Genomic DNA, 72,089 nt, shown 5'->3' with positions numbered 1-72,089 from the left:
GGCAGTACAAGACTGCAACCCCAGTGTCCTCCTTCGGCCTGCTATTGCATCGATGTTGGTGCCTTGGTGGTGTTATGGTGTGTGATCTTTCTGGTGATGGCTTAGTGGTGATGGTGATGATGCTGTTGTGGTGGTTTTGGCGATGACCTTTTGGTCGTTGACACGCCAACACCGATCAGACGGTGATGTTCCTACACACATAGATCTTCTTTTTAACTCCAGGCTTTTTAATCTTCGAATTAAATTTTGGGCTAAACATGAAAATTGTAAAGATTTTTTTTTGGTTTCTATAACTCATGTTGTTTGTTATATTTCGAGTAGAATATTTTCATATTTTTTTTATGTTGGACAAAATTGCAATAATGCTTAAGTTTTAGTTGGTTAAGGTCATAGTGTCCAGGTTATGCCAATAGTAGTTGTGTGAGAAATATTACATTGTTGTTGAAATGTAATTAAGTGCTTAGACACTGATGTCTACGTTCCCCCTCCTTTCCTGTAGACAGTGTTGGGCCTCCAAGAGCAGAGGTTTGTAGAACAGCAGCAAGTTTTCCCTTAAGTGGATCACCCAAGGTTTATCGAACTCAGGGAGGAAGAGGTCAAAGATATCCCTCTCATGCAACCCTGCAACCACAAAGCAAGAAGTCTCTTGTGTCCCCAACACACCTAATAGGTGCACTAGTTCGGCGAAGAGATAGTGAAATACAGGTGGTATGAATATATATGAGCAGTAGCAACGGTGCCAGAAAATAGCTTGCTGGCGTGTAGTTGATGGTGGTAGTATTGCAGCAGTAGTAACGCAGTAAAACAGTAAACAAGCAGTAGTAACGCAGCAGTATTTAGGAACAAGGCCTAGGGATTACACTTTCACTAGTGGACACTCTCAACATTGATCACATAACAGAATAGATAAATGCATACTCTACACTTTTATTGGATGATGAACACATTGCGTAGGATTACACGAACCCTCAATGCCGGAGTTAACAAGCTCCACAATAATGCTCATATTTAAGTAACCTTATAGTGTAAGATAGATCAACCGACTAAACCAAGTACTAACATAGCATGCACACTGTCACCTTCATGCATATGTAGGAGGAATAGATCACATCAATATTATCATAGCAATAGTTAACTTCGCAATCTACAAGAGATCATGATCATAGCATAAACCAAGTACTAACACGGTGCACACACTGTCACCTTTACACACGTGCAGGAGGAATAGAACTACTTTAATAACTTTGCTAGAGTAGCACATAGATAAATTGTGATACAAACTCATATGAATCTCAATCATGTAAAGCAGCTCATGAGATTATTGTATTGAGGTACATGGGAGAGAGATGAACCACATAGCTACAGCGGAGCCCTCAGCCTCAGGGGTGGATTACTCCCTCCTCATCATGGAAGCAGCGATTGCGGTGAAGATGGCGGTGAAGACGGCGGTGGAGATGGCTCCGGGGGCAATTCCCCGTCCGGCAGGGTGCCGGAACAGAGAGTTCTGTCCCCCGAATTGGAGTTTCGCGACGGTGGCGGCGCCCCTGGAGTCTTTCTGGAGTTTCGTCAATTGGTACTGCGTTTTTAGGTCGAAAGGGCTTTTATAGGCGAAGAGGCGGCGCAGGGGGGCACCTGGGGGCGCCACACCCTAGGCCGGCGCGGCCTAGGCCTGGCCCGCGCCGCCATGTGGTGTGGTGGCCCCCTGGCCCCTCTCCGACTCTTCTTGGGTGTTATGACGCTTCCGGGAAAAATAGGAGGTTTGGCGTTGATTTCGTCCAATTCCGAGAATATTGCCCGAACAGCCTTTCTGGAACCAAAAACAGCAGAAAACAGGAACTGACACTGTGGCATCTTGTTAATAGGTTAGTTCCGGAAAATGCATGAAAATGATATAAAGTGTGAACAAAACATGTTGGTATTGTCATAAAACAAGCATGGAACATCGGAAATTATAGATACGTTGGAGACGTATCAGCATCCCCAAGCTTAGTTCCTACTCGTCCTCGAGTAGGTAAACGATAAAAGATAATTTCTGAGGTGACATGCTACAAACATAATCTTAATCATACCATTGTAAAGCATATGAGATGAATGCAGCGATTCGAAACAATGTAAATGCAATGAGTAAACAAGTGAATCATATAGCAAAGACTTTTCATGAATAGTACTTTCGAGACAAGCATCAATAAGTCTTGCATAAGAGTTACTCATAAAGCAATAAATTCATAGTAGAGACATTGAAGCAACACAATGGAAGATTAAGTTTCAGCGGTTGCTTTCAACTTGTAACATGTATATCTCATGGATAGTTGTCAATGCAAAGCAATATAACAAATGCAATAAGCAAGTATATAAGAATCAATGCACAGTTCACACAAATGTTTGCTTCTTGAGGTGGAGAAAGATAGGTGAACTGACTCAACAATAAAAGTAAAAGAATGGTCCTTCAAAGAGGAAAGCATCGATTGCTATATTTGTGCTAGAGCTTTTATTTTGAAAACATGAAACAATTTTGTCAACGGTAGTAATAAAGCATATGTATCATGTAAATTATATCTTACAAGTTGCAAGCCTCATGCATAGTATACTAATAGTGCCCGCATCTTGTCCTAATTAGCTTGGACTACCGGATCATCACAATGCACATGTTTTAACCAAGTGTCACAAAGGGGTACCTCTATGCCGCCTGTACAAAGGTCTAAGGAGAAAGCTCGCATTGGATTTCTCGCTATTGATTATTCTCAACTTAGACATCCATACCGGGACAACATAGACAACAGATAATGGACTCCTCTTTTATGCATAAGCATGTAACAACAATTAATAATTTTCTCATATGAGATTGAGGATATATGTCCAAAACTGAAACTTCCACCATGGATCATGGCTTTAGTTAGCGGCCCAATGTTCTTCTCTAACAATATGCATGCTTAACCATAGGGTGGTAGATCTCTCTTACTTCAGACAAGACGGACATGCATAGCAACTCACATGAAATTCAACAATGAATAGTTGATGGCGTCCCCAGTGAACATGGTTATCGCACAACAAGCAACTTAATAAGAGATAAAGTGCATAATTACATATTCAATACCACAATAGTTTTTAAGCTATTTGTCCCATGAGCTATATATTGCAAAGGTGAATGATGAAATTTTAAAGGTAGCACTCAAGCAATTTACTTTGGAATGGCGGAAAATACCATGTAGTAGGTAGGTATGGTGGACACAAATGGTATAGTGTTGTTTGGCTCAAGGATTTGGATGCATGAGAAGTATTCCCTCTCGATACAAGGTTTAGGCTAGCAAGGTTGTTTGAAGCAAACACAAGCACGAACTAGTACAGCAAAACTCACATAAAAGACATATTACAAGCATTATAAAACTATACATCGTCTTTCTTGTTGTTCAAACATCTTACTAGAAATTATCTAGACCTTAGAGAAACAAAATATGCAAACCAAATTTTAGCATGCTCTATGTATTTCTTCATTAATGGGTGCAAAGCATATGATGCAAGAGCTTAAACATGAGCACAACAATTGCCAAGTATCACATTACCCAAGACATTTATAGCAATTACTACATGTATCATTTTCCAATTCCAACCATATAACAATTTAACGAAGAACTTCGCCATGAATATTATGAGCTAAGAACACATGTGTTCATACGAACCAGCGGAGCGTGTCTCTCTCCCACACAAGCATTTATTCAAACAAAAACAAAAACAAGAAACATACAGACGCTCCAAGTAAAGTGCATAAGATGTGACGGAATAAAAATATAGTTTCAGGGAGGAACCTTGATAATTTGTCGATGAAGAAGGGGATGCCTTGGGCATCCCCAAGCTTAGATGCTTGAGTCTTCTTGAAATATGCAGGGATGAACCACCGGGGCATCCCCAAGCTTAGAGCTTTCACTCTTCTTGATCATAGTATATCATCCTCCTTTCTTGACCCTTGAAAACTTCCTCCACACCAAACTCGAAACAACTCATTAGAGGGTTAGTGCACAATAAAAATTAACATATTCAGAGGTGACACAATCATTCTTAACACTTCTGGACATTGCATAATGCTACTGGACATTAGTGGATCAAAGAAATTCATCCAACATAGCAAAAGAGGCAATGCGAAATAAAAGGCAGAATCTGTCAAAACAGAATAGTTCGTATTGACGAATTTTAAAATGGCACCAGACTTGCTCAAATGAAAATTCTCAAATTGAATGAAAGTTGCGTACATATCTGAGGATCATGCACGTAAATTGGCTTAATTTTCTGAGCTACCTACAGGGAGGTGGACCCAGATTCGTGACAGCAAAGAAATCTGGAACTGCGCAGTAATCCAAATCTAGTACTTACTTTTCTATCAACGGCTTTACTTGGCACAACAAAACACAAAACTAAGATAAGGAGAGGTTGCTACAGTAGTAAACAACTTCCAAGACACAAATATAAAACAAAGTACTGTAGCAAAATAACACATGGGTTATCTCCCAAGAAGTTCTTTCTTTATAGCCATTAAGATGGGCTCAGTAGTTTTAATAATCCATTCGCGGGAAATAGTATTTGAAGCAAAAGAGAGCTTCAAGAGGCAAATTCAAAACAAATTTAAGTCTAACATGCTTCCTATGAAGAGGAATCTTGTACACAAATGAATTCATGAAGAACAAAGTGACAAGCATAAGAGGATAAAACACGAGTAACTTCAAGATTCTCAACATAAAGAGGGGAAACTTAATATTATTAAGATGCATATAACCATATTTCCCTCTCTCATAATAACTTTCAGTAGCATCATTGATGAAATCCACAATATACCCATCACTTAAAACATTCTTATCATGGTTCATATGCATAGAAGTATCATTAATTTTGGCATAAGAAGAGTTATTCTCATTATTAGTAATTGGAGCAAGATTATTATCAAGAATTTGAACATGGTAAACAAGTTGCATATTAAAAGAATTGTTTTTGGTAATCCAATCATGACTATGACAAGTTTCATAAGGATAATTATAACCTATATCATAGCATTCTTTGTAATAATCATCAGAGATCGGAGGCACAGTGTCATCATAGGAAATAGAATAGTTATCTTTCACAGTCGGTTTATCTGTGCCCACACCATCATTGTTATTAGAAGGAGATGTATCAAGAACATAATGACCAGTAGCTAAAGGATTTTCAAACACCTCTTCCCCAAGCTTAAAGCTTTCTATATCATTATGGGAGGAAGCATGGATAGCACTGACACTATGGCAATCATTATCATCATCATTTTCAGAATTAATTTCCCAGAGATTTGCAATATCAAAAGTAGTGTGCTCATTCAAATCATGATTGCTAATGTATGTAAAGGGCATAGGAAGATCATCGTATTCAGATTCATTATCACAATAATCATCAGGAGCAACATACTTACGGTTACCTATCGTTATCTCGTATACGCGGGGATATGCTGTTACCTCTTTCTTTTTATTCCCCTTATTCTTCTTCTTCTTCTTCATTCCCTTCTTCTTCCTCTCCTTCTCCTTTTCCTCGTTCCCTTCTTCAGGAGGGAGAGGCTTGAAGGGTGGCTTGTCCGCATAACCTGATTTACTTTCAGAAACAATAGAAGAAACTTGGGAGGATCCCTCCTTTTCATTAATTAGTTGAAAACACACAGCGGTCCTATCATATTTTGGCAAGGTGTCATCTTCTAAAATATTTTGTATGTAAGTATTTGTATGGCTATTATCAATGCAATAAGAAAAACACCCATGTAGGACATCATCAATATCAAGATCACTCATATGTAACAAAGAGATTTTTCTCGACAGTTCTTCACACCCCAAAAATAAAGTAAGTTCATCATGCTGATTAGGAGTAATTTCATCATCACAATACAAATTTGCAGCACTCATTGGGTTCAAATTATCATTGGAGGAGCATTGAAAATTAAAATGACCCACTTCATGGCAAACTTCACAAATAAAAGGATAGAGGGCACAAACTTTTTTACCAAGATCATCTAGAGCCCTAAACCACTTTCTAGTTTTTTCATTAATATGATGGATGCAATATTCATCTTTGACTTGATTAATTCCGCAAGGCCTATGCATTCCACAAAAATTAACATGCTTATAAGAAATAGCATTTTTAGGAGTTTGAGCATGCTGATTGCAATAATTAACAACAATTTCATTCTTCATGCAAGCCTCTTTAAAAGGTTCATGATACTTATCAAAATTATTTTTAGGCAATTCAAAATGAGAAGCAAAGGCTTTATAAAGATTTGCAGCAACTTGAGAGTCAAGACCATAAGTAGCACTCATATTTCGAAATTTATCGGTATCCATAAAAGCTTCAATGCATTCATAATCATAATTTATACCTGACTCTTTACCTTTGTCGTTCTCCCATCCTTCAGCGTTGTCCTCAATCCGATCAAGAAGATCCCACCTAGCTTCAACCTCTTTACTTGTGAAAGATCCTTCCGAACACGCGTCCAGATAGTCCTTGTGTTGTCCTGAAAGCCTTGCATAAAAATTGTTAACAATAACATTACGGGGGAGCTCATGAATGGGACATTTGAGCATTAGTGACTTCAATCTCCCCCACGCTCGAGAAATACTCTCTCCATCACGAGGATAAAAGTTATAAATATAATTCCTATCAATATGCACTTCATGAGGAGGATAAAATTTAGAATAAAAGAGAGATGCAATTTCCTCCCAACCAAGAGAATGTCTATTCTCCAACAATTTATACCAATGTGCCGCTTTACCAGGACAGCGAAACGGAGAATAGCTTCTTCTTCACTTCATCCATAGAGATACTGCACACTTGAATAACCCGCATAATTCGTGCAAAAACAGTAAATGATCTCTAGGATGGACAGTTCCATCCCCTTTATAGTGGTTGTCCATAACACGTTCAATAATTTTCATAGGTATTTTATACTGAATACTTTCAGCAGGTGGATTCAAAATATCAGAAGCATCATTAGAGTTATCGCATATGGGAGATAAAGCATTATCAGAACAAATTTTCTCCCCTAAAGATGGGAAGCTAAAAAGATCACAAAAACTCGCTTCCCCAAGCTTAGACTTCTCCATAGCATTAGCAGTAATTGCATTCATACTAATAACATCACTACTAGCATGCAAATAAGGTTCCATAGGTTTTTTAATTTTTGCATCAAACAATTCTAAATCAGGAAAAAGACTAAAAAGCTCACCAATTTTTTTGTTGTTTTTCATTATGCCTAACTAGTGTAAACAAGAAACAAAAAGTTGCAATTGCAGGATCTAAAGGAAATAGCTTCGAGTACTTACAATGGCGGAAAATAGCTTGGTAGCCGAGGTCCGGAGTGTGAGTACCTTCTACCTTTCCTCCCCGGCAACGGCGCCAGAAAAGTAGCTTGATGTCTACGTTCCCCCTCCTTTCCTGTAGACAGTGTTGGGCCTCCAAGAGCAGAGGTTTGTAGAACAGCAGCAAGTTTTCCCTTAAGTGGATCACCCAAGGTTTATCGAACTCAGGGAGGAAGAGGTCAAAGATATCCCTCTCATGCAACCCTGCAACCACAAAGCAAGAAGTCTCTTGTGTCCCCAACACACCTAATAGGTGCACTAGTTCGGCGAAGAGATAGTGAAATACAGGTGGTATGAATATATATGAGCAGTAGCAACGGTGCTAGAAAATAGCTTGCTGGCGTGTAGTTGATGGTGGTAGTATTGCAGCAGTAGTAACGCAGTAAAACAGTAAACAAGCAGTAGTAACGCAGCAGTATTTAGGAACAAGGCCTAGGGATTACACTTTCACTAGTGGACACTCTCAACATTGATCACATAACAGAATAGATAAATGCATACTCTACACTTTTGTTGGATGATGAACACATTGCGTAGGATTACACGAACCCTCAATGCCGGAGTTAACAAGCTCCACAATAATGCTCATATTTAAGTAACCTTATAGTGTAAGATAGATCAACCGACTAAACCAAGTACTAACATAGCATGCACACTGTCACCTTCATGCATATGTAGGAGGAATAGATCACATCAATATTATCATAGCAATAGTTAACTTCGCAATCTACAAGAGATCATGATCATAGCATAAACCAAGTACTAACACGGTGCACACACTGTCACCTTTACACACGTGCAGGAGGAATAGAACTACTTTAATAACTTTGCTAGAGTAGCACATAGATAAATTGTGATACAAACTCATATGAATCTCAATCATGTAAAGCAGCTCATGAGATTATTGTATTGAGGTACATGGGAGAGAGATGAACCACATAGCTACAGCGGAGCCCTCAGCCTCAGGGGTGGATTACTCCCTCCTCATCATGGAAGCAGCGATTGCGGTGAAGATGGCGGTGAAGACGGCGGTGGAGATGGCTCCGGGGGCACTTCCCCGTCCGGCTGGGGGCCGGACCTGAGAGTTCTGTCCCCGAATTGGAGTTTCGCGACGGTGGCGGCGCCCACTGGAGTCTTTCTGGAGTTTCGTCAATTGGTACTGCGTTTTTAGGTCGAAAGGGCTTTTATAGGCGAAGAGGCGGCGCAGGGGGCACTGGGGCGCCACACCCTAGGCCGGCGCGGCCTAGGCCTGGCCCGCCGCCATGTGGTGTGGTGGCCCCCGGCCCCTCTCCGACTCTTCTTCGGTGTTCTGGACGCTTCCGGGAAAAATAGGAGGTTTGGCGTTGATTTCGTCCAATTCCGAGAATATTGCCCGAACAGCCTTTACGGAACCAAAAACAGCAAAAACAGAACGGCACTTGTGGCATCTTGTTAATAGGTTAGTTCCGGAAAATGCATGAAAATGATATAAAGTGTGAACAAAACATGTTGGTATTGTCATAAAACAAGCATGGAACATCGGAAATTATAGATACGTTGGAGACGTATCAGCATCCCCAAGCTTAGTTCCTACTCGTCCTCGAGTAGGTAAACGATAAAAGATAATTTCTGAGGTGACATGCTACCAACATAATCTTAATCATACCATTGTAAAGCATATGAGATGAATGCAGCGATTCGAAACAATGTAAATGCAATGAGTAAACAAGTGAATCATATAGCAAAGACTTTTCATGAATAGTACTTTCGAGACAAGCATCAATAAGTCTTGCATAAGAGTTACTCATAAAGCAATAAATTCATAGTAGAGACATTGAAGCAACACAATGGAAGATTAAGTTTCAGCGGTTGCTTTCAACTTGTAACATGTATATCTCATGGATAGTTGTCAATGCAAAGCAATATAACAAATGCAATAAGCAAGTATATAAGAATCAATGCACAGTTCACACAAATGTTTGCTTCTTGAGGTGGAGAAAGATAGGTGAACTGACTCAACAATAAAAGTAAAAGAATGGTCCTTCAAAGAGGAAAGCATCGATTGCTATATTTGTGCTAGAGCTTTTATTTTGAAAACATGAAACAATTTTGTCAACGGTAGTAATAAAGCATATGTATCATGTAAATTATATCTTACAAGTTGCAAGCCTCATGCATAGTATACTAATAGTGCCCGCATCTTGTCCTAATTAGCTTGGACTACCGGATCATCACAATGCACATGTTTTAACCAAGTGTCACAAAGGGGTACCTCTATGCCTTTGTACAAAGGTCTAAGGAGAAAGCTCGCATTGGATTTCTCGCTATTGATTATTCTCAACTTAGACATCCATACCGGACAACATAGACAACAGATAATGGACTCCTCTTTTATGCATAAGCATGTAACAACAATTAATAATTTTCTCATATGAGATTGAGGATATATGTCCAAAACTGAAACTTCCACCATGGATCATGGCTTTAGTTAGCGGCCCAATGTTCTTCTCTAACAATATGCATGCTTAACCATAGGGTGGTAGATCTCTCTTACTTCAGACAAGACGGACATGCATAGCAACTCACATGAAATTCAACAATGAATAGTTGATGGCGTCCCCAGTGAACATGGTTATCGCACAACAAGCAACTTAATAAGAGATAAAGTGCATAATTACATATTCAATACCACAATAGTTTTTAAGCTATTTGTCCCATGAGCTATATATTGCAAAGGTGAATGATGAAATTTTAAAGGTAGCACTCAAGCAATTTACTTTGGAATGGCGGAAAATACCATGTAGTAGGTAGGTATGGTGGACACAAATGGTATAGTGTTGTTTGGCTCAAGGATTTGGATGCATGAGAAGTATTCCCTCTCGATACAAGGTTTAGGCTAGCAAGGTTGTTTGAAGCAAACACAAGCACGAACTAGTACAGCAAAACTCACATAAAAGACATATTACAAGCATTATAAAACTATACATCGTCTTTCTTGTTGTTCAAACATCTTACTAGAAATTATCTAGACCTTAGAGAAACAAAATATGCAAACCAAATTTTAGCATGCTCTATGTATTTCTTCATTAATGGGTGCAAAGCATATGATGCAAGAGCTTAAACATGAGCACAACAATTGCCAAGTATCACATTACCCAAGACATTTATAGCAATTACTACATGTATCATTTTCCAATTCCAACCATATAACAATTTAACGAAGAACTTCGCCATGAATATTATGAGCTAAGAACACATGTGTTCATACGAACCAGCGGAGCGTGTCTCTCTCCCACACAAGCATTTATTCAAACAAAAACAAAAACAAGAAACATACAGACGCTCCAAGTAAAGTGCATAAGATGTGACGGAATAAAAATATAGTTTCAGGGGAGGAACCTGATAATTTGTCGATGAAGAAGGGGATGCCTTGGGCATCCCCAAGCTTAGATGCTTGAGTCTTCTTGAAATATGCAGGGATGAACCACCGGGGCATCCCCAAGCTTAGAGCTTTCACTCTTCTTGATCATAGTATATCATCCTCCTTTCTTGACCCTTGAAAACTTCCTCCACACCAAACTCGAAACAACTCATTAGAGGGTTAGTGCACAATAAAAATTAACATATTCAGAGGTGACACAATCATTCTTAACACTTCTGGACATTGCATAATGCTACTGGACATTAGTGGATCAAAGAAATTCATCCAACATAGCAAAAGAGGCAATGCGAAATAAAAGGCAGAATCTGTCAAAACAGAACAGTTCGTATTGACGAATTTTAAAATGGCACCAGACTTGCTCAAATGAAAATTCTCAAATTGAATGAAAGTTGCGTACATATCTGAGGATCATGCACGTAAATTGGCTTAATTTTCTGAGCTACCTACAGGGAGGTGGACCCAGATTCGTGACAGCAAAGAAATCTGGAACTGCGCAGTAATCCAAATCTAGTACTTACTTTTCTATCAACGGCTTTACTTGGCACAACAAAACACAAAACTAAGATAAGGAGAGGTTGCTACAGTAGTAAACAACTTCCAAGACACAAATATAAAACAAAATACTGTAGCAAAATAACACATGGGTTATCTCCCAAGAAGTTCTTTCTTTATAGCCATTAAGATGGGCTCAGTAGTTTTAATAATCCATTCGCGGGAAATAGTATTTGAAGCAAAAGAGAGCTTCAAGAGGCAAATTCAAAACAAATTTAAGTCTAACATGCTTCCTATGAAGAGGAATCTTGTACACAAATGAATTCATGAAGAACAAAGTGACAAGCATAAGAGGATAAAACACGAGTAACTTCAAGATTCTCAACATAAAGAGGGAAACTTAATATTATTAAGATGCATATAACCATATTTCCCTCTCTCATAATAACTTTCAGTAGCATCATTGATGAAATCCACAATATACCCATCACTTAAAACATTCTTATCATGGTTCATATGCATAGAAGTATCATTAATTTTGGCATAAGAAGAGTTATTCTCATTATTAGTAATTGGAGCAAGATTATTATCAAGAATTTGAACATGGTAAACAAGTTGCATATTAAAAGAATTGTTTTTGGTAATCCAATCATGACTATGACAAGTTTCATAAGGATAATTATAACCTATATCATAGCATTCTTTGTAATAATCATCAGAGATCGGAGGCACAGTGTCATCATAGGAAATAGAATAGTTATCTTTCACGGTCGGTTTATCCGTGCCCACACCATCATTGTTATTAGAAGGAGATGTATCAAGAACATAATGACCAGTAGCTAAAGGATTTTCAAACACCTCTTCCCCAAGCTTAAAGCTTTCTATATCATTATGGGAGGAAGCATGGATAGCAATGACACTATGGCAATCATTATCATCATCATTTTCAGAATTAATTTCCCAGAGATTTGCAATATCAAAAGTAGTGTGCTCATTCAAATCATGATTGCTAATGTATGTAAAGGGCATAGGAAGATCATCGTATTCAGATTCATTATCACAATAATCATCGGGAGCAACATACTTACGGTTACCTATCGTTATCTCGTATACGCGGGGATATCTTTGTTACCTCTTTCTTTTTATTCCCCTTATTCTTCTTCTTCTTCTTCATTCCCTTCTTCTTCCTCTCCTTCTCCTTTTCCTCGTTCCCTTCTTCAGGAGGGAGAGGCTTGAAGGGTGGCTTGTCCGCATAACCTGATTTACTTTCAGAAACAATAGAAGAAACTTGGGAGGATCCCTCCTTTTCATTAATTAGTTGAAAACACACAGCGGTCCTATCATATTTTGGCAAGGTGTCATCTTCTAAAATATTTTGTATGTAAGTATTTGTATGGCTATTATCAATGCAATAAGAAAAACACCCATGTAGGACATCATCAATATCAAGATCACTCATATGTAACAAAGAGATTTTTCTCGACAGTTCTTCACACCCCAAAAATAAAGTAAGTTCATCATGCTGATTAGGAGTAATTTCATCATCACAATACAAATTTGCAGCACTCATTGGGTTCAAATTATCATTGGAGGAGCATTGAAAATTAAAATGACCCACTTCATGGCAAACTTCACAAATAAAAGGATAGAGGGCACAAACTTTTTTACCAAGATCATCTAGAGCCCTAAACCACTTTCTAGTTTTTTCATTAATATGATGGATGCAATATTCATCTTTGACTTGATTAATTCCGCAAGGCCTATGCATTCCACAAAAATTAACATGCTTATAAGAAATAGCATTTTTAGGAGTTTGAGCATGCTGATTGCAATAATTAACAACAATTTCATTCTTCATGCAAGCCTCTTTAAAAGGTTCATGATACTTATCAAAATTATTTTTAGGCAATTCAAAATGAGAAGCAAAGGCTTTATAAAGATTTGCAGCAACTTGAGAGTCAAGACCATAAGTAGCACTCATATTTCGAAATTTATCGGTATCCATAAAAGCTTCAATGCATTCATAATCATAATTTATACGACTCTTTACCTTTGTCGTTCTCCCATCCTTCAGCGTTGTCCTCAATCCGATCAAGAAGATCCCACCTAGCTTCAACCTCTTTACTTGTGAAAGATCCTTCCGAACACGCGTCCAGATAGTCCTTGTGTTGTCCTGAAAGCCTTGCATAAAAATTGTTAACAATAACATTACGGGGGAGCTCATGAATGGGACATTTGAGCATTAATGACTTCAATCTCCCCCACGCTCGAGAAATACTCTCTCCATCACGAGGATAAAAGTTATAAATATAATTCCTATCAATATGCACTTCATGAGGAGGATAAAATTTAGAATAAAAGAGAGATGCAATTTCCTCCCAACCAAGAGAATGTCTATTCTCCAACAATTTATACCAATGTGCCGCTTTACCAGACAGCGAAACGGAGAATAGCTTCTTCTTCACTTCATCCATAGAGATACCTGCACACTTGAATAACCCGCATAATTCGTGCAAAAACAGTAAATGATCTCTAGGATGGACAGTTCCATCCCCTTTATAGTGGTTGTCCATAACACGTTCAATAATTTTCATAGGTATTTTATACTGAATACTTTCAGCAGGTGGATTCAAAATATCAGAAGCATCATTAGAGTTATCGCATATGGGAGATAAAGCATTATCAGAACAAATTTTCTCCCCTAAAGATGGGAAGCTAAAAAGATCACAAAAACTCGCTTCCCCAAGCTTAGACTTCTCCATAGCATTAGCAGTAATTGCATTCATACTAATAACATCACTACTAGCATGCAAATAAGGTTCCATAGGTTTTTTAATTTTTGCATCAAACAATTCTAAATCAGGAAAAAGACTAAAAAGCTCACCAATTTTTTTGTTGTTTTCCATTATGCCTAACTAGTGTAAACAAGAAACAAAAAGTTGCAATTGCAGGATCTAAAGGAAATAGCTTCGAGTACTTACAATGGCGGAAAATAGCTTGGTAGCCGAGGTCCGGAGTGTGAGTACCTTCTACCTTTCCTCCCCGGCAACGGCGCCAGAAAAGTAGCTTGATGTCTACGTTCCCCCTCCTTTCCTGTAGACAGTGTTGGGCCTCCAAGAGCAGAGGTTTGTAGAACAGCAGCAAGTTTTCCCTTAAGTGGATCACCCAAGGTTTATCGAACTCAGGGAGGAAGAGGTCAAAGATATCCCTCTCATGCAACCCTGCAACCACAAAGCAAGAAGTCTCTTGTGTCCCCAACACACCTAATAGGTGCACTAGTTCGGCGAAGAGATAGTGAAATACAGGTGGTATGAATATATATGAGCAGTAGCAACGGTGCCAGAAAATAGCTTGCTGGCGTGTAGTTGATGGTGGTAGTATTGCAGCAGTAGTAACACAGTGAAACAGTAAACAAGCAGTAGTAACGCAGCAGTATTTAGGAACAAGGCCTAGGGATTACACTTTCACTAGTGGACACTCTCAACATTGATCACATAACAGAATAGATAAATGCATACTCTACACTTTTGTTGGATGATGAACACATTGCGTAGGATTACACGAACCCTCAATGCCGGAGTTAACAAGCTCCACAATAATGCTCATATTTAAGTAACCTTATAGTGTAAGATAGATCAACCGACTAAACCAAGTACTAACATAGCATGCACACTGTCACCTTCATGCATATGTAGGAGGAATAGATCACATCAATATTATCATAGCAATAGTTAACTTCGCAATCTACAAGAGATCATGATCATAGCATAAACCAAGTACTAACACGGTGCACACACTGTCACCTTTACACACGTGCAGGAGGAATAGAACTACTTTAATAACTTTGCTAGAGTAGCACATAGATAAATTGTGATACAAACTCATATGAATCTCAATCATGTAAAGCAGCTCATGAGATTATTGTATTGAGGTACATGGGAGAGAGATGAACCACATAGCTACAGCGGAGCCCTCAGCCTCAGGGGTGGATTACTCCCTCCTCATCATGGAAGCAGCGATTGCGGTGAAGATGGCGGTGAAGACGGCGGTGGAGATGGCTCCGGGGGCAATTCCCCGTCCGGCAGGGTGCCGGAACAGAGAGTTCTGTCCCCCGAATTGGAGTTTCGCGACGGTGGCGGCGCCCCTGGAGTCTTTCTGGAGTTTCGTCAATTGGTACTGCGTTTTTAGGTCGAAAGGGCTTTTATAGGCGAAGAGGCGGCGCAGGGGGGCACCTGGGGGCGCCACACCCTAGGCCGGCGCGGCCTAGGCCTGGCCCGCGCCGCCATGTGGTGTGGTGGTCCCCTGGCCCCTCTCCGACTCTTCTTCGGTGTTCTGGACGCTTCCGGGAAAAATAGGAGGTTTGGCGTTGATTTCATCCAATTCCGAGAATATTGCCCGAACAGCCTTTCTGGAACCAAAAACAGCAGAAAACAGGAACTGGCACTGTGGCATCTTGTTAATAGGTTAGTTCCGGAAAATGCATGAAAATGATATAAAGTGTGAACAAAACATGTTGGTATTGTCATAAAATAAGCATGGAACATCGGAAATTATAGATACGTTGGAGACGTATCAGACACCCCCTTCTCTGGAGCTTCAAGTAGGAGGAGCTTCCTGTTAGCGCTCATGTAGCGTGTGGAGCTGCTGGGGCGTGTTGCCTAAATAGTGCCTTAGACACCACATTCTGGAGCTTCAGGTAGGAGGAGCTTCTTGTTAGCGCTCATGTGGCGTGTGGTGCTGCTGGGGGCGTGTTGCCCTCTATTTGTTTTCCCTTTAGACCTAGGCCTTGTTTACTCCTTCCTAATCAATTAAAAGATAGAGCTCCTGCGCCTTTAAAAAAAAGTAGCTTCTCCGTGTATACCTATTGAAATTTTGAGCACCATGATGGCTCACAGCTAGTCTAACTACTGAACTTTTACATTATTTAACATGGAAGTGCATCTTTCAAACTCCTGGCATATACTTCTAGCCTCTTCAACCCTTGTGTTGGTGATTGTGCTTCACCCAATTGTTTCACCATTGCACTACCAATAATCACTCCATCTGCACCCCACTCTACAATCTGCATCATTTTAGGATTAAAAGTCAGTAATTGAATTATGTTGTTGAGATTTTACAATCATGATTATAAGTGTGGGGTGAACCCTCATGGTACATGCATGGATTTTACCTGGCTAACATGTTCCGGGGTCGATATTCCAAAGCCGACTGCCACTGCTTTGTCACTGACCTGCATACAAAAAAACGAGATGTGACTGATGATAAATTGATCATGACATTTGTTCCCGGTAAAAAAAATAAGAAGTGGATGATTTTAAAGTTGGGTATATACAAACCTTCCTAATCTCCTTAAGAAGATCCTTGACATGCGGGTTTACGGTAGCACGGGCTCCCGTAACTCCAACAACACTTACCTGCATAATGTGATTCATTACGGGACAAGAAATCACAACATGTGATCTTGATCAGATAACCAAAAAAAAAAAAAACGCATGGATTCTGCACTTACAAGGTAAACAAACCCCTGGGAAGCTTTCGTGATCTCTCTCATCCTCTCTGCTGTTGTAGCTGGTGTTGTAAGGAGGATCTATATATATGACCATTAATGGAAAAAAAATTTAATGGTTGTACTTCAAATTCTAAGTTTTCTTAGAATCACATATATTGACATCGAAGGGGCGTGCATATACCAACTCTAGACTGTTCTTGATGGCTTCTATCCTGAAAGCATGTATGTTGTCGTACGGAAGATCAGGTATGATAAGACCTGCAACACATGTAACTGTCTGAATCAATAACAACACTATATTATCAAAGTGGTTAGAAGAATTACTATATTACAGATGAACCATATTTTAAAATGGCAGGCTATTTCATTTAGCTGCGATATTTTTAGAAGCTAAGAAATGCTATAGGCGAGCTAATCCATTTAGCCTTTTTTTTCAATTACATCTTGCAAAATTAAAAGAAAAATATATGACTCAAACATGATTCGAGCTACAACTTATTCAACTATTTAACGCAGACAAATATTTGACTATTCAACTTGCAAGTTTTATTAAATTAGGTTGAATTGAATTTAAAAACATGAATTAAAAGTAGATGAGAAGAGAAATTCAGAGAAAAAATTAGCGGCTAAATTAGAGATTAATTAGGGGCTAAATAGAGCTATAGTGGGATATTATTTGTTTTTCTCGTTTAGCCTATAAATATCATAGCTTAGCGAGAGGGCTCCTCAAAAGCTATAGCGGGGTTATAGCCGCGTTATAGCCGGCTATTTAAAACTTCGAGATAAACATAATCACAGCTTGACAGCTTTCCATGTGGAACTGGACTACTGATTAATACGTATTACATTTAAAAGTCACGCGAGAGCTAACATAGAACGTCTCTCTGTCAAGTGGCAACATCAAATGGACCGGCAGCTATATCCAAGCTGATACTCTGCAGCATACAGTCGTAGGTTGCTTACACTTGACTTACTGTTCGATCGTGTTCATGTACACGATGCTCAAACGATGATGCAGTGACAACGACCCGCGAGATAATTTTAATTACTCTTAATTATGATACTCTTACTTGAGTATACTAGCCGTGAGATTAATTAGAGTAGTTCACCTTTGACACCCGCATCTTTGGCCGCGGCGGCGAAGCTCGCCGTCCCTAGCCGCACGATGGGGTCGAAGTAGGAGAAGAGGACCACGGGGCAGGAAAGGTCCGGCGTCACCTCCTTGAGCATGGTCATCACTGCGTCCGCCGTCGCCCCGGCCGCCAGCGCCCGCTGCGTGGAGGCCTTAAGGGCATCTCCAACGGGGCGATCCAAACCGCGCCCGCGCGTTCGGATGGATTGAACCGGACAAAAACGCGGCCCAGCGCGCGGACCTATCCCTAAAACGGATGGCCGCGGCGTCCGGGACGACCCAAACCCGGCCCAAATCTGGGACGAGTTTGCGTGGCCGCGGACGCCGGATGCTGGTCGCTCGCGTCCTCCCCTTGTCCGCCCCTAGCCCGCCTGTCTGTCTCCCAAAACACAAACCCCTCGCACACATCTCCCGCCGCTCCGCCGCCAGCCAAGGACCGGCGATTTGGGAGAGGCGTCGACGCCGGCCACCGTCGTCGACACGCCGGCAAGCGGGGTGGAAACATAGGTCGCGGCCCCGCGCTGCTTTCGCCGCGTCGTAGCAGAGTCGGAGGACGTCGTCACCGTCGCCGCTGTCCTCCCACCATCGCAAGACCTCCCGCCGTTCGCAGCTGCGCCGTTGCCGCCGGAGGTGAGCTCTCGTGCACCCTCTTTGCAGACCGCAAGTCGGCCGAGACGGCCATGGCCTGCAGGTCCCTACGGACGCACAGGATGGCCTCCGCGTGCGACGTGTTCGATGAAATGGGCATACTAAAATTTGTCCCTTTTCATCTGTAGATCATGGTGGACAGCGACGACGACTACTTCTTCAAGAACTTCATCGACACGTCGTCCGACGAGGACTCGGACGACGAATTTTTCACGGATGCTGCGCTGATCATCCACGATCACATTGTCTCGCAGATCCCCGTGCACCGGGGGTCCTTGCCGGGGCGCGCCGCCGCCTTGGACCGCAAAAGAGAACGCGGCCAGGACCAGCTCTTCACCGATTACTTCCAGCCCAAGGCATTGTACACGCCGGCCATGTTTCGCCGTCGTTTTCGGATGTCCAGACCGTTGTTCCGCCGGATAATAGATGGCGTCAAGCTCTACGACGACTACTTCCACGCGAAAGTGGATGCAATTGGCAAGGTAGGCCTCTCTTCGTACCAGAAATACACGGCAGCGATTAGGATGCTTGCATATGGCGTTGCCGGTGATTTCGTAGATGAGTACACGCGCATGAGTGAGTCTACCGGCTTGGAAGCGATGTACAGGTTTTGCAGAGCTGTGATCGGTTCGTTCGGAGAACAGTACCTCCGGCAACCTAATGCAGAGGACACAACTCGTCTGTTGTCAATCAACGCTTTCAGGGGGTTTTCTGGGATGCTTGGCAGCATAGACTGCATGCACTGGGAGTGGAAGAACTGCCCCTTTGGTTGGCAGGGGGCATACAGTGGCCATTCTGAGGGGTGCACAGTCATTCTTGAAGCTGTTGCTTCACAGGATACATGGATTTGGCACTCATTCTTCGGAATGGCTGGCTCGCACAATGACATCAATGTGCTGCAGCGCTCTCCGGTGTTTGATAGGCTAGCGTACGGTCAGTCCCCTGATGTGGATTTTGAGATCAATGACCACCACTACACCAAGGGGTACTACCTTGCTGATGGTATCTATCCACCTTGGGCTACACTCGTGAAGACAATCCGAAAACCCAACTCAGTGCAGGAGGCAAGGTTTGCCAAAGAGCAGGAGGCAGCCCGGAAAGATGTCGAGCGGGCGTTTGGCATCCTCCAAGCTCATTGGGCTATCGTCAGACACCCTGCCAGAGCCTGGGATGTGCAAACTCTGTGGGAGGTGATGACCGCATGTGTAATCATGCATAACATGATTGTTGAGGTAGAGCGGGATGATTCACTCTATGATAATGACTGGGAGGGCCAGGGAGAGTTGGTTACTCCTCAACGTAGCCCGGCATCATTCCAGGAAATTCTTCATGCACACCATGAAATTCGAGATCTAGCTGTACACAACCAGCTGCAGGCAGATTTGATCGAGCACGTCTGGCAGCATGTAGGCAACAATGCTGCAAACAACAATGATGAAGGAAATCCGGAAGCCTAGATCATTTGTATCGTTTTTTCATTTTTTTTTAATAATACTTTATCCTTCATTACGTGGACAATGTAATGTGTAATAAATTTTGAGCATTTGAACTATTTTATATATTTTCTACAATTTATTTTGTGTTTTTATAGTGGATTTACAAGAAAAAGTACTGTACAGGGCCGCGACCCAAACCTGCCGCGTTGGGCGCAGGGCGCGACCCAAACGGACGCGCGGACGCGGGGCTTCGTCCGCGCGTCCGCTCGTCCACCCAAACGGCCCAAAACGGACGGCCCAGCGCGTCCGTTTGGGTCAGCCGGTTGGAGATGCCCTAATGACCGGCCCGTCGGCAGAGGGGTCCGGGGATGGCATGCCGAGCTCTATGACATCAGCACCGACGTTGTCGAGGAGCCTCAGTGCCTCCGCCGTGGTCGCCAGGTCCGGGTCGCCGGCGGTGATGTACGGGATGAGGGCCGTCTGCATCAAATGCGTCAAACTTGAAACATCAATTGATCGAGCTTGGCGTTTGCACGGTACGCACGCATGAGCATGGTGCCTGTTGGATAATTAGGCACAATTTCCATGATTAATTCCAGAATATTAAGCATGACGACAGTAACTACTAACATGTGAAACTCGAACATACTAGATGTAGTGATCAACATGAACAGTAGCATAGCAAACAGTACAACATTCATCGCTAAACAGATCGAGATATGTCGCACGTACCGATCTGGTGGAGGTGGCGGTGGAGGTGTAGCAGATGATGTCGCGGCAGTAACGTTGTTGATGACAATGTTGTTGACGACGGTAGGCAGCACCGCCCGACTTGGACGGAAGGTGACCCGTGATGAAGAGCTTGAGCAGTCGCGCAGAGCGCTTCCCAAAAACCTAATTCGCCCTCTCCCGTACAGGATCGCAAGGACGAGCGGTTCCGGAGACCTGCTCTCCCGTTCGCCGATGCACGTCTGCGCGCGGGATGGAGTAGGCTACGATGGCGGCGCAAGCAGAGAGAGGTGGAAACCCTAACTCGTATGTTAGATGTGTTTCTGCGGTAGCCGGGCAAGAGATTATATAGGCTCAGGAAACCCTAGGCAACGTGGGCCACACCCACGTCGCACGAACGTTTCGAGTCGGTTACAGATAGCCCACGATCCGGGATGCGTCCGTTTAGGACTCTGTTCGTTTTCCTGAGCTGCAAAAAGTAAGGAAAGTCTCGGCTCGAGGCTCAATCCACTCACCACGAGCGCGGCGCGCGCATCGTGACGTGACGTGTCGAGTCGAGTCGAGTCGAGTCGAGTCGAGTCAAGTCGAGACGAGCGAGCGAGGAGGAGGAGGAGGAGCGCGCACGTGTAGCACTCCTATTCTCACTCACTTACTAGTGGTGGAACAACCCACCTTATAAGATGGTCTAACTTCCTCCCAACTTTCCAGGTGGGACTAAACTTCCCACATCTTGCCACTCCCTAGTGAGCTGCCACCAACTTGGGCTCAAACTCACAAGGCTTCCACTATGTGGGGTTTGAGATTTATAGGAAAATCTGAAATCTAGTATGGGCCACTAAGTGTAGGCCCAATATTTCAACAATCCCCCACCAGATCTCAAATCCCCATTTAGAGAATTACCAATACTCGTTGCTTGTTTATATACCAGTGTTTTAGCGGAGACTGTTAAGTTGAACTTCCGCCTAGAACCTTAAGCTACATCCATTCACACTTGAACAATGGACTAAGCCTTGAATTGCAAGTTTTGCGTGAACAGGGTTTCACTCAAAGTCATGACCAGTACATGGCTGCCAGTAGCCTACCCCGCGGGTGAAGCATATGCGTCATACTTCGTGGTCTCTTTATGAGTTTACTAGAGATCACCCAAAATCTCATAGATTGCGACGTTTAACAATCGGACTCATATAGGTGTGTTATTTCAAGAATGCTCTGTAGGACAGCATCTTTGCTAATATAGCCAACATAAACACATTAAGGCTTGTTGCCAACCTGCCTTACAGCAATTGAGAGTTGTGCATCTTCACATAGAGAGGGTTACATAATACTTTCCTCAATTAAACCACTAGCTTGTTCTTCCCAGGTCCTAATTCACGGGATCTCCGATCACAAAGGTTGGGTTACCACTATGGTGTAACATCAACGGGTCTCAAACCCATCTCCCTCGATGCACTTTCTATCACATTACGTGATAGTCCCTTTGTAAAGGGATCTGCCAGGTTTTTGTCTGTTTGAATATAGGTAACAGTTATTACTCCGGAGTTTCGCAATTTCCTGACAGACTTCAAACGTCTCTTGACGTGTCTTGATGACTTCGCGTTATCCTTAGAATTGTTCACTTTGACAATTACAGTTTGATTGTCACAATTCAAAAGGATTGCCGGAACAGGTTTTTCAACCACAGGCAAGTCCATCAAGAGCTCACGCAACCATTCTGATTCAACAGTGGTTGTGTCTAAAGCAGTAAGTTCTGCTTCCATAATTGACCTTGTCAATATGGTTTGCTTGCAAGATCTCCATGATACTGCGCCACCTCCAAAGGTAAATACATACCCACTTGTGGCGTACAGATCAGCTACATCTGAGATCCAATTCGAATCACTATATCCTTCAAGCACAGCTGGGTGTCCTAAATAGTGAATCCCATAACTCATTGTACCACATAGGTAGCGCATGACCCTATCAAGTGCATGCCAATGATCAGTACCCGGGTTTGACATGAACCTGTTGACTGCCAAAACCCACCGGCGGGCAGCGACTGTCAACACGGTAGAGCCGGGAAGAGCCTAGAGCTGCGGCTGGCTGAGACCCCTCCGAGCGACGGCCCGCAATGCTCTTCTGGTCACACGTCCGATGCGAAGTGCAAGGGCGTGCCACCTGACCTATACCTGGTCAGGAAGGTGATGGGGATGCCTCGCTTAGTTTCCTGCATGGCATACACGTAAACATTAAATACGAGCCTCGATCGGCTCTCAGGTTATCCTGTGAATCGGCTCAAAGAGCCGATCCACCCATGATTCATACAGGGTGCACGAATATATGGTGATCCTGCTTGATCAAGATAAAGCTAATTAGATCTACGACGATTTAGGGTTTTCACCGCATAATCGGATCATCCTACTCCAGGTTGGGCCTCGCGGCCACGCACGGTGATCGTAAGCCGATCCTAAACAAGGCCTAAAAACCAACATGAAGTTGATCCTCGGAACATCCTGTTTAGGACTTGCGAACGCCACCCTACGTGCCGCTGGATCCTCCCCCCCTTTGTAAGGCCTAACTATTGCAGATTTTAAACTAATCCTTGCAGAACAAGGAGCAATCGTAACGGATCAGATCTACTAAATAAAGATCAAGCGGGGTGCCGCCCCCACACCTGAGGTAGGTGTGAGGGCGGCTAGACATGCAAGGGTTGCACTACGTAAGCATGTTATACGAAGAACTATGCTAACCCTAACACATCTATGATAACTACGTTGCTCGCCATCAAAGACGCTTCAGTACGAGCAACGCATGAACAACGTGGGGCTTGTGCTGCCTAGATCGCAAGATGCGATCTAGGCAGCATGTCGCTTACCTGATAGAAACCCTCGAGACGAAGGAGTTGGCGATGCGCCGAGATTGGTTTGTTTTGGGTTGAACGTGAGTTGTTGTTTATTCCATAAACCCTAGATACATATTTATAGTCCAGCGGACTTTCTAATTCGGACGTGCACCTAACCGTGCACGGGTAAAACTCTAACTCCTAACTTAAGATACGATCTAATAAATTACAGATAAATGGGCAATCTAGCCCAACTTTGCATATAAGGCCGATCTTCGTATTCTCTCCATATATAACCTTCAAGCTTATCTTGATCGTGGCCCACCTCCGACTTGGTCTAATTCTGGTGATAACACATGCCCCCCTGGTTTTGGAAATGACATTTCCAAAATCATTATGCTTTTTCATCGGGTCATGTCGTGGCAGAGCAGAACCATTGCAGCATTTTTCGTCATGATGCCCTGTCTTCTCGTCTGTTCCACGTGATTTGACCGTTGTCTTTGGGCACTGCCTCCTCGAAAACTGCTGTGGCATTGAATTTTTTCACCATAGCCCCCTTTTATTTAACCGCTCTGAGCAGTTCGCCACTTCGTCATCCTGCTCTGTTCTGGCCATCGGCACCAAAAAACCCCCAATCTCCCACAGCCATGTCCTCCTCTTCTTCCTCTTCCTCGTCGGTCTTCCACGACTCCTCCTCCGAGCTTTCCTACGGGTCCTCCTCCTCCCGCGAGACGCCGCCGGACATCCGCGCCCCAGAAGCATGGGACCTGGAGGACCACGCCTCCTCCATCTGGTCCGAAGACGACCAGTCCCTGACCAGCGGGGACGAAGATCTTCAGTTCCTTGCCGTCGGGGAACTGGAGTCGGAAAGTGAGGACGACCAGTTCCCCTGGGACGGCTGCCCCACCTCTGAAGAAGAGGAAGAGGAAGACGACGACGACGACGACTCTCTCGAGGGCTACCCGCCAGCGAAACGCATCCGCATGTGGTGGGACGACGACAGCAGCGACGATGAAGACGGAGATGAAGCTCCCGTAGAAGGCTATGGGAGCAGCGACGAGGAACCCATCGGCAGCAGTGCCGATGAGAGTTCCGAGGATGACGACGAAGGAAGCGATGGCCCGTAGATTAGGATCTACTAGTGTAGGCCTAGCAGTAGTAGATTGGTCAATAGACCCTTCTTTTGTTCTTCCTTCCTGAGAAATCGGCTCTTTCTTTGTAAGAAATCCCCTTATCAATGAAGAAAATCCCTTAATTAATTTCACTCCCTTGCCGATTGTCGAATGGAGTTGTCGTACAGGGAGCCGATAGCAGAACATCGGCTCATATTGCTGTCTGAGGCCAAGCTGTTGTATAAACTTATTCCGCTAAAGTCAATATCAGCGTATCGGCTTTGTTTTCTGAAGTCGATGCCCGTGCGTCGGCTGTACTTGCATACTGTTAATCTCCACACGTTTTCTCAAGTCGATGTCTGTGCATCGGCTGTGATTTTTTTTTTATTAATTTTTTTACTGGCCGATTCTGAAATCGGCCCCCACATCTTACTGTCCATCATCCCACATGCTTGGGAAATATTTCTTGAGGTGTTGACCATTAACAGCCACTGGGAACTTTTCGCCGCTCAACTCCTCCAGCATGTATGCATTACCCTTCAAGGCCTGGACAACTTTGTACGGACCGTGCCAATTAGGAGACCATTTGCCATATGCCTTATCCCTGGTTCCCAATGGTAACACAGCTTCCCACACAAGATCACCAACTTGGAACTCCTTTGGCCTAACCTTTTTGTTGTAAGCACGAGCCACCCTGGCTTTGTTCTCCTTAATCTTCTCCAACGACCAAAGCCTGAGTTCTGTTGCGTCCTCAATAGTGTCGCTCATCAAAGCTGCATATTCTTCAGCTGTCAGATCATTCTGAAACGTGACACGTCTTGATCCAGCCGTAATTTCCCAAGGCAATACGGCTTCCTGTCCATAGACAAGCTGGTACGGCGAAGTCTTTATAGCTCCATGGCACGACATGCGGTAGGCCCATAATGCTTCTGATAACTTCTCATGCCAATCCCGAGGGTTCTCGTCAATTTTTCTCTTGATCAGCTTGATCAGACTCTGATTGGACGCCTCGGCCTGCCCGTTAGCTTGAGCATAGTACGGGGATGATCGGATCAGTTTAATCCCTAAGTCATCACAGAACTTTCTGAATTCTTTAGAAGTAAAGACCGAACCTCCATCGGTCGTGATAGTTTGGGGAATCCCAAACCTATGAATGACGTGTTCTTTCACAAACTTGATCACATCTTCTGATTTCACCTTTTTCATAGGGACGGCTTCCACCCACTTAGTGAAGTAATCTGTGATAACCAAAATCCATTCATGTTTTTTACCTGACGCCGGATGGATTTTGCCGATCATATCCATGCCCCACCCCGAAACGGCCAAGGCTTGATGATGGGGTTCATCGCTGATCTTTGGCACCATCTGAATCTTTCCAAACATCTGACACGCTTGGCACCCCTTGTAATAATTGAAGCAATCTTCAAGCATAGTGGGCCAATAAAACCCTGATCGCCTGATCAACCACTTCATCTTATGAGCCGACTGATGCGTTCCACAGGCGCCTTCATGCACCTCATGTAAGAGCCGATTAGATTCGATCGGTCCTAGGCACTTGAGTAGCAACCCTTCCAATGTCCTGTAAAACATGTCGTCTCCTATAAGGACATACTTCATGGCTCTGTATCTTACCCGTTTAGGTGCCCCCCGAGCCGAATCTTTCAGATAATCGAAGATCTCGGCTCTCCAATCATCCTGTTCCAGGAATTGTATCTGAACTTCCGATCCGTCAATTTGTATCTATGTAGCCCGACGCCATTTGCTGAGATTATTGGCGTCGGTATTCGGGATCTTGGGATCCAATTAAAGTTGATGTACCGAAACTGTGTCATCAACTCACGGCATTCCACCCAATATGGGAAAAGTGATTCACTTTCGCAATTATATTCATCCGTGAGCTGGTTAATCACCAACTTTGAGTCTCCAAAGAGCTCCACAGCTTCCGCTCCAGCTTCTAATAGCAATTCCATTCCCTTGCGTATTGCCTCATATTCTGCTACGTTGTTGGTGCAAGGGGTGGATAATCTGATGGAGAAGGAGTATTCTGCCCCCCGAGGCGACACAAGCAGAATGCCGATGCCACAACCACCGTCACAAACCGATCCATCGAAGAACATAGCCCATGCACGTATAGATAGTGCTGCTATATTGGTACTGATCCGTTCAGCGATGAGATCGGCCAACGCTTGGCCCTTGACTGCCTTCGCCGGCTGGTACCGGAGATCAAATTCTGACAACGCCAACATCCACTTACCGAGTCGGCCTTTCAAAACAGGGGCCGACAACATGTGCTTGACAACATCTGATTTACAGATGACGATGATCTCTGCCGTCAGAAGGATGTGATGAAGCTTAGTGCAGGTAAAGAACAGGCAGAGGCAAAGTTTCTCGACCTCAGGATATCTTGTCTCCGCGTCCAGCATCCTTCTGCTGAGGTAGAAAACGACTCTCTCAACGCCATCGTAGAGTTGCACCACCACCGAAGCAATGGACGTGTCAGCTACTGACAGGTAGATGTAGAATGGCCTGTCTTGCTGGGGCGGAACTAGTACGAGCGGCGTCGTCGAGATATCGCTTAATTTCATCAAACGCCCGTTGTCGTTACGTCCCCGGTGAAACTCGTCGTCAGATTTAGTCTTCACCAACGCCATGAACGGCTCGATTCGTCCTGACAGATTAGAGATGAACCGCCGGACGAAATTGATCTTGCCGATGAGGTGTTGGAGCTCCTTTTTCGTGGTTGGCGGCTGCATGGTACGCACAGCCTCCTGACTTTTCAGGCCGATCTCAATTCCCCGTTCATGAACCAGAAAACCTAGGAATTGACCAGCCGTCACACCAAAGGCACACTTCTTCGGATTCATTCTCAGCCCGAATTTCCGAGTTCGGTCTAGGACGCGCCGTAGATCATCCAAGTGCCCCTCCATGGAGACCGATTTGACCACCACGTCGTCGATATAAATCTCCACCAACTTGCCGATCAGATCATGAAATATATAATTCATGGCTCGTTGGTACGTTGCACCAGCATTCTTCAGCCCAAAGGTCATGACCACGTACTCGAACAAGCCTACTGCCCCTGGTACCCTGAATGCGGTCTTGTGTATATCTTCCGGAGCTATGAAAATCTGATTATAACCGGCGTTGCCATCCATGAAGCTCAACACCTTGTGGCCAGCAGCGGCGTTTATCAATGTTTCTGCCACGGGCATTGGGTATTCGTCCTTTGGGGTGGCTCTGTTAAGATCTCGGAAATCGATGGCCACGCGCCATCGGCCGTCCTTCTTCTCCACCGGAACGATACTGGAGATCCACTCAGCATACCTGCATGGCCTGATGAATCCAGCGGCCAACATTTTCTCGATCTCCTTCTTGACTTCTTCCAGGATTTCGGCCCTCATCTGACGTGCTCGTTGTTGAAACGGCCGAAACCCTTTCTTAAGGGGGAGCCGATGCTCAATGATGCTCCTGTCCAACCCAGGCATCTCCGTGTAATCCCATGCAAAGCAATCCGGGTATTCCTTCAACAGGGCTATCATCCGTCCCCTGAGCTGTGGATCTAACTTCTTGCTGATAAAAGTAGGTCGAGGCTTATCCCCAGGACCGATGTCGACTTCTTCTAGCTCATCAGCTGATGTAAACCCGTACCCTAGCTTCCCGTCACCTGTGAGGTCGACGCCACATACCGGGAGAGCAGGTGATGCGGATACTACGGGCCGATTACTAGCATCGGCTTCTACCTTGATCATCACCAAGATGTTTTGGCGGTGTCGGGGCCGATCGCATGGAGCAGCCTCTTCCTTATCTTTGCCACGAGAGCAGTTGCCCTCGCCTTTATCTCCATCAAGGGGGTGTCCCAGTTCTATCATGTTGATGTTGAACGAGTGTCCTGGTTGGCACCTCCCAGGGTAAGTACCGTTGATCCTGTCAACGGTACGCGACGGTGAATGAGGCACTCCTGGTGCCGCCGATGTGCACGACAACGGCAGACGGGGCTGGAGTGGCACTTTTCCTCGGTAGGTCCTGAGAGCTGGCTCTAATAGAGAGTGCTGATTCTTCATGACCTCCTTGACCATCCGAACGGCGACATGCTCCAAAGTATTCACCAGGCTCTCGGAATGGAGACGCAACGAGTGAGCCACCATGCCACCAATCTCCTGGCGCACGGCCCTGGTACGTTCCTCTGACGGGACAGATAGATCCACCTCATCGAGTGCGCCTTCCGGTGAGAACCCCTTCCGCCTGACGCCATACGCACGGGTTCTGTGATATGAGCTGATGAGGTCGGCTTCGAGGGTGACTTTGATCTCGTCATACCTCTTCTTGAGCTCGTCAGGCAGCTCCTCGTAGGTGACTGGCGTGCCGTCCGCCATCTCAGATGTAGATGGCGATGTGGTTGATGTAGACGATTGTCCCACCGGGCGTGCCAGAATGTGTTGACTGCCAAAACCCACCGGCGGGCAGCGACTGTCAACACGGTAGAGCCGGGAAGAGCCTAGAGCTGCGGCTGGCTGAGACCCCTCCGAGCGACGGCCCGCAATGCTCTTCTGGTCACACGTCCGATGCGAAGTGCAAGGGCGTGCCACCTGACCTATACCTGGTCAGGAAGGTGATGGGGATGCCTCGCTTAGTTTCCTGCATGGCATACACGTAAACATTAAATACAAGCCTCGATCGGCTCTCAGGTTATCCTGTGAATCGGCTCAAAGAGCCGATCCACCCATGATTCGTACAGGGTGCACGAATATATGGTGATCCTGCTTGATCAAGATAAAGCTAATTAGATCTACGACGATTTAGGGTTTTCACCGCATAATCGGATCATCCTACTCCAGGTTGGGCCTCGCGGCCACGCACGGTGATCGTAAGCCGATCCTAAACAAGGCCTAAAAACCAACATGAAGTTGATCCTCGGAACATCCTGTTTAGGACTTGCGAACGCCACCCTACGTGCCGCTGGATCCTCCCCCCCTTTGTAAGGCCTAACTATTGCAGATTTTAAACTAATCCTTGCAGAACAAGGAGCAATCGTAACGGATCAGATCTACTAAATAAAGATCAAGCGGGGTGCCGCCCCCACACCTGAGGTAGGTGTGAGGGCGGCTAGACATGCAAGGGTTGCACTACGTAAGCATGTTATACAAAGAACTATGCTAACCCTAACACATCTATGATAACTACGTTGCTCGCCATCAAAGACGCTTCAGTACGAGCAACGCATGAACAACGTGGGGCTTGTGCTGCCTAGATCGCAAGATGCGATCTAGGCAGCATGTCGCTACTACGATAGAAACCCTCGAGACGAAGGAGTTGGCGATGCGCCGAGATTGGTTTGTTTTGGGTTGAACGTGAGTTGTTGTTTATTCCATAAACCCTAGATACATATTTATAGTCCAGCGGACTTTCTAATTCGGACGTGCACCTAACCGTGCACGGGTAAAACTCTAACTCCTAACTTAAGATACGATCTAATAAATTACAGATAAATGGGCAATCTAGCCCAACTTTGCATATAAGGCCGATCTTCGTATTCTCTCCATATATAACCTTCAAGCTTATCTTGATCGTGGCCCACCTCCGACTTGGTCAAATTCTGGTGATAACAGAACCTACTCAACTTGCTAACAGCAAAAGAGATGTCGGGTCTAGTCGCGCTCGCTAAGTACATGAGTGAGCCAACGATCTGAGAATATCTCAATTGATCTATGGCAATCCTCCGGTTCTTGCGTAGTGTCACACTGGGATCATAAGGTGTTGAAGAAGGCTTGCTATCAATATAGCCGAACCGGCTCAAGATCTTCTCAACATAATGGGATTGCGTTAGAGTAATCCCACTCTCGTTCTTAATCAGCTTGATATTCAGAATCACATCAGCTTCTCCCAGATCTTTCATATCAAAACTCTTTGACAAGAAAGACTTGACTTCGTGTATTACTCTCATGTTTGTACCAAAGATCAGAATATCATCCACATACAAACATAGTATAACACCTTCGCCCCCACCATAGCGATAGTAAACACACTTGTCAGCCTCATTGACAACAAAGCCTACAGAAGTTAAAGTTCTGTCAAACTTCTCATGCCATTGCTTAGGTGCTTGTTTCAGGCCATATAAGGATTTCAGCAACTTGCACACCTTTCTTTCTTCACCTTTTACTACAAACCCATCAGGCTGATCCATATAGATTTCCTCTTCCAACTCTCCATTAAGGAAAGCTGTCTTTACGTCCATTTGATGAACGATAAGACCATAGGAGGCAGCCATGGATAGTAGTACTCGAATGGTGGTAAGTCTAGCGACAGGTGAATATGTGTCGAAGTAATCTTCGCCTTCTCTCTATGTGTAGCCTTTCGCTACAAGCCGCGCCTTGTACTTTTCAATAGTACCATCAGGTCTTAGCTTCTTCTTGAACACCCATTTGCAGCCCACAGGCTTGCATCCATGGGGTCGTTCTGATAGCTCCCAAGTTCCATTAGAAAGGATCGAGTCCATCTCGTTATGGACAGCTTCTTTCCAGTCATCTGCATCTGGAGATGCATATGCCTCTGCAATGGACGTGGGAGTATCATCCACAAGGTACACAATGAAATCATCACCAAAGGATTTTTCAATCCTTCGTCTCTTGCTCCGTTTAGGAGCTTCATTGTCATCCTTCTCAGTAACATTCTCATGTGATTGTTCAAAATACTCATTAGATGTACTGGACTCAGGAATTATCTCAGTAGAAATTCTAGCAATGCTATGCATATCTTTCATAGGAAACATATCCTCAAAAAATGTTGCATCATGAGATTCCATAATAGTATCAACATGCATATCAGGCACCTCGGATTGAACTACTAAAAATCTATATCCTACACTCCGAGGAGCATAACCTAGAAAGATACAATCCACTGTCTTTGGTCCAAGTTTGCGCTTCTTAGTAATTGGAATATTGACTTTCGCCAAACATCCCCATGTGCGCAAATACGAAAGTGATGGTTTTCTCCCAGCCCACTCCTCGTAAGGGGTTTTATCTTTATTCTTGTTAGGAACTCTATTCAGGACATGACATGAAGTCAACAAAGCCTCCCCCACCATGCCTTTGATAAACCAGCAGTGGCTAACATGGAATTCACCAAGTCAGTCAGCGTGCGGTTTTTCCTCTCGGCAACCCCGTTTGATTGGGGTGAATAGGGAGGCGTCCTCTCATGAATAATGCCATGTTCCTCACAGAATTCATCAAAGATTTTAGGAAAATATTCGCCACCACGATCCGACCTAAGACGCTTGATCTTTCTCTCTAGTTGATTTTCAACTTCAGCCTTATAAATTTTAAAGTAGTCTAAAGCTTCATCTTTAGTTCGCAACAAATAAACATAGCAAAATCTAGCCGCATCATCAATCACCTTTTGTCAACACACCATTCATCTCGCATAGATCAGAATGTATGAGTTCTAGAGGTGCCAGGTTTCTCTCCTCGGCCGCCTTGTGAGGCTTTCGAGGTTGCTTTGATTGCACACAACTGTGGCACTTAGAACCTTTGGCAATGGTGAAATTCAGAATTAAACTTAAACTGGATAGCCGAGACATTAAACCAAAATTAATGTGACATAAACGAGAATGCCAAACACTGGTATCATCACTAACATTGCCACATATATGGTTCACAGACTTATTACTGAAATCAGAAAGCGAAAAGCGGAACAAGCCTCCGCACTCATAGCCTTTACCAATAAATTGTCCAAACTTGGAAACAACTACTTTATTCGACTCTAAAACAACCTTAAACCCATCTCTGCATAGAAGGGAGCCGCTAACGAGATTCTTGTTCATAGTAGGGACATGATGCACGTTCCTCAGCTGCACGATCTTCCCCGAAGTGAACTTCAGATCTACCGTGCCAACACCACGAACAGAAGCATGTGACCCATTCCCCATCAAGACGGAAGAATCCCGGGCGATCTGGTAAGAAGTGAACATGGATATGTCAGCACACACATGAACATTAGCACCTGTATCAATCCACCAACATGGAGATTGAAATACCGAAAGAACAGTAAAGAGATTACCGTACCCATCAGCATTGCTAGCGGTCACCGTGTTGACTTGCCTCGCCTTTTTCTTGCGGTCTGCCCTCTCTGGACAGTCCTTAGAAAAGTGGCCAGTCTCTCCACATGTAAAGCAGCTCAGATCTGCTTTGTTTATCATCTTCTTCTTCTTGAAGGTTGTAGTCTTCATAGGCTTATTGAAGGAGGGCTTGTTATTCCCTTTGTTCTTGCTGTAGGGTTTCTTCTGCACCATGTTGGTGCTAGACTGACCCTCTCCTTTCTCAGTATTATCCTTAGCCCGAGCTTTCTCCTCAACATCAAGAGATGCTATCAGATTTTCAACTGATATCTCCTGTCTCTTGTGTTTGAGAGTTGTGGCAAAGTTCCTCCATGAAGGGGGCAACTTAGCGATGATGCATCCAGCCACAAACTTGTCAGGTAAGGCACACTTAAGGAGTTCAAGCTCTTTCGCAATGCACTGTATCTCATGAGCTTGTTCGACTACAGAACGGTTGTTAACCATCCTGATGTCATGGAAGTTCTCCATGATGTACAGTTCACTGCCTGCATCGGTTGCACCGAACTTAGCATTCAGTGCCTCCCAGAGCTCTTTACCGTCTGTTATGTGCATGTACACATCACACAGACGATCAGCAAGAATACTCAGAACGCATCCGACGAAGAGAGTATTGTTTTCCTTGAACTTTTTCTGATCTTGGTCAGATATAGTTCCTTCAGGTAAACCATCAGTAACTTCGAACACTTTCAGATGAGTAAGCCAGAGCATGGCCTTATACTGCCACCTCTTAAAGTGCACACCGGTAAACTTATCCGGCCTCAGTGCATCGGAAAAATCAGCCATTGTTAACTCAGGAAATTGCCTACAATTAGGTTTTTGGATTGTTGGATAATTAGGCACAATTTCCATGATTAATTCCAGAATATTAAGCATGACGACAGTAACTACTAACATGTGAAACTCGAACATACTAGATGTAGTGATCAACATGAACAATAGCATAGCAAACAGTACAACATCCATCGCTAAACAGATCGAGATATGTCGCACGTACCGATCTGGTGGAGGTGGCGGTGGAGGTGTAGCAGATGATGTCGCGGCAGTAACGTTGTTGATGACAACGTTGTTGACGACGGTAGGCAGCACCGCCCGACTTGGACGGAAGGTGACCCGTGATGAAGAGTGTAAGGGTACATTGCCCCTATGTGTGGTTTTGGTAATTAATGACAACCCCTATGGACTAATGTTTTCATTGAGTTTATATGAAGGAATATTCCATAGGTACTACTTGCTCTCCATGTGTTGGATTCAAGTATGGATGCCATGAAGATAAAGGTATACCTTGTGTATTGGCATCAAGATCATCGGTATGAAGATATATATGTGATATGATCAAGAAGAAGAAATGAAGATGGAGTTCTTATGTGGAACTCAATATTAGCCATGCTCTATCTTATGTGAGTATGAGAAGATACAAGGTTGAGTTGGGCAAGTTCAAGATGAGCATCTTGAGTGGATCACATGCTTGAAGCTTGCCGTCCATTTGGTGATAGTGGACATGTGAAGATGTGCATCAATGGAGCTTTCCCGTCATAGTGTATGGGGGAGCATTTGTGAGTATACACGAAGCGACAATGATCAAGTGATGGAATGCGCAAGGCAAAGGTATGACCTTGATAGGTTTTCCTTTTACCGGTCTCAAGGTGGTTGATGGGAGACCGGATTATAGGATAGATAGCCGCACTATTAAGAGGGGCTTTCGGTTGGGTAACTTGATCACATCGTCTTAGGGAGCTCAATCCTTTGCATACTTTGCACATTCTTATTGCTTCTTGGTATTTCTCGGTGTGAGGTTCTTGAGCTTGTTGCTAGCTTTACAACAAGCCCAAGTTCATCGAAAACGGAGTTCACATGCATCTTCTATTGCGTTTTCGAGGTTGGGTGATTTTACCGGTTATTCATGATATAAGGTTCTACCTTTTATATTCATGATAAAATCGCCTCCTACAGATTCTTGGGTTTTCACTTTCTATAAGATAGCATTTGTTGTTATCTTCCAAACAAAATTGGTTTCATGCGATTTGGAGTTCGGGAGCAATTGTTATTAAAGAAAAGGAGAAAAGAAGAATAAAAGAAAAAGAAAAAAAGGGGAAGGGGCCAGCCGGCCGGACCGGGCCAGCCGCCGGCCCACCCGGTCGAAACCGGCCCGGGCGCCTGTGCCATCCGGGCGGTGTCCCGTGGGCTGTGCTGCCCCGTCCGGCCCACACGCCGGCGGCCGACCGGCCCACCCGGCGCGCCCCGGCCCGTCCGGACCCTGGCCGGATCCCTTACGCGCCGCCCACGCGCGGTCCACGCGGCCGGCTCGCCCCGCCTGGGCCTGTCCCCTCCACGCGGCCCATGCGCCCCGCCCGGCTGGCAGGCCGGCCTGACCGGACCGGCCACCGGCCTCCTCAGCGCCTGGGCCGGTCGGCCGGCTGGGCCGCCGGCTGGGCCACTTTTTGGAGCTTTTTTTCTGCCCGTTTTTCTGTCTTTTTCCCCCAACAGTTATTTTTCCACTTGGGCTATAAATACCTTTCTTCCACCTTGAGCCCAAGTACTTCTTCCCTTTCTCTCACCTCCATTGTTGCATTTGAAGAAGTTGCTCTCTCTCTTGTTCCCCCCCATGATTCTTGCTCATATTTGAGGATTTGAGAGAGGAGATCTAGATCTACACTTCCACCAAACCAATTCTTCTCTAAGTGAGGGAATCTCTTGGGATCTAGATCTTGGAGTCTTTGGTTGACTTTCCCCCTTGTTCTTCCTCTCCAATCTCATCCTAGCATTCGTTGCTTTGGTGGGATTTGAGTGTGAAGGACTTGAACACCTCCGGTGTTCTTGCTTTGCATCATTGCATAGTGTTGAGCTCTCCACCACGATTTGTTCGAGTGAGAGACCGTGAGCTTGTTACTCTTGGAGGGTGACCTCCTAGTTGGCTTGGTGATTGGTGCTCCGGTGATCTCTTCAAGAAGATTGTGAAGAGGCCCGGGCTTCTCCTTCGTGGAGCTTGTGAAGTGGTTGTGGAGCTTGCCATCTCCGGAGCGGAGGAAAAGCTAACCATAAGGAAAGGGCCATTATCCTTCGTGGGTGTGGTTCGGAGAATAGGGCGAGCCTTCGTGGCGCGGGGAATCCTTCGTGGGACCTCCACTCCTCCAAACGTGACGTACCTTGTTGCAAAGCAAGGGAACACGGGAATACATCCTCGTCTCCGCGTGCCTCGGTTATTTCTATACCCGAGCTCTCTTTCCTTGTGATAGCCATCGTGCTTGAAGTACATATATCTTGCTATCACTTGTGCTACATATATCTTGTGCCTATCTTGCTTAGCTCTAGTTGCTATTGTTACACTTAGTTGAGCTTAGCATATTTAGGGTTTGTGCTTGTAAACTAAACGATAGTTTAATTCTGCATTCATACAAGACAAATCCGCAAGAGTTTGTAATTGCCTATTCACCCCCCCCCCTCTAGGCGACATCTCGATCTTTCAATTGGTATCAGAGCAAGGTCTCTCCTTGTTTTAGGCTTCACCGCCTTGAGAGTAAAGATGTCGGCTAGTAATTTAGTGCACAATGACACAATTATCTTTGTTGGCACAAATTATCATTTGTGGCGAAATTGCTTGCTTTGTAAACTTCGGACCTTGTGTCCAAACATTGAGCAATTTCTAGATGTAGGTTTTTCTCCTCCGATGGATCCTCAAAATCTATCTTTAGAGGATGAGAAAAACTTACATCTTGAAGCTCAAGTATCTAATGAGCTTTTATTCTCCTTGAGACCCGATTTTCGTAGGTTCTTGATATATATAAAGCAAAAGTCGTCTCATGAGATGTGGATCAAGCTTAAGGAAATGTTTGGTGGATCCACTTCTCATTTGGTCGGTGGTGACTCCGAGGAGCTCTCTTCTTCTTCACATCATGAAGAGCTCCAAGTTGCTTCCACCTCCGGCCGTGATGAGTCATCATCTTCTTCCACTTCACCAACGTGTTGCAAGACACAAGGTAATGATATGGTGAGTGGTGAGGGAAATTGCAATGTTGATATTGTGCTCAATAGTGATGACTCTTCATCTCTATCTCATTGCAATGTTTCCTCTTTGGACTTAAACACATCTTGCATTGAAAATAATCTACATGCTTGTGTTGATAGTCCTTGCATATCATGTGTAAATTGCTTACATAGATCTCATGAGGATATGCTTGCCTTGTCTTGCTCCCATAATCAAAATGTTTCTATTTCCTCTAGTTGCTTGTTGACTAACATTGTAGAGGAAACCGAACACTCTATGGATCAAGACATGATTTCAAATGAGGATTCAAGAATATCTTCATCTTCATCCTCCGGTATGCACATGTGCCTTATGGCAAATGGACCAAAGGTATCTCCTACTTTGACTCCTAACACATCCTCTAATGATGAGAGTGATGATGATGATAATGATGAAGAACATAATATCTTGGTGCATGATATGGCAATGGTATATGCTTCTCTTCGTGGTAATAAAGAAGCTCGTGCTTATCTCGAACACTCTATGGATACCTTGAATAAATATAGGGAAACCATAGTGGAGTTGGAGTCCCATGTTGAAAATGGGGAAATGAGATTCACTCTCCTCAAGCATGAGCTAAAAGATGAGAAGCATGCTAATTTCATGCTTACACAAAAAATTGAATCCTATATGCATGAAAATGAGAAAACTATTGTTGATGCTTGTGCTACTAACTCTAATTCTTGTGAAGCATCGACCTTAAAGGAGAATGTTGAGCTAAGGGCTCAACTTGAGTTGCTAACTAGCAATTATAGGGAATTGGAAGAAAGTCATAAAAAGCTCTCATGATGATCTTCTAATTTCCTATGATGGGCTAAAGTTAGCTCATGAGGCAAGTATCACTAAGGTAACATCTTGTGAGCCTCATATGGATGATAGCACAATCTCTACTACAAATGTTATATTGCCATGTGCTAGTCCTTGTAATCCATCTAGTCAAACTAGTGATACACCTTGTGTTGGATTACTCACTTTGCCTTGTTGCTCTAACAATGAAGCTTCTACTTCCTCTAGTACTTGTATTTCTACTAACCATGTAGAGGAAATCAAAGAGCTCGAGGCCCAAGTCCTTTCTTTAAAGAAAGACTTGGAAAAGCGTCATGAAGGGAAATCCGCACTTGACAAGATGCTAAGTGTGCAACAATCCCCCAATGACAAGAGTGGACTTGGATTCAACTCCAATAACAAGAACAAGTCCAAGAGGAAGAGCAACAAGAAGAAGGGCCAAGACAAAGTCAAGGATCCGGCCAAGTTGGTTTGTTTCAAGTGCAAGGTTGAAGGGCATCATGTTAGATCATGCCCATTGAAGAAGAAGAAGAAGCACTTGAGTGAGAAACAACAAGGGAAACGGCCACAAGGTAAAGGTCAAGCTCATGCTCGACCTCAAGTTGAAGATAGGTCACTTCCCAAGAAGAATCAAGATATTGTTCCCCAAGAGAAGAAATCAATAAAGAAGAGAAAGGGGAACACTTGCTACTTATGCCGTGAGAAGGGGCACTTTGCTTCTTCTTGCTTAGGTGGTACCTTATCTAACCCTATAATTATTGATGATGATTATTCTCTAGGGAAGGATAAGGATGGCAATGTGTTTGCCAAGTTTGTTGGAACTCAAAGTGATTTCAAGAAAAGAACCATTTGGGTTGCCAAGCCTATTGTCACTAATCTCTTAGGACCCAACTTGGTTGGGGACCAACAATCTCAAACTTGATCAATAGGTGCATGTGGAGAGCATTGGAGATTTGGCTACTTCATGAAGAATTAAGGGATCTTCATATATTGTATTTTTACCAAGCCAAGTCGTATGGATTATCATCTATATCTTATATCCAATGTTCCTCTTTGCGGTAACTTATACTTCAACTCTTCATGTTTATTGTAAGTTACTTGCCCCTTTGCATGTTTGGTTTTGTACCAAATATGTGTATGTATGTGTTGTGTCTTACTTGCTTATCTTGTGTATTCAAGTATGTTTGTTTAACTCATCATATACTTATGTATTGTTTTGAGCCTAATGCATCTTGATGATATCTTATTTGGCTTTCTTTGAGTGATTAATGGAGCATCCCATTTTGGGGGAGTGATATGCTTTGTGCATCTCTCTTTCTATAAAATGTGTGTATATGGGTAGCACCACTTAGTATTGATATTGCAAGATTATCTAGTCACTATGTGGTATGCCATACTCATAAGAAATTCAAATTCTAAATGTCCATTAATCATCTCTAATCGATTTTTAGTTGCCTCGTGTTTAGAAGAAATGTTTTATCACATTATGGGGGAGTAATATGTTTTGTACATATCAAAAGCCTAGAAAATGTGAACATATGAGGTTTTGCCACTTAGAGTTGATGCTCTTAATTATCTTGCTCCTAGGTGGCATGTTTGCTCAAACAAGCTTCACTTGTAGTAAAAAGCTTTTATTGCTCATCTTTTGGTTCTTGTTTGAGTAAGAGATTCTTGGTACGGTTTTCCTCAAATACATATCTCTATATCTTATTTGGGACACCATTTGCTTCAAGTTATTCTAATCATTGCCGTGCGTGATTGTTTGACTAATTGAAGCTATCAAGAATCTTCATCCATGCATAGTGCTTAATTCTATATACTTATCCTATGCCTTTTATTGTGAAGTTGATCCTTACTATCCTTGTTATATACCACCGGAAGTTAATTCCAATATTCTCATTGTCTTTGACAATTGATAACCTTGTATGTGGTTGAATTTATGGATCATCTTCATCTTGGATTGCTTCCTATTTCCTTACTTTATTTCCAAGAAATCTTTGTTGCTCCCATGTGTCTTCCTTGTCCCTTTGAAAAACCTTTTGATAAATTCTCTTGATTCATATCAAGTGTTTGCTTTGAAAGACAAACCTTTTCCTTACGGTACATTGTGCCATTGTGAAAAGTGTAGAGGGTTTGGTTTACTTGTTTGAACCTTGCTCTTTTGGGGAGTTTGCTATCTCATTCCTTCTTACATATTCTATTTGCTTGAATGAGATATATCTTTGAGCATGTTTGCTTTATTTCATCCTTTATGCTCAATGGTTTCTTCTTAGTTCATTTGTTGAACTTTGTTGAACAAATCTTTTGAGATTTGCTTCTTAGATATAATTTGGACAACAATTTTTTTTTTGTAAACACCTCTATGCCTTATTTATTTCTTTTGGTGTTTTGTCCAAAGTATATCTTTCTTGGATCTTTAAAAGTTTTGGTGCATGCTTATATGTAATTTGTTTATACTTATAGCATGCTTGCTTTCTTTTGATCCATTATGTAGGATATACTCCATCAAATCCTAAATGGCTAAGATGTGCATGAAATTCAAATTTCATCTAAATATGCACATGTTTATATGGAGTGTGTCCTATATATTGTGGTTAGTCTAACCATATTGGACCCAATAAGTTTGGGGACCAAGATGTACTTGAATGATGTTTTAGGTACATTGGAGATGCAATGGAAGCTTGTCTCATCTATAAGGAAGGTGTTGTCACCATATGAGAATTGGAGTCAAGCTAGGATGATCGATGAACTCTTATCTACTACATCAAGCCATTGCTATCTCGGTAACAAGTATCTTATTCATGCATTCTCATATAGCATCCAACCTCTTGTAGGTTGCATCTTGGCATGAAATTCTTTATTTCGAAAATATTGAGGTTCTTGAAAAATCCTTTTAAAGAAAACTTCTTATTGTACACTTGAGTAATTTGAGAAGATGCATATGATAGGTTATATATATATATCATATTTTATGATTCACCTATCACAAATATGCCCTCTAGCAATTTATTGCATATCAATTCCTCAAAGAGCTCTTGTGTGCAATATTGATGAATTTGTGAAATAAATCCGTATTTGTGATACTTGTTGCCTTTCTCAAAACACTCCAACTAGCTCTACTTCCCTTATTGTTAGTTGTAATGCTTTTGAGGTTTAACTTGGTTGAAGTTCATTCATATATACCATAAGTGAAAATTGGAGCCATTGGCTATATATGCTTCTTAAGCAAACATCCTTTGGTATATTTTATGACTTCATCTTGGATATCTTGTTTTATCTATTTTGTTAACCTCTTGTGTGTGCATGTTTCTTTATGGATCACTTTGTCCACTTTAGAAACTCATATACATAAGAGTGTTAATCCATCACCTTGATATCCTTGATCTTTGCCGACCATCTTTTACCCCTTTTGTTTTTAGTGGGTTGGTAAAGAAAATTTATGAGTGCTTGGTTTATTTATTTTCTTCATGCACTCATATCTCGTAATTGTTGGACTCAAGTTGTTCTTGATAAGCATACTCTCTTTATCTTAGTTGTGTTCTAAATGATATATAGGGAGTGAGGATTCCATGTTTCTGCATATTGTATTCAAATGCAAACATTATAAATTGTGCACGAACCTTGGGGAGCTTTCTTATTTTTAGAGCACTATATCTTTCTTATCATGATATCTTTGTTTGTCCAATTGGATCTTTGATTGCTTGCTTTATTTGTTGAAGCTCACTTCACCATGTTATCTTTATGCAATCTTTGATCCTCAATATAGTTTGATTTCCTTCAAGTATTCATCATTGGATATGTGCACTTGATTCCACTCAAATTATGAGAAGTGCACACTTTGGGGAGGAACTCACATTATATTGGCCTTCTAAATTTTTCACCCATTTTGACAATCGATGCCAATGGGGGAGAAGTTTAGAGGGTTTAAGGGAATGGTTTTATACTTAAGCTTGGTTTGTGCTTAAGTGTTTTGCCTCTCATGCATTCCATATTTATATGTCTTGCATGGTTGTATATATATAGTGGAAACTATCCCAAAGGTTAATCTTGACAATGTATGCAATGAATTCATGTTCATCACACGTGCATACATTGTGGGGGAGTTTTCTCTATATATATTGGTTCTACTCACATCCATTGCATTTGTTGTAGTTGTGTGAGTAGAGCCGGTTTTGATATGGACTAGTTGCTTTGTGTTACTTGACCATATCAAATACAACCTCTTGTATACAACTTATTCTCGGATAAGTTGCGTACTTGTCACTAATATTCATTATATAAACCCTCTTATTGTGGTTGTCATCAATTACCAAAATGGGGGAGATTGTAAGGGTACATTGCCCCTATGTGTGGTTTTGGTAATTAATGACAACCCCTATGGACTAATGTTTTCATTGAGTTTATATGAAGGAATATTCCATAGGTACTACTTGCTCTCCATGTGTTGGATTCAAGTATGGATGCCACGAAGATAAAGGTATACCTTGTGTATTGGCATCAAGATCATCGGTATGAAGATATATATGTGATATGATCAAGAAGAAGAAATGAAGATGGAGTTCTTATGTGGAACTCAATATTAGCCATGCTCTATCTTATGTGAGTATGAGAAGATACAAGGTTGAGTTGGGCAAGTTCAAGATGAGCATGTTGAGTGGATCACATGCTTGAAGCTTGCCGTCCATTTGGTGATAGTGGACATGTGAAGATGTGCATCAATGGAGCTTTCCCGTCATAGTGTATGGGGGAGCATTTGTGAGTATACACGAAGCGACAATGATCAAGTGACGGGATGCGCAAGGCAAAGGTATGACCTTGATAGGTTTTCCTTTTACCGGTCTCAAGGTGGTTGATGGGAGACCGGATTATAGGATAGATAGCCGCACTATTAAGAGGGGCTTTCGGTTGGGTAACTTGATCACATCGTCTTAGGGAGCTCAATCCTTTGCATACTTTGCACATTCTTATTGCTTCTTGGTATTTCTCGGTGTGAGGTTCTTGAGCTTGTTGCTAGCTTTACAACAAGCCCAAGTTCATCGAAAACGGAGTTCACATGCATCTTCTATTGCATTTTCGAGGTTGGGTGATTTTACCGGTTATTCATGATATAAGGTCCTACCTTTTATATTCATGATAAAATCGCCTCCTACAGATTCTTGGGTTTTCACTTTCTATAAGATAGCATTTGTTGTTATCTTCCAAACAAAATTGGTTTCATGCGATTTGGAGTTCGGGAGCAATTGTTATTAAAGAAAAGGAGAAAAGAAGAATAAAAGAAAAAGAAAAAAAGGGGAAGGGGCCAGCCGGCCGGACCGGGCCAGCCGCCGGCCCACCCGGTCGAAACCGGCCCGGGCGCCTGTGCCATCCGGGCGGTGTCCCGTGGGCTGTGCTGCCCCGTCCGGCCCACACGCCGGCGGCCGACCGGCCCACCCGGCGCGCGCCCGGCCCGTCCGGACCCCTGGCCGGATCCCTTACGCGCCGCCCACGCGCGGTCCACGCGGCCGGCTCGCCCCGCACAGGCCTGTCCCCTCCACGCGGCCCATGCGCCCGCCCGGCTGGCAGGCCGGCCCGACCGGACCGGCCACCGGCCTCCTCAGCGCTGGGCCGGTCGGCCGGCTGTGCCGCCGGCTGGGCCACTTTTTGGAGCTTTTTTTCTGCCCGTTTTTCTGTCTTTTTCCCCCAACAGTTATTTTTCCACTTGGGCTATAAATACCTTTCTTCCACCTTGAGCCCAAGTACTTCTTCCCTTTCTCTCACCTCCATTGTTGCATTTGAAGAAGTTGCTCTCTCTCTTGTTCCCCCCATGATTCTTGCTCATATTTGAGGATTTGAGAGAGGAGATCTAGATCTACACTTCCACCAAACCAATTCTTCTCTAAGTGAGGGAATCTCTTGGGATCTAGATCTTGGAGTCTTTGGTTGACTTTCCCCCTTGTTCTTCCTCTCCAATCTCATCCTAGCATTCGTTGCTTTGGTGGGATTTGAGTGTGAAGGATTTGAACACCTCCGGTGTTCTTGCTTTGCATCATTGCATAGTGTTGAGCTCTCCACCACGATTTGTTCGAGTGAGAGACAGTGAGCTTGTTACTCTTGGAGGGTGACCTCCTAGTTGGCTTGGTGATTGGTGCTCCGGTGATCTCTTCAAGAAGATTGTGAAGAGGCCCGGGCTTCTCCTTCGTGGAGCTTGTGAAGTGGTTGTGGAGCTTGCCATCTCCGGAGCGGAGGAAAAGCTAACCATAAGGAAAGGGCCATTATCCTTCGTGGGTGTGGTTCGGAGAATAGGGTGAGCCTTCGTGGCGCGGGGAATCCTTCGTGGGACCTCCACTCCTCCAAACGTGACGTACCTTGTTGCAAAGCAAGGGAACACGGGAATACATCCTCGTCTCCGCGTGCCTCGGTTGTTTCTATACCCGAGCTCTCTTTCCTTGTGATAGCCATCGTGCTTGAAGTACATATATCTTGCTATCACTTGTGCTACATATATCTTGTGCCTATCTTGCTTAGCTCTAGTTGCTATTGTTACACTTAGTTGAGCTTAGCATATTTAGGGTTTGTGCTTGTAAACTAAACGATAGTTTAATTCCGCATTCATACAAGACAAATCTGCAAGAGTTTGTAATTGCCTATTCACCCCCCCTCTAGGCGACATCTCGATCTTTCAAAGAGCTTGAGCAGTCGCGCAGAGCGCTTCCCAAAAACCTAATTCGCCCTCTCCCGTACAGGATCGCAAGGACGAGCGGTTCCGGAGACCTGCTCTCCCGTTCGCCGATGCACGTCGGCGCGCGGGATGGAGTAGGCTACGATGGCGGCGCAAGCAGAGAGAGGTGGAAACCCTAACTCGTATGTTAGATGTGTTTCTGCGGTAGCCGGGCAAGAGATTATATAGGCTCAGGAAACCGTAGGCAACGTGGGCCACACCCACGTCGCACGAACGTTTCGAGTCGGTTACAGATAGCCCATGATCCGGGAGCGACCCGAACCGACTAACTGCGACGCGTCCGTCTAGGACTCTGTTCGTTTTCCTGAGCTGCAAAAAGTAAGGAAAGTCTCGGCTCGAGGCTCAATCCACTCACCACGAGCGCGGCGCGCGCACGCGTCGTGTCGAGACGAGCGAGCGAGGAGGAGGAGGAGCGCGCGCGTGTAGCACTCCTATTCTCACTCACTTACTAGTGGTGGAACAACCCACCTTATAAGGTGGTCTAACTTCCTCCCAACTTTCCATGTGGGACTAAACTTCCCACCTCTTGCCACTCCCTAGTGAGCTGCCACCAACTTGGGCTCAAACTCACAAGGCTTCCACTATGTGGGCTTTGAGATTTATAGGAAAATCTGAAATCTAGTATGGGCCACTAAGTGTAGGCCCAATATTTCAACAGTGCCAAACTGCCAATTATAGGGCGTACCTTGGCCTGCTCCTTGACACGGGACAAGGTCTGCGCCACTGTTAGTGCTAGGGCTCGTTTGCGCGGCGCTCTGAGAAGAAGCCTGTCCATGGGCACCGCCGGGTGGATCGCCCTGACCACAAGAAGCCTCCTCGACGCGGCCACCGTCACTGCACTATGCCGCCCGGCCGGGTGGCCCGACGCGGCCGAGGACGATGGAGGGGCGGGGGACGCCTTGAGCGCGAAAGCCATTGTTTGTTTCTATTTTGTGATGCTACGAACTTCAAATTAATGTACCTCTAGCTCACTGAAGTATACTATCCCTAAACAAAACACTGAAGTATATGCCTGAAGTGTGGATGGGTTAGGGCATCTCCAACGGGACGATGTGAGCGACCGTTTACGTCCGCCGTGATAAAAATACGTTTGGGTCCTGCTCCAGCGGGGCTGCGCAAAGTGATCGGACCATCCGTGGCGACGCAAACATGGCTCAAATATAAGCCAGGTTTGCCTCTCCGCGGACGCTCCGCGGTCGCGTCGAGTGTCCACCGAAACTTACGTAGGACCCACGCGTCAGTGGTAGGGAGGCCGATAACATTCCCGCCAATGGTCATTGCCCGCGCGAAAAATCAAAGTAGACCAGTGCGCAATCCTGAAGCGATGGACGTCCTCGCCGCCGCAGCCATCACCATGGATTCCGAGGTAACCTTCGCACCCGCCGCCGCCACCCCACACACCCCCCATGGATTCCGAGACAAGCAAGTTCTGCTCCACCGTCGAACATACTATCAACCACCTCGTTAGCGGCGTTGGCGTGTGATACGTCTCCGACGTATCGATAATTTCTTATGTTCCATGCCACATTATTGATGTTATCTACATGTTTTATGCACACTTTATGTCATATTCGTGCATTTTCTGGAACTAACCTATTAACAAGATGCCGAAGTGCCAGTTGCTGTTTTCTGCTGTTTTTTGTTTCAGAAATCCTAGTAAAGAAATATTCTCGGAATTGGACGAAATCAACGCCCAGGGTCCTATTTTGCCACGAAGCTTCCAGAAGACCGAAGAGGAGACGAAGTGGGGCCACGAGGTGGCCAGACTATAGGGCAGCGCGGCCCAAGCCCTGGCCGCGCCGACCTATAGTGTGGGCCCCTCGTGTGGCCCCCTGACCTGCCCTTCCGCCTACAAATAGCCTCCGTCGCGAAACCCCCAGTACCGAGAGCCACGATACGGAAAACCTTCCAGAGACGCCGCCGCCGCCAATCCCATCTCGGGGGATTCAGGAGATCGCCTCCGGCACCCTGCCGGAGAGGGGAATCATCTCCCGGAGGACTCTACGCCGCCATGGTCGCCTCCGGAGTGATATGTGAGTAGTCTACCCCTGGACTATGGGTCCATAGCAGTAGCTAGATGGTTGTCTTCTCCCCATTGTGCTTAATTGTCGGGTCTTGTGAGCTTCCTAAAATGATCAAGATCATCTATCTGTAATTCTATATGTTGCGTTTGTTGGGATCCGATGAATAGAGAATACTTGTTATGTTGATTATCAATTCATGTCTATGTGTTGTTTATGATCTTGCATGCTCTCCGTTACTAGTAGATGCTCTGGCCAAGTAGATGCTTGTAACTCCAAGAGGGAGTATTTATGCTCGATAGTGGGTTCATGTCTCCGTGAATCTGGGGAAGTGACAGAAATCTCTAAGATTATGGATGTGTTGTTGCCACTAGGGATAAAACATTGGTGCTATGTTCGAGGATGTAGTTACTGATTACATTACGCGCAATACTTAATGCAATTGTCTGTTGTTAGCAACTTAATACTGGAGGGGGTTCGGATGATAACCTGAAGGTGGACTTTTTAGGCATAGATGCATGCTGGATAGCGGTCTATGTACTTTGTCGTAATGCCCAATTAAATCTCACAATACTCATCATAATATGTATGTGCATGGTCATGCCCTCTTTATTTGTCAATTGCCCAACTGTAATTTGTTCACCCAACATGATGTTTATCTTATGGGAGAGACACCTCTAGTGAACTGTGGACCCCGGTCCAATTCTCTATACTGAAATACAATCTACTGCAATAATGTTCTACTGTTTTCTGCAAACAATCATCATCCACACTATACATCTAATCCTTTGTTACAGCAAGCCGGTGAGATTGACAACCTCGCTGTTTCGTTGGGGCCAAGTACTTGGTTTGTGTTGTGCAGGTTCCACGTTGGCGCCGGAATCCCTGGTGTTGCGCCGCACTACATCTCGCCGCCATCAACCTTCAACGTGCTTCTTGGCTCCTACTGGTTCGATTAAACCTTGGTTTCATACTGAGGGAAAACTTGCCGCTGTACGCATCACACCTTCCTCTTGGGGTTCCCAACGGACGCGTGCTGTACGCGTATCAAGCAGCTTTTTTCTGGCGCCGTTGCCGGGGAGATCAAGACACGCTGCAAGGGGAGTCTCCACATCGAAATCTCTTTACTTTGTTTTTGTCTTGCTTAGTTTTATTTACTACTTTGTTTGCTGCACTAAATCAAAATACAAAAAAATTAGTTGCTCGTTTTACTTTATTTGCTATCTTGTTTGCTATATCAAAAACACAAAAAAATTAGTTACTTGCATTTACTTTACTTATTTCAACATGTTTCCTCCTAAGTTTGTTTTTAAAGATGTACCGGTAGGCCGAGGGTCTATCCTTGGGAAAGATAATATAGAAGATTTTTCCACTCATATTAGTACGGTTGAAGATTTTGAAGATATACACTTGGTAGAACTCGCTCCTACTTATGAAATTGCTGTTGCTTCTTTAGTACATGCGTTAGAAGCTAGATTTGCTAATCATAATCCTGTGATTCAACATATGTTTCTTACACTCAGTGATATGGAAGAAGGAGAAAAGAAAGATTTTGTATTAGAAACCCTTCTTAAAGAATTTGGGGGAATAGCAAGAGAAGCTAGAAAAGTCTTCACTAAATATAATATGCTAGGCTCTTATACCAACTTTGCCAATACCCTTGAGAAAATAGAAAAAGATAGACAAAAGTACACTAATGAAGTTAATTATGAGGGGGATATAAAAACATCAATACCTTGCAAGCTCTTGGGAATGTGCGAGGCACTAGAAAAGAATTTTGATTGGATTGTTCCTGAAAATTTGTTTGATGAGAATAGCAAGCCTAAAACCAATGAAAAAGGAGCCTCTGAAACTCACATAGAAAAGATAAAATGCATAGTTGAGAAAACTCCGCATCCCGCTGTAGATGCACCACCCTTTGATAACACTTGATACACACTTTCTGCGCCTAGCTGAAAGGCGTTAAAGAAAAGCGCTTGTGGGAGACAACCCATGTTTTTACTACAGTACCTTGTTTTTATTTTGTGTCTTGGAAGTTGTTTACTACTGTATCAACCTCTCCTTATCTTAGTTTAGTGTTTTGTTGTGCCAAGTAAAGTCGTTGATAGAAAAGTTCATACTAGATTTGGATTACTGCGCAGAAACAGATTTCTTTGCTGTCACGAATCTGGGCAAAATACTCTGTAGGCAACTCAGAAAATTATGCCAATTTACGTGAGTGATCCTCAGATATGTACGCAACTTTCATTCAATTTGAGCATTTTCATTTGAGCAAGTCTGGTGCCTCGATAAAATTCGTCAATACGAACTGTTCTGTTTTTGACAGATTCTGCCTTTTATTTCGCATTGCCAGTTTTGTTATGTTCGATGGATATTTCGATTCCATTGACTTTCAGTAGCTTTGTGCAATGTCCAGAAGTGTTAAGAATGATTATGTCACCTCTGAACATGTATATTTTGATTGTGCACTAACCCTCTAATGAGTTGTTCTAAGTTTGGTGTGGAGGAAGTTTTCAAGGATCAAGAGAGGGAGATGATATAACATGATCAAGGAGAGTGAAAACTCTAAGCTTGGGGATGCCCCGGTGGTTCACCCCTGCATATATCAAGAAGACTCAAGCGTCTAAGCTTGGGGATGCCCAAGGCATCCCCTTCTTCATCGACAACATTATCAGGTTCCTCCCCTGAAACTATATTTTTATTCCATCACATCTTATGTGCTTTGCTTGGAGCGTCGGTTTGTTTTTGTTTTTTGTTTTGTTTGAATAAAATGGATCCTAGCATTCACTGTATGGGAGAGAGACACGCTCCGCTGTAGCATATGGACAAGTATGTCCTTAGGCTTTACTCATAATATTCATGACAAAGTTTCTTCTTCGTTAAATTGTTGTATGGTTGGAAACGGGAAATGTTGCATGTGGTAATATATAATAAAATACTTGTGGAACATTGAGCTTTGATAACTTGATTCTTTGCAAATGTTTTGAGATATTTAGATGGTAAGGCTTGCTGGATAAATAAGTTAAAATTAGTAGTGGATTGTTGTCTTTAAGCTTGTGCCGTACTACAAACTCTATTTAAATAGTTGAAGGCGTAGTTGGACTTGATAGCTTTCCATGTCTGAGAGTTCATCGTAATAACTAAGTTGTGCTGAAGGTCGAGGGAGCTAGCGGGGTACTTGTGCCACCGTGAACGGCCCTCCTTGGAGTAAATTTTAATCATGCTCTTAATGATGAACCTGCTAGTTGTTTGCAATAAGCTTGTGAGTTCTTTTTGACTAATGTTAAGCTACGGTTTTTGGCACTTCCACCATCCAAATTTGCTAGCCTCTTCGGTACTGTGCATTGCCTTTTGCTCACATTGAGAATTGTGCATACTTCGCCGGTACATCCAAACCCGTGGGAGAACTTTCTCTTGTTCTCCTACACATAAGCCCATACATCTCCTCAAAACAGCCACCATACCTACCTACCACAGCATTTTCATAGCTGTTCCGAGATATATTGCCATGCAACATCCATTTTACATTACATGCCATGTTGTCATTTATTATTTATATATTACTTTGCATGATCATATACAGCTGATGTGTGGTTTACCCATGTTACGCTAGATCATTGCACATCCTGCTACACCGGCAGAGGCATACAGTTTCATACATCATGCTTCATTCATTATGAGTTATTTGTACCAAAAAGTGTGTTGTCATATTAGGATGTTGCCCCTAAAAATGAAAAGAGCCGTGGAGGCCATCAAAAAGAAAAAAAAAAAGAAAGAAAAAAATGAAAAGAAAGAAAAAAAAGGAAAAGAAAAAGAAAAAGAAAAAAAGAGAATAAAGAAAAAGGGGCAGTGATACGTCCAATTTGCATCACTATTTTATATCATAATTTGCTGTTATTCATTGATATATTTCATATTGGGACACAATACTTATGTTATTTCATCTATTTTGCATGCTTCATCATTATTGGAGGATCGAACACCGGAGCCAGGATTCTGCTGGAAAAAGCACCGTCAGAACGCAATATTTCGGAAGATCAACTCTGGAAGGAAATTATACCAAAAATCCTATTTTTCAAGATGACGAAGGAATCCAGAAGGAGGAGCCAGGAGGAGCCAGGGTGGGCCCACACCCTAGGGCGGCGCGGCCCAGGCCCTGGCCGCGCCGGCCTATGGTCTGGGGGGCCCACGACCCTTTTCGCCTCCTTTTCTTCGCCAAACCCTTCGTCCCGAAGACCTAAGCCACAGAGGGTACCTCGCGAAGAGTTACAGCCGCCTCTGCGGGGCGGAGAACACCAGAGAGAAAAGAGCTCTCCGGCGGGCAGGAATCCGCCGGGGAAATTCCCTCCGGGAGGGGGAAATCGACGCCATCGACACCGTCATCGAGCTGGACATCATCGCCATCACCATCATCATCATCTCCACCATCATCACCGCCGTCATCACCGCTGGACACCGTCACCGCCGTAGCAATTTGGGTTTGATCTTGATTGTTTGATAGGGGAAACTCTCCCGGTATCGATTCCTACTTGTTGTTGATGCTATTGAGTGAAACCATTGAACCAAGTTTATGTTCAGATTGTTATTCATCATCATATCACCTCTGATCATGTTCCGTATGATGTCTCGTGAGTAGTTCGTTTAGTTCTTGAGGACATGGGTGAAGTCTAAATGTTAGTAGTGAATTATGGTTGAGTAATATTCAATGGTGTGATATTTAAGTTGTGGTGTTATTCTTCTAGTGGTGTCATGTGAACGTCGACTACATGACACTTCACCATTTATGGGCCTAGGGGAATGCATCTTGTATTCGTTTGCCAATTGCGGGGTTGCCGGAGTGACAGAAACCTAAACCCCCTTGGTATATCGATGCGGGGAGGGATCGCGAGGATCTCGAGTTTAAGGCTGTGGTTAGATTTAATTCTTAATTACTTTCTTGTAGTTGCGGATGCTTGCAAGGGGTATAATCACAAGTATGTATTAGTCCTAGGAAGGGCGGTACATTAGCATAGGTTCACCCACACAACACTTATCACAACAATGAAGATTATTTAGCCGTATGTAGCGAAAGCACTAGACTAAAATCCCATGTGTCCTCGAGAACGTTTGGTCATTATAAGTAAACAAACCGGCTTGTCCTTTGTGCTAAAAAGGATTGGGCCACTCGCTGCAATTATTACTCTCGCACTTTACATACTCGTACTTTATTCATTGTTACATCAAACCCCTGAATACTTGTCTGTGAGCATTTACAGTGAATCCTTCATCGAAACTGCTTGTCAACACCTTCTGCTCCTCGTTGGGATCGACATTCTTACTTATCGAAGATACTACGATACACCCCCTATACTTGTGGGTCATCAAGACTATTTTCTGGCGCCGTTGCCGGGGAGTGAAGCGCTATTGGTAAGTGGAATTGGTAAGGAAAACCTTCTTTGTTGTGCTGATTTTATTTCTGCCTGCTACTATAAGTCATTATGGAGAGATCTTCTCTTCAATTTCTATTTGGGAAATCTACTACTACTGCAACGGTAGTGGATGAGGCGCCAGGTGAGGAAGTAATACCATATAAAATACCTATGAAAATTATTGAACGTGTTATGGATAACCGCTATGAAGGGGATGGAACTGTCCATCCTGGTGATCATTTACTGTTTTTGCATGAATTATGCGGGTTATTCAAATGTGCAGGTATTGCTATGGATGAAGTGAGGAAGAAACTATTCTCTTTGTCGCTGTCCGGTAAGGCGGCGCATTGGTATAAATTCTTGGATAATGGGGATTCTCTTGAATGGAATGATATTGTGCCCGGTTTTATTCTAAGTTCTATCCTCCAAGTGAAATTCATAAGGATCGGAATCGCATATATAATTTTTGGCCTCATGATGGAGAGAGTATTGCCCAAGCTTGGGGGAGATTGAAGTCTTTAATGCTCAAATGCCCCATTCATGAGCTTCCTGGTAATGTTATTATTGATAATCTCTATGCAAGACTTTCTTTTCAAGACAAGACCTTGCTGGATACTTCTTGTTCTGGATCATTTACACGCAACAAAGAAGAGTTTAAAAGGGACCTTCTTTATCGGATCCAAGAAAATACTGAAGGTTGGGAGAACGATAAGGATAGAGAATCAGGTATAATTTATGATTATAAATGCATTGAAGCTTTTATGGATACTGATAAATTTCGTAATATGAGTGCTATATATGGTCTTGATTCTCAAGTTGATGTAAATCTTTATAAAGCTTTTGCCTCTCATTATGAATTGCCAAAGAAGAATTTTGATAAGTATCATGAACCGTATAAAGATAAAATTGATTCATCTATTAATAAATGCGTTGTAGTTGAAACTGCTGATCGTGTTATTCCTGAAGCTTATATTGAAAAAACTCCTTTCCCTGCTAAAATGAAAGAGTACTCTGTTATAAATAGTGCGGTTCATAAAAGTGAAAAGAAACCTGTAGAACCTGAAGAACAAATAAAAGTTGAACCTGCTGTTGCAATAATTAAAGATCTTGTGACTGAAAGTGTGGAGGATGGTCATATTATTTTCTGTGAAGATGCTTCTAATATTGTCTCACATCCTAATAAACCCAAACAAGCTAGTGTTCCTATGATATCTGTTAAAATTGGTGATCATTGTTATTATGGATTATGTGATATTGGTGCAAGTGTTAGTGCTATTCCGTATGAGCTTTACACGGAGATTATGCACGAAATTGATTCTTGTGAACTTGAAGATATTGATGTGGTTATTCAGCTGGCTAATAGAGAAACTATTTCTCCAATTGGTATTGTTCGAGATGTGGAAGTTTTATGCGGTAAGATTAAATATCCAGCTGACTTTTTGGTACTTGGTTCTGCTGCTAGTGATTATTGTCCTATTATTTTTGGTAGACCTTTTCTAAATACTTGTGGAGCTATTATAGATTGCAAGAAAGAGAAAATTTTGACTAAATTTGCTGGTGAATCTTATGAGTTTAACTTCTCTAAATTTACTAAAACTCCTTATAAAGCTGATTTGCCTAGTAATGATTTTAAAATGGAGCAATGTGCATCTATTGTTCTTGTTCCTAATAATCCTTTGCAGCAACATTTGGAGGATAGCGAGAGCGAAATTTTTAGGAAAGAAAGAGATGAGCTTGAGCAAATTTTTCTTCGCCAACCTATTCTCAAGCATGATTTACCGGTGGAAGATTTGGGTACAACACCGCCACCAAAGGAAGATCCTGTTTTTGATTTAAAGCCTTTACCTGATAATCTTAAATATGCTCATATTGATGATAAGAAAATATATCCTGTTATTATTAGTTCTAAGCTTTCGAGAGATTGAGGAAGAAAGGTTATTGGAAATATTGAAGAAGCATCGAGGCGCTATTGGCTACACTCTTGATGATTTGAAGGGGATTTCTCCGTCTATATGCCAACATGCTATTAATATGGAAGATGATGCAAAGCCTGTTGTTGAACCTCAGCGTCGTCTAATTCCGAAGATGAAGGAAGTGGTAAGGAATGAGGTATTACGACTTCTTGAAGCTGGTATTATATATCCTATTGCTGATAGTAGATGGGTTAGTCCTGTGCATTGCGTTCCCAAGAAAGGAGGTATGGCTGTTGTGCCTAATGATAATGATGAGCTCATTCCTCAAAGAGTAGTTGTAGGGTATAGAATGTGCATTGATTTTCGAAAAGTTAATAAAGTTACTAAGAAAGATCATTACCCTTTACCATTTATTGATCAAATGCTAGAAAGATTGTCTAAAAATACTCATTTTTGCTTTCTTGATGGTTATTCTGGGTTTTCACAAATTGCTGTTAAAGCTAAAGATCAAGAGAAAACCACCTTTACTTGTCCTTATGGAACTTATGCTTATAGACGCATGCCTTTTGGTTTATGTAATGCTCCGGCTACTTTTCAAAGATGCATGTCTGCTATTTTTCATGGTTTTTGTGAAAGTATTGTAGAGGTATTCATGGATGATTTTTCCGTCTATGGGAATTCTTTTGATAGTTGCTTGCGAAACCTTGATAAAGTTTTGCAGAGATGTGAAGAAACTAACCTTGTTCTTAATTGGGAGAAATGCCACTTTATGGTTAATGAAGGAATTGTATTGGGACATAAAATTTCTGAGAGAGGTATTGAAGTTGATAGAGCTAAAGTTGAAGCAATTGAGAAGATGCCCTATCCGAAGGATGTTAAAGGTATTCGTAGTGTTCTTGGTCATGCTGGGTTTTATAGGAGATTTATTAAAGATTTCTCCAAGATTTCAAAGCCTCTTACTAATCTTCTTCAAAAAGATGTACCATTTGTTTTTGATGACGATTGTAAGGAAGCTTTTGAAACTCTTAAGAAAGCCTTAACAACTGCTCCTATAGTTGAACCCCACGATTGGAACTTACCCTTTGAAATTATGTGTGATGCTAGTGATTTTGCTTTGTAGGCGCTGTTCTTGGACAGCGAGTAGATAAAAAACTGAATGTTATTCATTATGCTAGTAAAACTCTTGATGCTGCTCAAAGAAATTATGCTACAACTGAAAAGGAATTATTAGCTGTAGTCTTTGCTTGTGATAAATTTAGATCTTATATTGTTGATTCAAAAGTTACTATTCATACTGATCATGCTGCAATTAGATACCTAATGACAAAGAAAGATGCTAAGCCGAGGCTTATTAGATGGGTACTTCTTTTGCAAGAATTTGATTTACATATTGTAGATAGGAAAGGTGCTGATAATCCTGTTCTTGATAATTTGTCTAGATTGGAAAATAATGCTTAATATCCTCTTCCTGTTAATGATAGTATTCCAAATGAACAATTGGTCAGAATAATAAAGGTGAGCTCGCGAGACAGTCCTTGGTATGCTGATTATGCTAACTTTATTGTTTCCAAGTACTTGCCTCCAACCTTTTCAGCTCAGCAAAGGAGGAAATTCTTTTATGACTTGAGGCATTATTTCTGGGATGACCCACACTTATATAAAGAAGGAGTGGATGGTATTATGCGAAGATGTGTTCCTGAGTATGAACAACAAGAAATATTGAGTAAATGTCATGGTAGTGCTTATGGAGGACATCATATTTGGAGAAAGAACCGCGCAAAAGGTTTTACAATCAGGTTTTTATTGGCCAACTCTCTTCAAGGATGCGAGAAAGTTTATTTTATCTTGTGATGAATGCCAAAGGGTTGGTAATATCTCCAGACGCAATGAAATGCCTATGAATTATACTCTTGTTATTGAACCGTTTGATTGTTGGGGATTTGACTTCATGGGACCTTTTCCGTCTTCGGAAGGTAACACTCATATACTTGTTGCTGTTGATTATGTTACTAAATGGGTGGAAGCTATACCTACAAAAAGTGCTGATGGTGAGACCTCTTTAAGAATGCTCTTAGATATTATTTTTCCTAGATTTGGAGTACCTAGATATATTATGACTGATGGAGGTTCTCATTTTATTCATGGAGGTTTTAGAAAAACTCTTGCTAAGTATGGTATTAATCATAGAATTGCTTCTGCTTATCATCCTCAAACTAGTGGTCAAGTAGAATTATCAAATAGAGAGATTAAATCTATTTTGGGAAAGACCGTTAATAAAACTAGAAAGAATTGGGCTAGTAAATTGAAGGATGCACTTTGGGCTTATAGAACTGCTTATAAAAATCCCATGGGAATGTCACCTTATAAAATGGTTTATGGGAAAGCTTGTCATTTACCTCTAGAACTAGAGCACAAAGCTTATTGGGCTGTTAGAGAATTAAATAAAGATCCTAAACTTGCTGGTGATAAGAGGTTGTTGCAATTGAGTTCTCTAGATGAATGGAGAAGTGAAGCATATGAAAATGCTAAACTCTTTAAAGAGAAAGTTAAAAAATGGCATGATAGGAGGATTATCAAAAGAGAATTTAATATTGGGGATAAAGTCCTATTGTATCGGTCTCGTCTCAGATTCTTTGCGGAAATTACTCTCGAAATGGGAAGGACCATATGTTGTCGAGGAGGTGTATCGTTCAGGAGCAATCAAAATTAGCTCTCTCCAAGGCAATGCTACGCAAGTGGTGAATGGACAAAGACTCAAGCATTATATCTCGGGTGATTCTTATAATGTTGATGTTGATATTATTCAAGTGGAAACACCGGAGGCCTACATCAAAGGGCAAATTGACAGTCCGCCAGAACTCGACTTCGAATAGGTAACAGTACTGGTAATGAAAAGTACGCAATTTACTTTCCGAACTATATTTTTGCTGTTTTTGGAAAATATGAGAAATTACGAGTTCGAAACGGAGTGGAAAGGACGCACGAGGGGTGCCACCATAGGGCGGCGCGGCCTGACCTGGGCCCGCGCCGGCCTATGGTTTGGCCGCCCCGTCGCCCCTTTCCGACTCTGGTTCGATCTGGTACTTTCCTTTTGTCGAGAAAATTTTTGCTATATAATCCCCCCAGACCCCTGGAGGTCCGTATATCGTTTTCTCGACGTGTTTTGTTTCGAGTTGTTTCTGCCAGGATTTGCTTCGGATCTAGAGCCATCATGTCTTCGTCGGAAACTCCGAAGGACAGCTCCAGCAAGGATGTTGGCAACTTGTACATGGAGGAGCTGAGGATGCACCCCAAGGAGTTGCTGCTCGTTGAAGGAGAACTGCAGGTCAAGGATGTCCAGGGTCCTAAAGGAGAAGGAAGCCTGGAAGACAGGATGGAGAAGCTAGAACAAGAGGTTTTCAAATACAAGAAGATGGCTGAGCGTGAGGTGGATATTTTCCACAGGATTGTGTCTGAACTCATTGCTGAACATGAGAAGGAAACTGCAAAGCTTTGGAGCGATATCCTCTCACTTCACGACACCACCAACAAGCTCCAAGCACAACTCTATGATTTTCAGAATCAGAACTGTGAGTATGAAAACAGGTTTAAATACATAAGCCGTCTTTGCTAGTTTCAGGATCCCCGAGACCAAGATGTCGTTTCTTGATGGAGAGCCTCTTCCTTGGAAGTTTGATGACGGGAGTTCATCACCATCATCGCCAAAGGAGTAATTCATCATCGGTATTGGCATCCCCTTGGTTTGTTCCAAGCTTGGGGGAGTGCCGCGGTATCACATTATCACTACCTTTTACTTTTATTGTCAAGTAGTATCATATCATGAGTAGGGAAGTTATCATATAAGATGGGTTGCGTTTGGAAGTATCTCTCCTTTATTTGGTTATCTATGTATCCCTTGGTGTGAGTTATCGTTATGGAATATTAATGAGAAGTCTTATCATTTACATATTGCACATCTTATTTTAGTTTGCAATCTCTACTATATGATTCACCTTGTTGTTAGTATTGGTATCACTTTGGGAGCATTGAATAAATCTATTTGGTTTTGGCAAACTTAGCATTGGTCAATAGCAACAACACTTTGAGGTTTAAATAGAAAAGAGAAATACATGTAGATGTTTCATTGTCTTTCTTGTTAGCTCATAGCTTATTATTCTGAAGTTAAAATTGTTTGTACTTACAAGGAAGATGCATGATTGTTTCTATCACATGTATATTTGTTTGTTTCCCTCGACTCTTATGCTTGCTAATTAACCTTGCTAGCCAAAGACCTGTACTGAGAGGGAATACTTCTCGTGCATCCAAACCTTAACCCAAACCTATGCCATTTGTGTCCACCATACCTACCTACTACATGGTATTTTCTGCCATTCCAAGTAAATACTTCATGTGCTACCTTTAAACAATTCAAAACTTAGTATCTCTTATTTGTGTCAATGTTTCATAGCTCATGAGGAAGTATGTGGTGTTTTATCTTTCAATCTTGTTGGGCAACTTCCACCAATGGACTAGTGGCTTCACCCGCTTATCCAATAATTTTGCAAAAAGAGCTGGCAATGGGATTCCCAGTCCCAAATTGATTAAACTAAATAGACACTCCTCCATGGTATGTGATTGATGGACGGCACCCGAAGGATTCGGTTAGCCATGGCTTGTGTAAGCAAAGGTTGGGGGAGTGTCATCATCATAATAAAGCTAAAATAAAAAGGCACTCCTTCATGGTATGAGATTGTTGGCAGGCACCCGAGGATTCGGTTAGCCATGGTTTGTGAAAGAAAGGTTGGAAGGAGTGCCACACAAAATGAAAATAATATGGGAGCCGCTCTTAGGAGGTTGTCTGGCAAGGGGGTTAGAGTACCCGCTACCAGTCGTTGACAACAACAAACACCTCTCAAAATGTTACTTTTATTCTCTTTATATGATTGCAAAAATTGAAAAAGCTCTAGCACATGATTTAATCCCTGCTTCCCTCTGCGAAGGGCCTGTCTTTTACTTTATGTTGAGTCAGTAAACCTATTTCCCTCCATCTCAAGCAAGCATTTGAGTAGTTGTGATCAAACCATTATATTGTGATTTGCTACATCATGTCTTTTATTCTTCTTTGTTTAGTACAAGTTTTATCTGAATGAATATAGCTTTGCAAGTTATCAATGATCATGAGAAAACCATTATGATTGAGTATGCAAGTTGTGCCTTATAAACTTTAACATGGGAGCGCTGCTCAATGAGATATAATCTGTTAATTGTTCTCTGACCAAGAACGAAGTTTGCCATCACCAATTATGATTTCTTATGCACCTTTACTTGTGATTACCTTATACTTGTTTCAATATGAGTTATAAGAGATTGTTTACTATAATGTCCTGTGTGAATGAATATGATGCTTCTTGTCCGTATTTTATTCATCGACTCTTCACCCCATAAACATGTGGTCATGTCTATCGAGCTCAGTTTCGCTTGGGGACAAGCGAAGTCTAAGCTTGGGGGGAGTTGATACGTCCAATTTGCATCACTATTTTATATCATAATTTGCTGTTATTCATTGATATATTTCATATTGGGACACAATACTTATGTTATTTCATCTATTTTGCATGTTTCATCATTATTGGAGGATCGAACACCGGAGCCAGGATTCTGCTGGAAAAAGCACCGTCAGAACGCAATATTTCGGAAGATCAACTCTGGAAGGAAATTATACCAAAAATCCTATTTTTCAAGATGACGAAGGAAGCCAGAAGGAGGAGCCAGGAGGAGCCAGGGTGGGCCCACACCCTAGGGCGGCGCGGCCCAGGCCCTGGCCGCGCCGGCCTATGGTCTGGGGGGCCCACGACCCTTTTCGCCTCCTTTTCTTCGCCAAACCCTTCGTCCCGAAGACCTAAGCCACAGAGGGTACCTCGCGAAGAGTTACAGCCGCCTCTGCGGGGCGGAGAACACCAGAGAGAAAAGAGCTCTCCGGCGGGCAGGAATCCGGGGAAATTCCCTCCGGGAGGGGGAAATCGACGCCATCGACACCGTCATCGAGCTGGACATCATCGCCATCACCATCATCATCATCTCCACCATCATCACCGCCGTCATCACCGCTGGACACCGTCACCGCCGTAGCAATTTGGGTTTGATCTTGATTGTTTGATAGGGGAAACTCTCCTGGTATCGATTCCTACTTGTTGTTGATGCTATTGAGTGAAACCATTGAACCAAGTTTATGTTCAGATTGTTATTCATCATCATATCACCTCTGATCATGTTCCGTATGATGTCTCGTGAGTAGTTCGTTTAGTTCTTGAGGACATGGGTGAAGTCTAAATGTTAGTAGTGAATTATGGTTGAGTAATATTCAATGGTGTGATATTTAAGTTGTGGTGTTATTCTTCTAGTGGTGTCATGTGAACGTCGACTACATGACACTTCACCATTTATGGGCCTAGGGGAATGCATCTTGTATTCGTTTGCCAATTGCGGGGTTGCCGGAGTGACAGAAACCTAAACCCCCGTTGGTATATCGATGCAGGAGGGATCGCAGGATCTCAGAGTTTAAGGCTGTGGTTAGATTTAATTCTTAATTACTTTCTTGCAGTTGCGGATGCTTGCAAGGGGTATAATCACAAGTATGTATTAGTCCTAGGAAGGGCGGTACATTAGCATAGGTTCACCCACACAACACTTATCACAACAATGAAGATTATTTAGCCGTATGTAGCGAAAGCACTAGACTAAAATCCCGTGTGTCCTCGAGAACGTTTGGTCATTATAAGTAAACAAACCGGCTTGTCCTTTGTGCTAAAAAGGATTGGGCCACTCGCTGCAATTATTACTCTCGCACTTTACATACTCGTACTTTATTCAACTGTTACATCAAACCCCCCTGAATACTTGTCTGTGAGCATTTACAGTGAATCCTTCATCGAAACTGCTTGTCAACACCTTCTGCTCCTCGTTGGGATCGACATTCTTACTTATCGAAGATACTACGATACACCCCCTATACTTGTGGGTCATCAGGCAGCATTACTATCTTTTATCCACACTTGTGCTCATGTTTTAGCACCCGCATTATTCATAGTCATCATTTGTGCTCATGTTCAGCACCTACATTCATATGAGAGAGTTTTCATGTTTTACTAGTATAACTATGTGGGGAATTTACACTATAGAACTTGGGTTGTATATTCCAATGATGAGCCTCCTCAAAAGTGCTCTAGGTCTTCGTGAGCAACCAAGTTGGATGCACCCCCACTAGTTCCATTGGAGAGCTTTCATACACATATAGCTCTATGTGCATCCGTTGCATGGCAATCACTACTCCTTGCATAGCTTCGATCATAAGGCTTCCTCTTGTCTAATGGTCATTTACAGCTTTGCAAGCCTTTCTTCCATTTGGCCTTCCAAACCCCCATTAATGTTCTTTATGCCATAACATCCTGGTGCTAATACCAAATGCTTGCGCTCACCGGTTGAGTAGACTTCAAAACAGTTGATTCATGACGTTCATGTTTATGTTTACTTGACTGAATCCTTCTTATGTTGTGAAAATTTACTTGATGCTTGGAATGAAGGATAGAACTTCTATGCTGAATACTTAATACATCTTTAATGAACTTTGTACGGTTGCATGTCTTTAAAGCAATAGTTCATGAAAACTTCTAGCTTGTCTAACTCTTGCATTATCATCTCTTATGTCAATATAGATACTTGCTTTGAATGATTTGATCTCAGCACATATGCTTTACAAATAGTATGATGAATGTTATGATGGCATGTCACTCCAGAAATTATCTTTGTTTATCGTTTACCTGCTCGGGACGAGCAGGAACTAAGCTTGGGGATGCTGATACGTCTCCGACGTATCGATAATTTCTTATGTTCCATGCCACATTATTGATGTTATCTACATGTTTTATGCACACTTTATGTCATATTCGTGCATTTTCTGGAACTAACCTATTAACAAGATGCCGAAGTGCCAGTTGCTGTTTTCTGCTGTTTTCTGCTGTTTTTGGTTTCAGAAATCCTAGTAACGAAATATTCTCGGAATTGGACGAAATCAACGCCCAGGGTCCTATTTTGCCACGAAGCTTCCAGAAGACTGAAGAGGAGACGAAGTGGGGCCACGAGGTGGCCAGACTATAGGGCGGCGCGGCCCAAGCCCTGGCCGCGCCGACCTATAGTGTGGGCCCCTCGTGTGGCCCCCTGACCTGCCCTTCCGCCTACAAATAGCCTCCATCGCGAAACCCCCAGTACCGAGAGCCACGATACGGAAAACCTTCCAGAGACGCCGCCGCCGCCAATCCCATCTCGGGGGATTCAGGAGATCGCCTCCGGCACCCTGCCGGAGAGGGGAATCATCTCCCGGAGGACTCTACGCCGCCATGGTCGCCTCCGGAGTGATGTGTGAGTAGTCTACCCCTGGACTATGGGTCCATAGCAGTAGCTAGATGGTTGTCTTCTCCCCATTGTGCTTAATTGTCGGGTCTTGTGAGCTGCCTAACATGATCAAGATCATCTATCTGTAATTCTATATGTTGCGTTTGTTGGGATCCGATGAATAGAGAATACTTGTTATGTTGATTATCAATTCATGTCTATGTGTTGTTTATGATCTTGCATGCTCTCCGTTACTAGTAGATGCTCTGGCCAAGTAGATGCTTGTAACTCCAAGAGGGAGTATTTATGCTCGATAGTGGGTTCATGTCTCCGTGAATCTGGGGAAGTGACAGAAATCTCTAAGATTATGGATGTGCTGTTGCCACTAGGGATAAAACATTGGTGCTATGTTCGAGGATGTAGTTACTGATTACATTACGCGCAATACTTAATGCAATTGTCTGTTGTTAGCAACTTAATACTGGAGGGGGTTCGGATGATAACCTGAAGGTGGACTTTTTAGGCATAGATGCATGCTGGATAGCGGTCTATATACTTTGTCGTAATGCCCAATTAAATCTCACAATACTCATCATAATATGTATGTGCATGGTCATGCCCTCTTTATTTGTCAATTGCCCAACTGTAATTTGTTCACCCAACATGCTGTTTATCTTATGGGAGAGACACCTCTAGTGAACTGTGGACCCCGGTCCAATTCTCTATCTTGAAATACAATCTCTTGCAATCTTGTTCTACTATTTTCTGCAAACAATCATCATCCACACTATACATCTAATCCTTTGTTACAGCAAGCCGGTGAGATTGACAACCTCATTTGTTTCGTTGGGGCAAAGTACTTGGTTTGTGTTGTGCAGGTTCCACGTTGGCGCCGGAATCCCTGGTGTTGCGCCGCACTACATCTCGCCGCCATCAACCTTCAACGTGCTTCTTGGCTCCTACTGGTTCGATTAAACCTTGGTTTCATACTGAGGAAAAACTTGCCACTGTACGCATCACACCTTCCTCTTGGGGTTCCCAACGGACGCGTGCTGTACGCGTATCAAGCAGCGTGATTTCAGAGGTAAACAAGAGACAACCATCATCATTCTATTCTATTTACATCATTATATGTACATCATTAGCCGTGTTGGCGTGATTGCAGGTATCCCGGCCCTTGGAGAGGTTCAAGGCACTACATAAGAAGGGCTATCATATGGTCCATTGCTGGGAGAAGCTCAAAGACGCGCAAAAGTGGAAGACAAGCTTTGCGGCCTACGATGAAGTTGAGAAGAATGGGACAGCGGTTACCTCGACGACGAATACGACGATCATGGTCGTCAAGCCCTTCCACTTCCTCCCCGAGGCCATAAGGCTACCAAGGCCGATCTAGCCCGGGAGGCATAGGCCATTGCGTTCACCCAGAGCTTGGAGAAGATGATGGCCGAGAATCATGCCGCCATGGCTGCTAGGGACGAGAAGAAGCATCTGGAAAAAGAGGTAGCAACTGCCATCTACATCAACCTCACGAAAGAGGTCATTTAGGTCCAAAGGATGGACGTCGAGGCCAAAAAGGCAGAGGCCAAGGCCAAATGACGTCGAGGCCAGGAGGATGGGCGCCGAGGCCAAGACCCGTGCAGAGGACACAAGGATCATGCTAGCCGACTTGAGCAGCGTCGACGACGACACCAGGGCCTGATTCATGAAGAGACGCGCCGAAATCCGCGCGTGAGACGTCTGATCAGAGGCGCCAACGTCTAGCACCATGGCCTCCTTTTGGACTTCATATGCTGTTCAGGCCTTGGTGTGCCCCTTTTGGATTCTACTTTGCGCCGTACCATGTGCAAAGTGTGATGAATTTATTTCAGACATCAATTTGACGTAAGTTGAGACTATAATTTCACGCAAATTTGAGGCCACAACATCTTTTCTGAATTTTCTGAAACTAAACTGGCCCACGTCGGAAATGCGTCGGCCGACTGGAGCCACCCCCGACGCAAACGGACGCACGACCATTTCCACGTCCGCGGGCCGATGCAAACGGACGCTCGCGGACATTTTGACCGTCTGAAATGCGTCGTCCCTTTGGAGATGCCCTTATCGGACGCCCAAAAGTGGTCGCGAGTGTCCGTTTGTGTCTGGGTGTGCTCCCAGCGGGGCGACCCATTTTTAGATTTGAAACATATTTAAAAAGCATAGAAACTACTACATAGAAATTGTACAAAGTAGTTGTAGAAGCCTAGACTACTTGCTGCCTAACGGCCCGGCCCCGTCGTTGCGTTCCTCCGTTGTCTGCTTCTCCGCCGCCTGCCGTGCGGCCGCTAGGGCTGGGTGCGCCGCCGCGTCCTCTAGCAGGCACTACCGCAGCCTCGCGTTCGCGGCGTCGTCCTTGAGCGTCTCGAAGGACTCGACTAACGCCCTCTGCTCCGCTGCCTTCTCCTCCGGGGTAGGCGCATCAGGGTCATCGGAAGACCATGAGATGTCAGAGTCGTCATCCTATGCGGCTGAGGCGGCCGCCACGCTGTGGTGTTCCATCTCAGCATCGAATGCTGCGTGAGCCGCCTGCTCCTCCCCTGCTTCCTTCTTTGCTTCAGCCAGGGCCTTGGCATCCCTGACCGGGTCGAGGAGGTCGTCGGTGTTGTCTTCGTCGTCGAACTTCTCGTCGGAGCTCGAGGCCGGGGGAGGTGGAGTAGTAGGTGGAGGTGGAGGCGCGGCAGCCTGGCCGCGGCCGGCGCTGCTCATGGTGGCTCCGGTTGAGGCTGAGCGGCAGCGGCGCTGTGGTGGAGGTTGTGCGGTGGCTAGGGTTTAGTGGGGAGGACATGAGATGCTCGCGCTCCTATTTATATAGGTCGGAGGCAGGGCGATGGCCGCGACACGCGTGACATCGCCATTACTTCGTGCACAGAGGTGGGCGACGGCCGCGCGCCACGCGAGGCATCGCCATTTACGCGGCCGCAGACTGCAGAAGCGACGCCTCGACGCCAGTACTAGCGCCGCTGAGAAGACGCATCGACGCTGGGTCACTACCAGACGGGCACAACAAAACGTCCGCCAGACGCGAGCGGACACTTTGCGCGTCTGCGCAGCGTCCACAGAGACGCATCCGAGACTCATATTTGGGTCAGGTTTGCATAGCGGACAGCCCGGTCACTTTACATCGCCCCGCTAGAGATGGTACTGGACGCATTTATTGGTCCGGACTGACGCAAAGGATCATTGAGCGTGGCTCGTTTGGGTCGGCCCATTGAAGATGGCCTAAGGGCATCTCCAACCGCGCGACCCAAACCGCGCCCGCGCGTCCGTTTGGGTCGAGCCGGACAAAAACGCGGCCCAGCGCGGGGACGCACCGCAAAAGCGGACGGCCGCGGCGTCCGGAACGACGCAAACCCGTCCCAAATCTGGGCTAGGTTTGCGTGGCCGCGGATGGCACGCGTCGTCCGCTCGCGTCCGGGCGCTGGTCGCCTCGTCTCCCTGGGGCCCACCTGTCGGTGACCAGGGAGTCTATTTAATGGGGACTGGAGGGGATCTGGTCCTCCACTCCAGTCCCCACTCCACTCCCCGCAGCGAAACCGCCGCCATGGCCAAGCGACGGTTCGCTTCCGCCAACGACGACGAAGCGAGCAGCAACAGCAGCCGCCGTCGCCCGCCAGCGCTGCGGGCTGCGGGAAGAAACCGAGGCGGCCTCCACATCGGAGAGGCCGCCCGCGGCGGTGCGGCATTGCCGCAACCGCCCCTCTCCTGCTCGAGCCGAAGCCGGAGTCCTCGGAGGAGGACCCGGACCTCCGCGGCGGAGGAGGAGGCGAAATGGCCACTCCATGCGGCCATTCGCACCTCCGAGATGGAGGAGGCGGCCCGGTGGGAGGCCGAGGAGGCGGAGGGCTGGGAGCTCTACGCCCAGGCCCGCCAGGCGCGACGGGAGGAGGAGGAGGCGGCGCGGCGGGAGGAGGCCAGGCGCCGCGCCGACGAGGAGCGCCTCGACGAGCAGCGGCGGCGCCAGGAGGCCAGGCGCCGCGCACGGCGGGGAGAGGCGCAGCGCCTCGGGAGGAGGCGCTGCTCCGTGCGCCGCCGCAGCCTCGGGTGGCTCGGACCCCCACTCGGCGTGGGAGGAGGCCACTGTGGTCTCCGTGGCCGGAGTCCCCGGCGCGGTCGAGCCACAACAGCGCCTCGCCGCCGGGGACGTCGTCGCCGACGACGCCCACAGGGGCTAGGCGGCGCACCGGCGGCCACCGCGCCACCGACCAAACCCTAATAGAGGTTTTTAGTTTAAATTTAAAAGCCCATATAGGGGCTTCTTTTGTTAGTTTTATTTGCCCAAATAGGGCTATGTACAAATTTGCCCAAAATAGGGCATATGTTCAATGAAATTTCGTTTAAATTTGCCTCTTTTTTTTTGTTTTCGTGTTTCTCCGGTTATGCGATGCGTCCGCGCGTTGGACGCAGCGCGCGACCCAAACGGACACGCGGACGTCCGCTCGGCCACCCAAACGGCCCAAACCGAACGGCCCAGCGCGTCCGTTTGGGTCGCGAGGTTGGAGATGCCCTAAGATGCTGGTCCTGCGCGCGTTTATGGAGGAAGAATGAAGCAGGAATGGTGTCCGCGTACTGGCCGGTCCATATCCTGGGGCCAGGCGGGACAGGAATCGGAATATTTCACGATTACCACGTCTCGATCGGCAGCTAGCACGTTGCTAGTACACCTGTAGCTGTTAACGTGGTACGACCAGGTAGGTCAGGGGAAAACGACGCAAGCTCTCTGCGTCCCACGGTACGGGAACGAATGGACCCTTCAGCGCGACGAATGGAATGTGCAACACACAGTCACACACGTAAGATTCCCGGAGCAGTCCATGACGTGGCGGTGCCTGCATGTTTTGCGTGCGGTATTTTAAGCTTTTAGCGCACACATCCTTTCTTTTTTAATAGGGCCATGCTGAGCGTCCCCGGGGGATAAAATCCTCCGATCCCGGGTCGCCAGCCACACGATTAAGTCAATCACAACCACCGGATTACCGCTTCCAGCAAAAATAAAGAAAACGATGAAAACAACGAGTCATCTAAAAAATCCCGTCGCCTACACCAAGAGCATCGCCTCCTACGCCGGCTGCGCTGCCGTCCTCGCCGGCGACCCTAGAAGAACTGTCGGTTGCGCTGCCTCCCTCGCCGGCGACCCTGGAAAAACCACCGGCTTGCAGCGACGTCAGACCTCGTAGCAGCACCACCCCCCGTTGGAAGCAACATCATCTCCGTTCGCAGCAGCGTCGCCGACAGCCATAGCTCCCGCCTGGCTGCTGGCAGAAGTGGCCGTATGGTCCGCCTTTGTAGCAACGGCGGGCGACGGTGGTAGCACCGTCGTCCCACCTTTGTAGCAGGGCGGCCGGAGATTGTAGCAGCAGCGGCCGGAGTTTGTAGCAGCCACAGCCGAAGGTTGTAGCACCGCCGACCCAACTTTGTAGCAGCGGCAGCCGAAGGTTTGTAGCAGCCGCGGCCGGGGGTTGTAGCAACGGCGGTCTGAGGTTGTAGCACCGCCGACCCACCTTTGTAGCAGCGACGGCCGGAGGTTGTAGCAGGGGTGGACAGGGTTTGTAGCAACGCCCGCCGGAGTTGGTAGCAACGACAGGCGCCGGTGGCAGCGACGGCGGGCACGTACGACAACATCGGCCACTGACGTCGGTAGCATCGGACGACATCAGAGCTCGTGGTCCTTGCAGTCCGCAGCAGTGAGGCGAGCTCATGGAGGTGGAGGCCGACGGGAGCTTGGGCCACGGCCGAGCTAATCGAGATGGAGGCCGCCCTGAGCCGCCCCGCCCGTAGGTGATGTCGTCGACGATGCAGACATCGCCGTCGTGTCCCCAGGAGGCGGGCAGGTTGGATAATGAACCGGCGAGCTCGAAGATGGCGGCCTCGTCAGCAGATTTTGCTGCGGCGGCGAGGGAGAAGAGAAGAACGGCGAGAAATTGGGAGCAGAATACGAGATGGTAAGAAAACGATGGGGAGAAGTGTTAGGAGGAAGAGATAAGATGAGGAGAACGTGGGTGGGGGCCACCTGGCGCTGGTGTCGTCTCCCGTCTAGAAAGGGACGCGTGGCGTTAGGGGGAGGCGGACGATGGAAGCCAGCGATCCCCCGCCTGATCGGTAGCGTTTTCCTTTTGAATATCGAGAGCTTTCTAACACATACTGCAACAAATTTAGGTTTTTAGGATCCAAATATATTTATCTATCTATTATATACTAAAAGCAGAATACAAAGATCTAAAATAGAGATACGAGGTTAATCCACATCATCAGAATAATTTTAGCTCTTAGATCTATAATTTAATGGCTTAAGCAGGCCATAAAAAATACGTGTGGCTCATCCCCTATAAAAATGTGTGGTTCATGGTTAAGAAAAACCTCGTTCATTATTACGTAAAAAAAGGGAATAGAAGAGTAGGGTGCCCCTCGCTTGCTCCAGAAAAATAGATTTGGTTCATCGTTAAGGAAACATTACCTATTATCACGTCAAAAGAAAATGGAAACAGAGGGACGGGGCGCCCCTCGCTTGCTACCATGAATCCGTGCGTCCACAACCATAGGCAGTTTTCCTTTTCCTAGACCCACTTTCTTTTTTCTTAACAAATACAAATTCGTGGCAAAAAAAAATTGGGAACACCAGGAGACGATAGGCGGAACGAGGGACAATCGAGGGAGCAGCGAACGGTGGCCAAGGAGTACGAGGTCGACGCGCCGGCGCCTAGCGATAATTGGAGGTCGTTGGTTGTTAACAACATCGGTTGTTGTTAGCAGCGCCGGACGGAGAGCACCACCGGATAGTCCAAGACTCCAGCCACTCTAGGCCAACGTTAGTTAGCGTGAGCGCCACCGCCTCACCCTAGGCTTCTATGCTCACTGGTCGACTGACGCACCCAAGGTTTATGAGGTGAGCGCAAGCTCGCGGCGAACGACGTGTATGTCCGCCTCCACCCCACCCGCGTAGAGACCGACGACCCAGTTCGTCGTCCCCGCGGCGAGCGCAAGAAGGTAAGTCGACACTTCCAAGCAAGTGACCCTGCTGTCCTGCTCGAACTACGCTAGAAAGTAAGTAGAGAGAGTCACGGTTGAGCATTGTTTCCCTTCTGTTAGGTTCATTGCGGAAGTAGACGCACGAGTAGGTGGAGAAATTAGATCCATCCACTATTTGCCAGCTACAATGTGAGGCCGTGTTATGGGATGCGCCAGTAACAAAAGCACGCACATGGTCAATTAAGTCGCATATCCATGGCCACCGATACAAGCTGCAAACAATGGCAATGCAAGCCACGACTTTGTTTTTTGTTGAATAGAAAAATAATACGAGTATGGATAAAGTTTTCTATGCGGGCCCTCTTTGCGTTGTACAATGCCTCCGGTCTGTTACTTCCAAATGATCCTGCTACAATCTGCAAAAAGCACATGAGGTTGTGTTCTGGGATGCGCTGGTAATAGAAGCACACACATGCTTAGTTAAACCTCATATCCATGGCCAACGATACAAGCTGCAAACCCTGGCAATGGAAAAAGAGAAAAATACGGAGGTCTAACATAGAGACTCGAGGTTAATTCACATCATTAAAATTATTTTCGCTCTTAGATCTATAATTTAATGGCCAAGATTTAATACATTTACATCATTCATACTAATAATACATCATTTGGTTGCAATGCAAATTTAGCTACATGTACTAACCAAACATTACCATGTACATATGGTCATGGGTTTCTGTTTTAATAGTGATCGATGTTAATTATTCGCACATAAATTAACGATGATTAATGATGTTTCCTACATAATACTATTTTTATTTAACATAATATTTTGTGGTGACATTAGAACCAGGTTACTTCAATTACATGGACTTTTTTCAACCGTTGCCCTCGCATTTGAGAGGGCCACTGTGCTATTTATACTAATTCGCTAACGGTAGTTTTTTTAAAGTAATTTTTTTAGAAGTCCCTTTGATCTTAAAAACTTGTCGCAGATTCAACTTTTGCCTAAATCTATAACAAGTATTTAGGGTCGAAGGAAGTAGTACTCTTTTTATAGTAAAACTTCGATACAATTCTTCAGCAGTAAATCCCAACAATAATTATGATGTTGTGATTTTTGGACAATACTTAATTGTTTTGATATTACTTTTCTGACGGTGGATAAATAGTAACTTTTTAGCATATATTGTGATGGCTAAAATTAGGTACGTAGACAATTGGATAAAACATATAGATGAGGTTGATAGCTTGCATGAAAAGATAGACTATCTTTACTATTAAATGGGAGTTGGTCGTTTGACACTCAACGTAATTTGGTGGTCGTCATTGGGAGCATCATGTCCGTCCAATCAATCTTATGGCCTCCGCTTTGTCCGATCTAAATTCACATCGAGTTGTCTCTGTCACCGCATAACAAATTATGGTATCATCAATCACGTTATCAATTAATTTGAAAACAATCTCAAACGAATGTCAATTTATTACTAGGAAACAATCTCACCGCATGCAAAGTTAAATGTGCCCAATTAATTAGGGGCCTATTTCTATCTATGGGCCGCATGCAATAGGAAAGGGAGAAATTGTTTGCAATTAATTTGGGATCCATTTCTATCAACGATGGCCGCATGCAACAGGAAAGGGAGATTTTTTTTGCAATTAATTAGGAATTCATTTCTACTATGTACGACGGCTGCATGCAATAGGAAAGGGAGAATTTTTTGTTGTCTCTGACTCTCCATCTCGTTCCATAAAATATATCCTAGGAAAGAGAGGAGCAGAGGCGCCGTCGCCCAAGTTTTTCTCGCCTTTAATCTCGCTGCAACGCATACATGGACCTACTCACCTGGGCGCTCGCCAATGCCCTCAGCGACTGTGTGGGTCCACAACACCGATTACTTCGTGGCAGACGACATGAGGAGAGTTGTCGTCGATTTGCTCCCCTCTGTGCTCGGCGACAAGTGGAGGTGTATTGGGTTGTCTCCTACAAAGACAAGGCCACACTCCATGACAGCGGTCCCGACTGGTTATTCGGTAACTTGTAATTGCACCTCGCACCTTGCATGCTTGCCATTATTTGTGAAATAGGTTCCTCATATTATACGAGTATATCTAGAACTTGTGGGCGTTTCGCAATGAACTGGATCCTCATGAAAAATAGTGTGCTTTTTTTGCTGGGAAGAAAATGTGCATCTTAAAGCACTTGTAATATCAACCAATCTGGAATTCGGTTGGGGAAAAAATGTTCTACATAGTCCCTACGAGGATCTTGTTTTTTTTTTGAGAACCTACGAGGATCTTGTTTTGTTGTACGAAGACGCCTTAAAGGATCTATTGGAATGGCCTCGGATGCTTTTGGCACCATCGTACTGGCAGGTATATAAGGACCGTTGCCACGAAAAATGTTTTTGGCTCGCGAGCTCGAGTGCTCTCGCCATTTAAAAAATAAAAAATATATTTACAAGTTACTAAAAAATCTGAAAATAATTTTGCGAACTGTCAATAATACATCTCACAATCATGCAAAATCTCAACTCGAAATTTATTTTATTTTCTGCTAGAAAAAATGAAAAAATTTGATATGTTTTGGGAGATTGAAAATGACTACTAGATCTACACTTTTGTCAAGTTACTGGGATAAAAAGAATGATTTTTTTAAAACAAGATCATTGGTGCCCATTGGGTCTTTACAACTGAACGATATGTAATCATGAGAAGAAAATCCCATACGACCTGGGTCGTACATGCCAGATTCGTGGACGACCTCCCACATTTGACATGTGGCAATCCGAATATCGAAGGAGTCAACCATTTTATTCCCATTTACCAAATCGCACATCTCGATGCCGCCGGGACACTCCTCGACGCCGCTAGAGGTCTTATGCTTGTTCTGCCACTGCATCCCTGCGGTCACTCCTCTCTGCCGGTTTTCACGGCCGTGCTTATCGGTGTATCCACTGGCGCTCGCTGCACTCCCCCGCGTACATGGCGACGCTCGGCTGCAGATCCACCAGTGCTTGTATTCTCCCCAGTGTTCTCGGACAGCTTCTTCTCTGCCCAGCAGTGCAACTACGCTGCTTCGCGAACCACA

The 72,089-nt window shown here is 44.3% G+C and overlaps 2 protein-coding genes across 2 annotated transcripts; both read right to left on the bottom strand.

The window, feature by feature from the left end:
- Window positions 1-16,102: 16,102 nt before the first annotated feature.
- On the bottom strand, window positions 16,103-18,063 carry LOC127292388 (indole-3-glycerol phosphate lyase, chloroplastic-like). The gene is made up of 6 exons (XM_051321767.2): window positions 17,890-18,063; window positions 16,962-17,038; window positions 16,781-16,858; window positions 16,608-16,685; window positions 16,442-16,501; window positions 16,103-16,333 (listed from the first exon to the last, which is right to left on the bottom strand). The coding sequence occupies exons 1-6, from the start codon at window positions 18,014-18,016 to the stop codon at window positions 16,196-16,198; spliced, it is 558 nt and encodes a 185-aa protein (XP_051177727.2). The 5' UTR covers window positions 18,017-18,063; the 3' UTR covers window positions 16,103-16,195.
- Window positions 18,064-20,311: 2,248 nt separating this feature from the next.
- On the bottom strand, window positions 20,312-45,206 carry LOC139838925 (tryptophan synthase alpha chain, chloroplastic-like). Its single transcript, XM_071828943.1, has 2 exons — window positions 44,976-45,206; window positions 20,312-20,476 (listed from the first exon to the last, which is right to left on the bottom strand). Exons 1-2 carry the CDS (start codon window positions 45,204-45,206, stop codon window positions 20,312-20,314), a joined length of 396 nt encoding a protein of 131 aa, XP_071685044.1.
- Window positions 45,207-72,089: the final 26,883 nt, after the last annotated feature.

This window comes from Lolium perenne, chromosome 4 (genome assembly GCF_019359855.2).
Source record: "Lolium perenne isolate Kyuss_39 chromosome 4, Kyuss_2.0, whole genome shotgun sequence".
NCBI classification, from domain to species: domain Eukaryota; kingdom Viridiplantae; phylum Streptophyta; class Magnoliopsida; order Poales; family Poaceae; genus Lolium; species Lolium perenne.
Note: the sequence above shows the minus strand (reverse complement) of the source record. Positions and strands in the feature narration are given on the sequence as shown.

Excerpts from the sequence above, each read along its gene's own strand:
- LOC127292388 (XM_051321767.2), bottom strand. The coding sequence starts at position 18,016 with ATGACCATGCTCAAGGAGGTGACGCCGGACCTTTCCTGCCCCGTGGTC. Across the intron at positions 17,039-17,889 it reads CAAAGATGCGGGTGTCAAAG|GTCTTATCATACCTGATCTT; the intron begins GTGAACTACTCT and ends CATGTGTTGCAG. Across the intron at positions 16,502-16,607 it reads TTCTTAAGGAGATTAGGAAG|GTCAGTGACAAAGCAGTGGC; the intron begins GTTTGTATATAC and ends TTTTGTATGCAG.
- LOC139838925 (XM_071828943.1), bottom strand. The coding sequence starts at position 45,206 with ATGGCTTTCGCGCTCAAGGCGTCCCCCGCCCCTCCATCGTCCTCGGCC. Across the intron at positions 20,477-44,975 it reads GTGTCAAGGAGCAGGCCAAG|ACGGCCCTCATCCCGTACAT; the intron begins GTACGCCCTATA and ends CATTTGATGCAG.